We start from the raw sequence: 72,089 nt of genomic DNA on the forward strand, positions 1-72,089 counted from the left end.
CCTGAGCTTCATGTCCTCAGCTACTGGATGAGCATCATTGTGATCTAGAATTTTGGGCTTCAACTTCCTCAAGACATGTGTCTCACCATCTTCTTCTTCTTCTAGAGCTGCTTCCGGCACTGGGGCCTTGTTCTTCTCTCTAGCAGGAATATTCCTTGTATTCCTCTTGGGTGCAGCTTTGGGCTTTGGGGCAGCTGCCTTGGGAGCTTCTTTGGGCTTTAATGGAGCAACCCCTGATCTTATAGCATCTCCCATAAGCTTTTGAGCTTTAGGTGCTGGTGCAGCAACCTCTTCCTCTTCTTCTTCCATCATGGAGGGCTTTCCAACAACCCTGGCCATGGTCTTCTTGACCCTTTCTTTCCTTATCTTCCCTTTTGCAGCAGCCTCTTTGGATTCAGATTCCAAAGATACTTGAGTGGAGGCTCTGGCTTTAGACATGGGAATTCTTCTTGCAGGTGCTTTGGTCCTCATACCAGGCTTAGTGGCAGCAGTTGTGCCATATTCCTTCTTCAGCACCTTCTTTTTAGAGGTGGCCTCATCCTCAACAGCCACATAGTCTTCATCCTCAGAATCTAAGGTTCTCTTCTTTCTGGCCCTGGTGGCTGCCTTAGGTAAGTTGCTGGGTGTGCTCCTGCTACCATCATAGCTGCTAGAGGTACTAGTGCCCTCACCCATGTGAACTTGCTCCTCAGACTTGTTCTGACTGTCACTCTGATCTGACATGATGCAAACACTGATAGCAGACCCTGTGAATAGATATAGATGAGTTAGAGTAGATGAGCATCACAAAGTACAGAGGTTTTTGCAAAAGAATGAGTCAAAAACTTAGTTTTAGTTTTCCACAGAAAGCATTTCGGATCTAGCGATTTGAAAACTCGGTGATACCGAAGCAACTTTTGGAACCTGAACTAGTGAACTCGGTTAGACCGAGTCATAGTTCGGTGGCACCAAGACTGATAGGGTTTCACATAGTCCTGATCTCGGTCACACCGATTTGCAATCCTCGGTCAGACCGAGAATCACATGTGCAATGGCCTTAGCCAAATCGGTGGAACCGATTTCTACAACTTGGTTGGTCCGAGATGATTTCGGCGGAAACCTAACCCTAAATTTTCAATTCACAACTAAACTACGGAGTGATTTCACTAGATAGGATGATCTCAATCGTGGCAAGATACATGGCAAAACAATGTGCTAGGAATCGGAGTGAGATTAGCACAAGGATCAAGTCCATACCCTAAGTGCGGCGATGGACCTGCTACGACAGCAACGACGGAGTCGATTTCCGTTGACGGCGGTAGAGACCAGCAGCGGGAGGCAGCTGGCAACAAGGAGGATGATCTGGAGACCCAGGGAGGCAGAGCAGGCTGAGCGCGGGTAAAGGAGTTCGGAGAAATTTCCAAATTTTGGCCCGGGGATATATATATAGCCTGACCCTGTCGGTGTGACCGAGTGGAACAACTCGGTGGCACCGAGATGCATAACTTCAAGTAGTTACTGCAACTTGTTGTGACCGAAAAGTTCAAATCGGTTGCACCGAGATTGAAAACCTAGATCGACTTAGTGATCTCGGTATGACCGAAATGGATGAATCGGTCAGACTGAAACACACAAAGAAGTTTTGGAAGTTTAAGTCTATGACGAATCGGGGACTCCGAGTGCTCCTCACACAGAGTGGTTCGAATCTGACTTGATCAAACTTTGTGATGTAGCATGAATAGAGTTTGAGACAAGAAAAGTATAGGTAGCTAGAGAAGGTTCTTAGGCATTCTTGTCCATCCACTTGGCAACATAAAAAAACCAAACAATCAAAACAACAAGTGGATGTCCTTGAATGCGTAAAATATGCAAACGACATGCTCACACAATAAAATGACAAATGAAATATGTGGCAAAGCATGCACAACCATTCTAGCATCTATCAAGCAATTGGCGATGACTAGGTCATCTATATATGAGTATATTGACTTAGGAGTCAAATGAGATCATTTGATCATAGGTCATACTCATCGTTTAAGCTCAAGTGGGGTTGCCACTTTTACATAATGCATTGTTGTGTTCACACCATTAGTGTTGCTTTAGCTCAATTCTTAGAGTAAAGCTCCCCTAGATGTGATATCCTCCCTAAGAGGGATGAACTAAACTTGGGTTTTGTCGATGATGACTTCATGTAGGTGTTGAAGATGTGGATGCTCAATGTTGATGTAGATCATTTGGAGCAATCCATTGGAGTGAGTTGCACTTTCAATACCTACACGGGTTAGTCCCACAAGGAACAAACAAGGATATCCATAGACATAGAGTGATGCACACACAAGATGATGTCTATGAAAGCATTAGGTTACCTTGTCCCTTGTCTTACCAACAAGAGGGTTTGTGACTCCTTGAACTAGTGCAAGATGTGGAAGTTGATTGCACTTGTCCTTGCCAAAATGATAAGAGTGAAGTATGTTGGGGGAGTCACCCTCAAGAACTCTCTAGTTCTTCTTCTTCGGGATCCACACCATCTTGATGGGAATCCTTGGAGTTGTAGTCATACTTGATGAAGTAGAACTTGATGTAGTCTTGGGAACCCACTTGACCAAGGCCTTGGGAGCTTCTTCAAATGCAACAATCTCCTCTTGAAGCTTATCCTTGCCTTTTTGCTTGTGGTCTTGTGGTGGAAGATCATCTTGAGCTTGTGTCCCTTTGAAAGAAGTAGGATCATACTTCTCTTGTTGAGGAACAAACTTTGTCTTGGGGTATTGATCTTCTTCCCACTCAACTCCATTGGCACTGAACTTTCATTCAAAACCAACACCTTGGTTCTTCCGGTGCCTTCCTTGCTTGCGTACAATTTCCTCGAATTGCTTACTCCCGGCAAGGCTCTTGTAAACACCTTTCTCTATAATTCCCTTCAATAAGCTATTTTCTTGCTCAAGTGTAACTTCGCTAAGAGAATCATTAGTGGAATCAAGAGAACTACTAGAAGCAACAACATTGGATTTAGCATGATTATTGTTACTACTAGAGGAAGAATCCTTCTTGTTCTTGTTACTAGACTTGACTTGAGGCATGTAACTAGATAAGAGTAAAACTCTTGGCAATGTAAGAAGAACTTTTCTTGCGAAGATCATCATTGATTGCCTTTAAGAACTCATGCTCTTGCTCAAGGTTGAGCTTTTCAAAGCATAACTTCTCATGAGTCCTTAAAAGTTCTCGATGATCTCCTAAGATAGTTTCATGAGCTAACTTAAGAGTGTTTAGTTCTTTAGTTAGAAGCTCAATCTTCTCTTTATCATTGTCATTCGTTTTATCTTGATTAACATGATTAATGGACGTTTCATCATAGTATTCATCACTAGAGTTGTCAACAAGTAAATCATCATCACCTAACAAGTCATCTTCATCACTATTGAAATCAACATACTCGGGGTGTGATACCTTTGGGCCTTTAGCCAAGAAGCATCTTCCAAGTCCTTCATTTGGTGAATCAAATATGTCGTAGGAGTTGGTTGACACAAGTGCTAGACCGACAACACCTTCATCTTGAGTATGTTCGGAGTCGGAGTGATAACTTCTCTCGGAGTGATTGTCGGAGTCAGAGCCGGATACCCATTCACCAACATGAGCTTGATGTCTTCGTCTTGTGTAGCTCCTTGATGACTTGTCCTTCCTTTCCGAATCCTTGCTTCTCCGTGATGTTCTTTGTTCATAACGATCATCTCCACTCCTCCTCTCTCTTGGTGGTGATTCTTCTCTTCTACTTCTTCTCTTAGGTGATTCTTCTCTTCTCTTGTAGGGAGCCGTACACTCATTGGAATAGTGTCCGGGTCTTCCACAATTGTAGCAATTACGCTCTCGACTAGAAGATCTTTTGTCATTGTAGGACCTTGACTTGGAGCTTCTTTCCTTGCTTCTACTCTTGTAGAACTTGTTGAAGTTCAATTAGGCTCAATTCTTCATTGAAGGTTTGTTTCTCACATGATGACGTGGGAGCTTCACATGAGGCTTTGTAAGCACCACTTGACTTGTTGTGGAGCTCCTCCTTATCCTTGAGTGACATCTCATGAGCAACAATTATTCCAATGACCTCCGTTGGCTTGAGATTCTTGTAATTGGGCATCATTTGGATCAATGTGCACACGGTATCATATTTTCCATCCAAGGCTCTTAGTATCTTCTTGATGATGAATTTTTCGGTCATCTCTTCACTTCCTAAGCCGGCGATCTCATTTGTAATGAGAGCAAGCCTAGACTACATTTCAACGACGCCTTCACCATCCTTCATCTTGAACTTGTCAAGTTGACTTTGAAGCACATCCAACTTGGATTCCTTGACGGAGTCGGTACCTTCATGCATATCAATCAAAGTGTTCCAAATTTCCTTTGCATTCTCAAGACGGCTGATTTTGTTGAATTCTTCGGGGCACAATCTGTTGAAGAGGATATCACAAGCTTGAGCGTTGTATTGCAGCATCTTCAACTCTTCCACGCTAGCTTCACAGTTCGGTTCTCTCTCACCAAAGAATCCACCTTGCAAGCCAATAGACACAATAGCCTAGACGGCGGGGTTCTGTCCAATAATATGCATTTTCATCTTATGCTTCCAAGTAGCAAAATTAGTACCATCAAAGTAAGGACCTCTATGGTGATAGTTTCCCTCGCTAGACACCATACTCTCCTAGGTTGTGAAACCAAGGCTATGATTACCAAAGCTATGGAAATCAAAGCAAATGGAGACCAAAGCTCTGATACCACTTGTAGGATTGAAAGTATGTCTAGAGGGGGGGGGGGGTGATTAGACTACTTGACCAAATAAAAACTTATCCTTTTCCCAATTTTAGTTCTTGGCAGATTTTAGCAAACTTAGCACAAGTCAAGCAATCTTAACACAATTCAAGCAAGCATGCAAAGAGTATATGAGCAGCGGAAAGTAAAGAATTCAACTTGCTAGAATGTAAAGGGGAGGGTTTGGAGAGTGCAAACGCAATTGGAGACACGGATGTTTTTGTCGTGGTTCCGATAGGTGGTGCTATCGTACATCCACTTTGATGGAGACTTCAACCCACGAAGGGTAACGGCTGCGCGAGTCCACGGAGGGCTCCACCCACGAAGGGTCCATGAAGAAGCAACCTTGTCTATCCCACCATGGTCGTCGCCCACGAAGGACTTGCCTCACTAGCGGTAGATCTTCATGAAGTAGGTGATCTCCTTGCCCATACAAACTCCTTGGTTCAACTAAACAATCTTGTCGGAGGCTCCTAAGTGACACCTAGCCAATCTAGGAGACACCACTCTCCAAGAATTAACAAATGGTGTGATGATGATGAACTCCTTGCTCTTGTGCTTCAAATGATAGTCTCCCCAACACTCAACTCTCTCTCACAGGATTTGGATTTGGTGGAAAGAAGATTTGAGTGTAAAGCAACTTGGGGAAGGCTAGAGATCAAGATTCATATGGTAGGAATGGAATATCTTGGCCTCAACACAAGTGTAGGTGGTTCTCTCTCAGAAAATGTTAGTTGGAAGTGTGGTTCATTTTGATGGATCTCTCCACGAATGAAGAGGAGGTGGAGGGGTATATGTAGCCTCCACACAAAATCTAACCGTTACACACAACTTGCCAATCTCGGTGGGACCAAATTGACAATCTCGGTCGGACCGATTCAGCAAATCTAGTGACCGTTAGGATTTTCGGTGGGACCGACATGCAACTCGGTAGGATCGATATGGTTAGGGTTAGGGCATAACGTAATCTCGGTGAGACCGATTACACAAACTCGGTGAGACCGATTTTGGTAATAAGCTAACTAGAGAGTTGGTCAGGTAAACTCGGTGGGACCGATTCTCTCATTTCGGTGAGACCGAAATGTTACGAAAGGAAAACACAGAGTTTACATTGCAATCTCAGTGGGACCGATCGCTCGTCTTGGTGGTACCAAAACGTTACGAAGGGAAACAGAGAGATTACAATCCCATCTCAGTGAGACCGAGATCCCTATCGGTGAGACCGATTTGCCTAGGGTTTGTGGCAGTGGCTATGACATCTGAACTCGGTGGCGCCTGATGCAAAGAATTGGTGGGGCTGAGTTTGACTTTTGGTTTAGGTCATATGTGGATGTGAGAAGGTAGTTGAGGGGTTTTGGAGCATATTACTAAGCATTTTGAGCAAGAACCTCATTAAGAAACACCTCATCCCTCCTTGATAGTATTGGCTTTTCCTATAGACTCAATGTGATCTTGGATCACTAAAATAGAAAATGTAGAGTCTTGAGCTTTGAGCTTGAGCCAATCCTTTTGTCCTTAGCATTTTGAGGGGTCCACTTTTCTCATCCATGCCATGCCAATCATTGAGCTTTCCTGAAATATTTATCTTGAAATAGCATTAGCTCAATGAGCTATATGTTGTTAGGAATTACCAAAACCACCTAGGAATAGTTGCACTTTCATTCTTCCCAGTGCTTATATGATGAAATACAACAATGTTGCATCTTCATTAGATGAAAACAAGTAAGACAACAAGGTAAGAGAGTAGCACTAAGAAGCATACAATTTATCAAATTATGAATCTGAAATAGAGAAGTACATTATTAAATGTCAAGGCAAGCATACAGATGGGCCAATGAAATGGCAAACTGAAGAATAACTTATAATGGTTAAAAATACATGCATAACCAGGAGCTAGATTTCATTTATCAATCTTGAAAAGCAGCAAGCATCACCAATAAGACATCAAGTCAGCAACCTTGGTTACAACAAGCAACTATGCTAGGACAACATTTTTTAGATCAAACTCTACTATTCTGCTGAAAACAAGCACATAAACTAATCAACAAATCATACTGGATATTTGGATAAAAAACAATACACTACAATGTTATTCCGATATCCATGTTGCAACAGCAACAAACCATGTATTTCTCATTACAAGCATTTGTTTTTTTATGTTACTTTGGATGATTAGATTTGGATAAAACCATACATAAACAACAAAGCACTCCGTAGTGCAACTTCTATTACAAGAACTGAAGGCGAATGTCTTATTCACACACATTTGTGTTTTTATTTTCACTGGCATGATTGCACTGCATAAAAAGTTAGAAAAGGTAACAACAAGTACACAAAGAGAAACACGAGAATTACTCCCTCTATAAAGAAATATAAGACCACTTAGATCACGACTTTAGTGATCTAAACAATCATATATTTCTAAAAAGGTCTCATATTTATTTATAGAGGGAATGCCTATCATTTTCATCCCTTGCCTATCTATCTGTCTGTTCAATTATTTCTTCTAGATCTCGGATCCGTGCTCATGAAGCAGAGGTTCCAGACCTCCCAGATCTTGATGCATACCCTATGCTCTTCAATACAATCATTGTATTGGATACTGACTCCTCACCTTTTGATTGCACTTCCTTTTTATTTTCCATTGCATTCTGTAGTATAAAGGAAAACATCAATGCTTAAGTAAGGTAGAGTTCATACGTTGGATTACAGTTGATCAATATGAGAAACTATTTGGCACGCCGGGTAGGGGTGCACTGCCGTTCTTCCGCTCCGCTCCGCCTTCCGCTTCACTAGCTTCATGGCCGATGCTCGCCGCGAGTGTGCCGAGCGCCGGGCTGGTCACGTCGCCTAGACGGATCCTGTGAGCCACGACAACTACCGCCGTCCTACCGGGGCCACGGCCGCCGCCGGCACCGACCCTACTGCTCATAAGTAGCAGGACTCCTCCATGCACCCCTCCGTGCGAGCGGGCGGCCGCACCGCCACGACCTCTTCCTCCCTCGCCCGTCATGGGCCGCCGAACGCGCAGGTCGTGCTGCTCATGGCGCGCGAGCTACTGGACCACCATCCAGTTGACGCCGGCTACGACGCTTGGCTGGGTCGCATCACTGAGCTTGTCAGCACCGCCGGGGATGCCCTGACGCCCTCCCACTTGCTCCTCCGTCCGTCGTCTCGTGCCGGAGATGTGGAGCACGGCGCGCCTCTGTCGCCTCCTCTGCGGGACAAGCTCGGCAAGCCCCGGCATAACGCACGGGCGCGTGACCCGTCCCGTGAAGCGCCCCTGCCAGTCTGAGATGAGGCCAGCTGCCAGATCATCCATCACCAGCCACCTAATGCGCGTCTGCTCCTCGAGCAACAACGCCAGCGCCAAGACTAGGTGGTCTAGGAGGTTGCAGCGGCCGGGCTCCAGAACCACACTGCCCTCGCTGGTGGCGTTCCCTTGAGCGATGTGGGCTACAGGGCCTTCACCCGCGAGTTGTGTTGGGTGGTCTGGCCCACAAAGTTCAAGACGGAGCTACCCCTGCGCTATGATGGCATCCCCAACCCCGCGGAGTTCCTTCAGCTCTACCCGCTGAGCATCGAGGCGGTGAACGATGATGACAAGATCATGGTGAACCGGTTCCCCATGGCCCTCAAGGACGGCCCGCGCTCTTGGCTCATGAACCTACCTAAGGCGTTGATCTCTTCGTGGAGTGAGCTCTACGACTAGTTCGTCGCTAATTTCAAGGGCACACACGACCGCCCCCTCACCATCAATGATCTGCGACATGTGCGGCAGCACCCCGCCGTGACCCTCCGCAAGTACATCCAGCGCTTCAGCCAGGTGCGCAACAATGATACCGCGTGCCACTGACGCGACCATCGTCTCCGCATTCTCCACTAGCGTCACGGACGTCAAGATGTGGGAGAAGCTCACCATCAATGATGAACTCGACTTGGTGCTTGAGTTGTTTGACCTCGTCGACAAATGCACCAAGGCTGAAGAGGGTCACTTCTTCGTCCACAACGACCCTGACACGACACCTGATGCCGCCAAGGCCAAGGACAAGGATGTCAAGTGCAAAGGCCCTGCCGTACTTGCGGCGGAGCCTAAGCAGAAGCGTGGCGTGACCGCGACGAGCCCGAGAGGGACAACCACCCGCTCTGCGCCTACCACAACATGCGCACCCACAACACCGAAGACTGCCAGGAGCTCAAGTTGCTCTGCGATGAGCGCCTCGGCTATCGAGGTGACCATGACGCCGGCTGCAGAAGTGGCCGTAGCGGCACCACTGGGATGGCTGCAACGGCAACAACAACTTTCGCCAGGACTAGCGCGACCGGCCTCATGAGACCACCTGGTGCGATCAGCCTCGTGAGGGTGCCTGACGAAATCATCCTCACGAGGCAAAACCCTCAGGCCCATGCGGCTCTCCCGCCGCTGCCCCCGCCACCTCGGCGGAACAACGTCAACTAGCTAGACGAGGGTGCTGGGGGTGGGGGCTATCAGGAGCATCGTGCGGTAGCCTGCATCCTCGGGGGAGCTCAGGTCCCCATGTCCAATCGCCTCTCCAAGCAGTTCTCTTGCGAGGTGAACGCCGCCCTCCCGAGGCCTGAAGTTGCATGGCCACTCAAGTGGTCGCAATACGCCATCACCTTCGACTGCAAGGACCACCCCAAGTCCATGGCCACCGCAGGCATGTTCCTCATGTTGTGCACTCCTACCATCAGGAACGTTGTGGTCACCAAGACTCACATCGACGGGGGCACCGGCCTCAAGGTGATCTCCATTGAGACCTTCGAGACGGTCCAAGTGCCCTACTGATACGTTACCGTCGTATCTATTTTTCCTAACGCTTTTGCTCTTGTTTTGGACTCTAATTTGCATGATTTGGATGAAAATAACCCAGAATGATGTTGTTTTTAGCAGAACTACGATGGTGTTGTTTTTGTGCAGAAATAAAAGTTCTTGAAATGGAAGAAACTTTTTGGAGAATTTTTATACAATAAAAGAAAAATACTGGAACCAAGAACCATTGGAGGGGGCGCCTGGGTGAGCACAACCCACCAGGGCGCCCCCCCTCTAGGCACGCCTAGTTGTGCCCACCGAGTGGCCCCGTAGACCCTGATTCTAACTCTATAAAATCCTATTTTTTGGTGAAAAAATCAGGGAGAAAGAATTATCGCATTTCTCGAGGTGGAGCCGCTGCCGCCTCCTGTTCTTCATTGGGAGGCCATATCTGGAGTCCGTTTGGGGCTCCGAAGAGGGGGATCTTCGATCTTCGTCATCACCGACCCTTCTGCATCGCCAATTCCATGATGCTCCCCACCGGGAGTGAGTAATTCCTTCATAGGCTCACTGGTCGGTCAGGCAGTTGTATGAGATTCATCATGTAATCGAGTTAGTTTTGTTAGGGCTTGATCCCTAGTATCCATTATGTTCTGAGATTGATGTTGCTATGACTTTGCCATGCTTAATGCTTGTCACTTTGGTCCCGGGTGCCATGATTTCAGATCTGAACCGTTTATGTTTTCACCATTATATCTATGTTCTAGATCCGACCTTGCAAGTTTTGTGCACCTGCTGTGTGTTATAATCCGCAAACCCCGGAGTGACAATAGTCGGGATACTTTTCGATGATGACCGTAGTTTGAGGAGTTCATGTATTCACTATGTATTAATGCTTTGTTCTGGTTCTCTATTAAAAGGGCCTTAATATCCTTTAGTTTCCTTATGGACCCCGCTGCCACGGGAGGGTAGGACAAAAGATGTCATACAAGTTCTTTCCATAAGCACGTATGACTATTTACGGAATACATGCTTACATTATATTTATGAACTGAAGCTAGTTTTGTATCGCCCTAGGTTATGACTGTTATATGATGAATATCACCCAACGAATTCACCAATCCAATGCATACGAGTTTTTCACATATTGTTCTTGCTAAGTTACTATTGCTATTGCTACTGTCACAACTGCTACAAAATCATTGCTATCACTGTTACTGTTACTATTACTGTTACCATTGCTATCAAAACTATCATATTACTGTGCTACTGATCATATTGCTGCAGATAATTAATCTTCAGGTGTGATTGGATTGACAACTACGCTGCTAATACTTGCAAATATTCTTTGGATCCTCTTGTGTCAAATTTATAAATTTGGGTTCAATACTCTACCCTCAAAAACTGTTGTGATCCCCTATACTTGTGGGTTATCAAGAACTTTTTCTGGCGTCGTTGCCGGGGAGCATAGCTATATTTGTTGTGTCACTTAGGATTATTATCTATTTAGAATCTGAAGGATATAACGACTAAGATTTTTCCCTCTAAGACGAGGGAAGGTAGGGAACTGCCATCTAGCTCTGCACTTGATTCACCTTCTATTTTTAGTAGACTTGCAATACCACCACATGCTATTAATCCTGATTTGTCGCAAGTTGTTGATGATGCTACTTCTATGAATGCTACTCATGATGATGCTAGTACCTTGCTTGGTGATAGTGTGCCACTAGGTGAATTTCTTGATGAACAAATTGCTAGAGCTAAACATATTGAAATCACTGAAACTGGTGAAGTACTTGAAACTGAAAATCTTGAAACACCTATTAGACCTAGCTCCCCTAGATATGAATTGCCTAAGGTAGCTGAAGGTTATGTTACGGATGAGGAGACACCTATGGATTTTCTCGCTTGCAATGATAGAGATGATCTAAAGAAATTATTATGCAAACTAAAAGAAAAATCTTTGAATGCTAGAATGAAATGTGATCCCAAGTTTGCTACTTCACCTATCTTTGTTGATGATAAGGATTACGAATTCTCTGTCGACCCAGAGTTAATTAGTTTGGTTGAATCTGATCCTTTCCATGGCTATGGAACTGAAACTGTTGTGGCACACCTTACTAAGTTAAATGATATAGCCACCCCTTTTTTCTCATGATGATAAAATTCGCTACTATTATATTCTCAAATTGTTTTTGTTCTCATTAAAGGGTGATGCCAAGACATGGTACAATACTCTTACTCCTGGTTGTGTGCGTAGTCCCCAGGATATACTTTATTACTTCTCTGAAAAATATTTTCCTGCTCAAAAGAAACAAGCTGCCTTATAGGAAATGTTTAATTTTGTGCAAATTGAAGAAGAGAGTCTCCCACAAGCTTGGGGGAGGCTTCTCCAATTTCTTACTACTTGGCCTGATCATCCTCTTAAGAAAAATGAAATACTTGATATCTTCTATAATGGATTAACGGACGCTTCTAGGGACTTCCTAGATACTTGTGCTGGTTGAGTTTTGAGGGAACAAACTATTGGACAAGTTGAGGAACTGTTGAATAATATATTGAAGAATTATGATGATTGGACTCTTCCCGAACCACTGCCTAAACCCACTCTGAAGAAGAGGGGTATCTTATATCTCAGTCTTGAAGATATGCAAGAGGCAAAGAAAAGTATGCAGCAAAATGGTATTAAAGCAGAGGATGTTAAAAATTTACCTCCTATTAAAGAAATACATGGACTTGACACACCACCACCAAAGGTGGTAGAGGTAAATTCTTTAATGAAATTTGATGAAAATGATATCACGAAAAAGGGTCCCCCCGCTTTAGATTATAAAGCAACCGCCACAACATCATCCGGTAACAACGGCCATCATAGAGGTCCAGCCAAGGAAAACGAAAATAACTTACCAGAAGGGCAGCACAAACTAGAGTGCAACACAGTATAGAGCGCCGGGGGCACAGCCAAAAAACCCCCCAAAAGATGGATCATAGTCTAACTAATCCGGCTCAGGTGGTGGTGGAGGGAGCGGTGGTGCCAAGGCTCAAGTGGTGGTACGTAGAGCCGAGATGATCCCGTCGATGGAGTCCCGATCACATCGCTTGCTGAGCGGTCTCCATAGCTATAAGAAACCACATAATTTGTAGATAGAGTCAGTCGCACAAGATGGAATCACATGCTCAATCACGAGCTTATTGCGACCAGTCCACAATGTCCACGCCATCGTCCCCAAGACTACCCACAGACTAGGGCGCGTCCTGGCCTCTCGGCTTAGGACCACCTGGAATAGATCGGGGAGATTGTCATGGCCCCAATCTCCGCCAATCACCTCCCTGATGCAGCTCCAGAGGAAGACTGCCGTCGGGCATCGAAAGAAAATATGGTTGGAGTCTTCAGGTACATTACATAGGGGGCACAACCCATCCCCGGGGCCATTCCGCTTTCTAACTTCCATACCCGAGGGTAGACGTCCACACACCCATTGCCATAGAAATGTGCAAATCTTTAACGGGGGCTTAATCTCGCATAGAAGGGTCATTTCAGTCGGACCCGGGGTAGCTAGCAGAGCGTGATATATGGATTTGGTAGAGAACATCCCACTTGGATCGAGGGAGCAAGAGATCGAATCTTCCTCCATGGAGGGTGCATGGAGAGCAATACATTGGAGCATCTCGTCCCATTGGTCCCATTCTAATGGGCCAAAATTACGACGGAAAGCCACAACCCCCAAATCAGTGAGGGCCGCATGCACGGAGAGATGCGGCCGGACACAAATGCTAAATAGCGCGTAGAACCGTTGGGCAAATGGCCTATCACCCGACCAACGGTCTAGCCAGAACAGGGTATTGGTGCCCGTGCCTATCGAGATGGACGATCCAATCTGTAGGACCGGCATTAGCTGGATGATCGATTGCCAAAACTGGGATCCACTCGTCCGGGAGGCGAAGGCAAGGGGTTGCCCACGCAAGTACTTTGCGCGGATGATCTGGAGCCATAGGCCCCCATCCCCAGCCTCAATGCGCCATAGCCATTTAGAGAGCAAGGCTATGTTCACCCGCTTGGAGGAGATGACTCCCAAACCGCCTTGGTCCTTTGGCTTGCAAACCTCGGACCACTTCACCATGTGATAGTTTTGTCTATTGTCCGATCTTGCCCAGTATTCCTTACAATAAACATCCTAGTCAATGCCTTTATGAGTTTGACAACTACATTAGAAAATAAGATCACTTCAATGAAAATGTTGTGAAACAATTGAAATAAAACTTCAATATGATTGCTTGCTTGAGTGACTTGCTATTTAGAATCTCCAATGATGTCAGAGGTGTAGGAAAACATGCCTCTATGGTTCAAACTCAACTAGAGCAAGTTGCTAAATCTCAAAGAGAATTGCTTGATGAAATGAATGAGAATATGAATGATCATGCTATTTAGATACATTATAACTGAGCACTTTTCCAGCCCTCTCAGACCATCAGCATTTCTATCCGTTGGATCGTCTTTTGAGGCATTTTTGGCCGTCCAATTCGCTCTTAATCTCACCTAAATCGCACCTACACGCTAAATCGTGCCTACAGGCTGCGCTAGCCTTATCGGGCCGCTGCTCCGGTGGCTTTTTTGGCCACCCGACATTCAATTGGGCAATCTGGCTTAATGGGCCTATGCTGATTCCTGTCGATCGCTAAAAGGCTAAAACAAGGGCGGTCGTGACCCTGGTGGTCTGTTTCGCATTCTCTCACTCACCAATGGCGATCCTCGACATGCCGCCGCGATGGATCCCGCTCCTCTCCCCGAGCTCTCTCCCGACCCTGACGGACCAGATCTTGCTGAGGTCCGCCACCACCGAGGTGCAAATCCGCGACTCTTGGAGTCCTTCGGCGCCATCCAAGAGCTCTCATCCCAATCCACGCCGAATTCGGGTGGTAGGAGTATGAGCAGAGGAGATCGAGGAGGGATGGGCCGTTGTGACGAGATGGTTGGAGGTCAAGCAGCGGCGCTGGAGACAAGGACTCGCGGCACGCAGATCTATCATCTTCATCACCCGCACCATGTGTTTCGCATAGCTCGGCACAGCTGTGGACCTGTGGTGTTGGGGCTGCAGGCTCATCCATCCTCCTCGCTGGTCCCTCACCAATCCTCTTGGCACCACATATTCCACTGGGAAAGGTTGAACTGGCAGAAGCCAGCGGACTGAGCACGTCATCGTGGCATCAAACCATAAAATGAAGTCAGAGTCCGGCCAAATCATCTGCAAGGTGTGCATCCCCAAATCCATTTCCTTGTTTACTACCTTTGATTCAATTTCCAGCAAGAGTTTTTGGGCCAACTAGCAGTGAGTTATCCGTCCAAGTCAACATGTCTGTATTGTTTGATTTTTTCCATGCACTATGGTTGTACATGATATTGGCAAATACAGTGGAGATCATGGGCACAATACAATAGAGTTCATGTCGAGGCTGAAATTTTGCTTTTTATAATAGTAGGACAATTAAAAAATGTTTACATTGTACCCTTCATTTATATATAAGTGAAGATTTTTATTAGATTTTAGTATTGAAAACTGTATACATTGATTCCTTGGTCTGATTGGACATTATTTAGCATCCAAGAAGCGGCGCACGGCGTACCAGATCCGAGGCGACACCACCGCCACCTACAGCTTGTCCTCCTTGGTCTGATTCTCCATCCTGTATCCCCCAAAACCTCACAAGTTTGCAGGTACTATCCTCTCTGATCAATAATCTTGTTCTTCCTCTCTGCTCCCAGGTTATTTTCTCTTATTATCTGGCAATCTCTGATGTTACTTTTGATTTTTGTAGTATCATTAGTTTCATTGTACTGATGAACATGACAGTATGTAGGGAGTGTGCATCTAGGAAGAATGATGTGAAAATAAAAGATGCATTTATTTGATGATAAGATCAATACAATGATAATCCCAAATATATATAGAAACAAATTGAAGAGGAACAATGTACTGCTCCCATAATGTTCAGGCAAATTTCTAAAAAGAAAACAATTCAATCCTAAACTATGTATTTGGTGAAGCGATTAATATAGACTTGAAATTACAAGTTTAGAATTCGCTTTAGACTTTCTAATTCAGAAGTATTTAAGTTTAAATTCAATAAGAATTCTGAACTGCACACACTGTGAAATGTTGTTCAAGGAAGGTTTGTTTACATTTAAGCAGATCACTTTTATGCCACATGGGTTGTAAATAGACAGTCAGCAACATTATTTATTATTTACCTTGAAGCTAAATAACATGGTGCCTTTGGTTCTTCATGTGTCCCAACTGATTTCTTATCTTCTCCCTCTGCTTATTTGCATATATTCTTAATGTTGCTTCGTTTTCATTGAGAGGCTAGACTTCATTTTGGTGCCACTACAACGATTTTTTTCTATGAAGTGGAAAAAGGGGTCGGAAACTGACTATTGTTATGCCAACACACTTCTTGCTGGCGTGTGCTTTTATAAATAAGATTCATGTTTCTAAAGAGAATGTGAACAACAACATTTGCTTCTACTAGGTACTTCCATTTATTGACATTCACCTGTTTGTGTTGTAACATTTAGTTCCATCTAAGGCCCATCAATTAGTTATAAGTTTTTGTACATTTGAATTAAGCTTCGGGGAAGAGTAGCAAAGCATAATTTTGAAACATGGATCCTCGCATCGGTGAATTTCTTATGTGGGTATATAAATTGTTACTACTTCGTTGGCACAGTATGATTTTCCGAAATCCCTTTGGCCCAATATTTGCCATGTCTTTGTTTCCTCCTTCCCTTATATTAAATTTCAGCCTGAACTTATGTTTTTTACTAACCCTATCAGATCATTATTTATTCTAATTTTTGTGCAATTTTCTATATCGTCTTTTCTGATTGCACTAAAACTTTTTGGTGGTAATATGATCTATTTTGTAAGTTTTGCGGTTTATCTGTTCGTGTTTTGCAGGTGAAAAAATGCCTTGAATGGGTACATGCATGGTTTGGAAAGCTAATTAGTTGAGAAAGGTACATGCATAGTTTGGAAAGCCAATAATCTTTAGCAAGGATACACAGACTCATTTCTTTTTTTTGTTTTGTAGACATTGCTTGATCCAAATTAGAATAAAAGATCAATTGACGAGGTTGTACTAAACCACATATTTATTACTGGGCAGTAATAGTATAGTCTCTTAATTATCCTTTTAAAATTAAATTTATGTTTACCTATTATTAGAGAATTAGAAAAGCATAGGCTCTTCGGAAGCTTTCTTGCCAAAAAAGAAGGCCCTTCAAAAGCTAATACATGTATATATATGATCACATTATATGCATGTTTTTCTTCTTTAATTTTCAAATGCTTATAAATCATCCGCAAAAGTAGTGTAGCTTGTAACTCTATAGGTGTTGAAGTGTAACAAAAATAATATAGGTTTTGTTCTGCCGAGAGGTCATGCAATGCTTCTCTATTTCCATTTCAGGTCGTGTTACCTTCAATACATTGCGTGGATTCTTGTACATATTATTTACTTTATTTTTGTAACTTCTAATTACTTGCAAGTTTTGTTCTCTATTAAATAAGTTATTTGTCTTCTGGATTGTATGAATGATTTTCGCTAATACGCTGCACACATCTTCACCATTGACAGTTATATACGTTTGATTTCCTGAAGCATAAGATGAATCATTTATATATACATTTGATATCCTAAAGCATAAGATGAATCATTTATATGTACATTTGATTTCCTGAAGCATAAGAATAACCATGTATGGTTTTCTTTCCATGTGGAAATTATTATGATATCATTTATCAGAGGTGCACACATGCATGATTTTCTTCTACAGAAATTCAGATTTAGAACTTAGATTCGGCAATTATTTGACATGCCATGTAGTGTGTACTACGCCACTCACAAAAAGCGTCGGCTCCATTGAGCGGCTTTGGCAGAGTTAATCCGTACGTGGATGTTTAGCTGAATCCTGAAGTATAACTTTTACGGTTTTCTGCATATTATTGTTCAGGTTACCGCAATTAGTCCACTGATTGAAGGCTAGATGTTGCTTCTTGATCAACTGTGTTAGCTTTTAGATGTTGTTTAAGTTATAGGGAGAGCTATTATGTCAATTTATTTTCTGACATTTTCATTTGAAAGTAGCCAAAGCTACAACTGGACATGTAGATTGTATACATAACTTTTATGAAACAACTTTTATCAGACTATTGTATCCTTTTCCATATTTTGTGATTCAATTATGTTTACCTTTTGTCTCCTTGCATTTATAGAAATTCCTATCATTTTATTGCCAAAATAGACGGGCGCAGCAACGCGCGCCAATCATGATCTAGTAAGAGTAGTGACTAGAGGGGATAGAATGAATCAAGAACCACTTTATCCTAAGGGATATGTGACACCCCCGATTCAATTGTACACTAATTATGCACGTAAACGTGTACGATCAAGGGTTATTTACACTTTACACTTAGTTGCATTTTTTAGGGGAAAATGGATGTCACACTTTTTTGAAGTGGAAGGTACACATTACGCTAAACTGAATTTCGTTTTTTCTTAAGACGACAGAGACTTTAGAAATAAATTAGTCCAAGCAAACCCTTGATATTTCTTCCCTCGACTTTGGGATGGAATGGTCCAATATTACCTGAGGAAAAAAAATAAAAGTTAAAGCCCGAGGTTTTTTACTATCATTTGGGTTCGGGGTTCACGGAGCTGTGTGGCCGAAGCAGTTTGAAGTGGCGTTTGCCGAAATCAGTTTGGGGCATTGAGAAATGCTGCAAGCGTGGTGTCCCTCCCGCTTGGGTTCGCGAGCGCCACGTTTTCTCCACCACCGCACCCCCTGCACCAGTGCACCTGCAGTTGCTACTTGCTCCTGCTCTCCCTCCCTGTCTCGTCCGCTCCACCTCGCCGTCCATCCCAGTCGTGCACGAGCTACGAAGTCGCAACACGGGCACGACGGGAGGACACAAGAGCCTTTGCTTCGGTCGCGCTAGATCACCTTCTCTCTCTCTCACGGTCCCAGCGACCATGCAATGCATGCACAGTAGTACCTGACGAAAAAGAGTGCTGCATGTGTATGTAAAAAACATGCACGAGCGGACCACATGTTCCTGTTTGCTGCGGCTGTTGTCTCGGACCCTGTCAGTGACTGGGGCCGCTCCTCGATCTCTCCCTCGTCCGGTCCGGTCGTCCCTTTCTTCTCCTCGCGCGCCCGCTCAAAAAGTGTTTCCGGCGCTCAGCAGTGGCGGGGTACTACTGCAAGTACAAGCTTTCCATGTTCTCCCCCCGCTCAGTTTTGGACGGTCCGTGCGGCGGGGGAGGAGACCGGACACGGCGCGGCGCGTTGGGGTACGTGCTTTTCTCGTCGCCGAGCACGCGGTTGGCCGTCACTCCCCCCCTCCTTTTCTGCAATTTTCTTTATATTACTCAAAGTGACCAATATGCCAAGTAGTGATCCGCTTCACAAGAAAAATCAAATCGAAATAACAAATTGACGTGGTTACAAGGGAAACCGCTCGAAAACTGTACAAGTAACACCTTAACACGTAAAAAGGAAGATGAGAAAAGAAAATGGGCACCCAACACAAAGACACGACCTAGCTAGACATAAGAGCAACTCCAACGCGCCGATTCAAACGGACGCGCACTTTGTCCGTTTTTTGTTCGTTGGGTCGGCCGACCGCTTGGCGTTCGTTTCTTTTTGATTGGATCGTTAGTGCATCCAATGCGCCGGCCCATGTTTACCCGTGTGGTCGGCTTGCCGTCGTTTTTCAACAAATATACACACATTTTGCATACTTTCGCAAGCAAACAAAAAATAGCATAGTTCCACCACCCAAATAAATATATCATAGTTTACACCCCGAATAAAAATTAAACTTTCTCAAATATATTTTTAAAAAAGATACATCTATTGGTTGCCAGCATGTACCCACTTTTGCTCAATCAAATCATCTTGCAGCTGAATGTGAGTTTTCCAATCACGCATTTGATGATGAAATTGGATGAATTGTGCAAACGTTGCCGCTCCTCCTCCATGCTCAGGCACAACATTCTCACCCTGAAACTGAAACCCTTAACCGTATATACGTTCCGGACGCCCATCCTCTACGATCATGTTGTGCATCATCACATAAGCAGTCATCACCTCCCACAACTTCTTGGTGCTCCAAGTTTTAGCAGGATACCGAACGATGCCCCATCGAGATTGCAGAACATCAAAGGCACACTCGACATCCTTCCTAGCACTCTCTCGATCCTAGGTAAATCTTTTCCTCTTCTCTCCGACAGGTTGGGGATTGTCTTCACAATAGTGGTCCATTGAGGATAGATACCGTCAGCAAGGTAGTATCGTTTGTTGTAGTTGTGGCCGTTGATGTTAACATTTACCGGCGGGCTGTTGCCATCGGGTAAACCTTGCAAACACCGGTGAGCGTTGAAACACGTTGATATCATTGTGCGATCCGACCATGCCAAACAAAGAGTTCCAGATCTAGAGATCTTGTGAGGCAAGGGCCTCAAGTATGAGAGTGCAAGCCCTAACATGGCCCCTTTACTGCCCTTGCCAAGCAGAAGGGCAGTTATTACACTCCAGTGCATGCATTCTATGCTGCCAAGCATCCCTGGGAAGCCACTACTGGCATTCATCGCCAACAAGCGGGTTGTATCTTCAGCAGTCGGCTCTCTCAAGTACTCAGGGCCAAACACTGCAATCACAACTTTGTAGAACCTGTACATGGACTCGAGGCACGTTGACTCGCTCATACATACGTACTCATCAATGAGATCACCGAACACTCTGTATGCAAGCATCTGAATAGCTGCAGTACATTTCTGATAAGATGGGAAGCCAATCATTCCAAGGACATCCTCCTTGCACTCGAAATAGTTATCGTATCCGACCACCCCCTCTCGAATACGGTTGAAAACATGCCTAGCCATATGGAAACGTGGCCGGAATTGGTGATGTTTGAACATCGGGCTGGTTGTGTCAAAGTAGTCCTTCCAAAGAAGGAAATGGCCGATCACTTGATTGCGATTCAACGTCGGAGTGTGCCCCGGGATCGAGCCCCGGAACAACGGGTGCTGCCTATTAAGATGGTCATGGACCAGCACAACAAATACTGTCTTCTCATCGTCGGATGAGGAATCGTCGAGTCACTGAGAAAATTGTGGAAAAAGAACTCGTCGGCGGAGTCCATTTGTACCTTGGGGGGGCACACTGTCGAACAACTTGCAGGCGTCATCCAAGATGCTGGCCGGCGAAGAGATGCACGCCTTTCCTAGACCAGGTAGCTGGCCTGGCAGCGTCCGACGAGCGTCACCGCGTCAGGCGAGCACGGCGATGTCGGACGAAGGAGCTGGCCGGGGCTGGGGGGCGGGACGGGGGACTTCTTGCTCGAGGTAAATCAACTATGTACTTGATATATCTCCATTAATATAAAAAAGAGCAGGATGCAGGGTTTTACCTCCATCAAGAGAGCCCAAACCTGGGTAAAGCATCGACTCTCTGTTCTTGTTACCATCACTCTGAGATCCACAGCTCGAGACCCCCTACCCCGAGGTCTGACAGTTTTAACACCGATACCTTGGACTCGAATAAACCAAAACCAAATCTCCGAGTCATTGAAACCCACACATTTATCCTATTGAAGTAGGGGTAAGCCATCTCCTTAATAAAACATCAAAGGAACCAATGACCTAAGATAAACTTGTAGTATGTATCATTAGTTCCACTAATCATGTTTTCATCACACCAAATCACCATTTAGAGATAAATGCACTTTCATACTTCCCTGGTGAATTGATGATAATATGGTTAGATCATGACAAAGACTATAACCAATGAATGAAACCGTGCAACACTACCGATATAAGGAGTCCCTCCTTGATGTGTGCATACATAAGAATTTTCTTGATATGCACCATGCACACAACAGGAAGGATCCCCCTATATAAATAGACAAGTGTAATGAATTGAGTGACAATTACGAACTAAGTGACTCATTTCACAAAAGCTTGACATGTGATCAACAAGATAATAAAAGGTGGTGTATGGATCAAGTGGAAAATGTGTAGTGAGCGAGCATAGTATGTAAGACGAATAGCAAAATAATATTTAGATACCATGCATAGTATCATAGTCATAACCAAAGCAACCATACAAAGTCTTAAAATAACATAATTAAGGTAGCTCACACATCGCACATGGTATCATAAAATAAGTATCACAAGCCAAATAAACACCAACAAGGAAGAACAAGGCTTGTGATCTCTCTGATGCAGATGCTCCTAATAGAACACCTCTCCCCCTTTGGCACCAATACACCATAAATGGAAAGTGTGATGCTAGCAAAACCTAAGCACGCAGATGGGCACTCGGAGTATCATCATCATAATTGAAGCTAGAACCAGCAAGAATGTTGTCATACAGAATGAGCACATTGTCCTCATCCTCATACCTTGGCAAAGGCTCAACACCACTGGTCACAACCGCATCCATCTTCTTGTTGCGCCTATACAACTTCCCTTTGTTCACATCCTCTACTTGTGTCCTCTGGATAGGCTAACACATCTTCAATAAGTTGTTGAAAGTCTTGAACAAGGACTTCTCTTGCCCGATGAAGTTGGCAGGGGCAAACATATATGGGGCAGGAGCACGGGGGAAGGCGAGCTGAAGAGAAACAACCTAGAGTAAAAGTGGAATGGTCATAAGATCTCGGGTTGCGCCCCTTTCTTGGGAGCCTGGTAAGGACATGGAACTGGAGGATAGAAATTCTCATTGCGCTTGGGAACAATGGTGTGATAGGACACAAATGAGCTTAGTGCACACACCAAATAAATCAAATCCTAGACGAAATAGCATAAATGTAAGACTTTTAAACACTCACACGCTGCCTAATCTCATGAAACATGAAGTCCAGAACATCCACCTTCTTTGTTTCCCAGCAAGAGCAAGAACATCAATCATAGTGATCCACACAAGTTGTGAGAATCGTCGTCCTTACGATTGAAAGTGTACATAAGAATGTGGCATAGGGTATCATATGCAAGGATCGAGTTCTTGATGGAACCGGTGACAAAATGGCTTCTCATGCTTCTAGGAAAAAACAATGTTGCCCTTGCTTCTCCTAGTCTCCCTTACAAAGACATACTCTGAATTTTCATCTTGATAGAACTGATAAGGGATGATCTCTGAGAACTTTTACATAGGGGCATCACACTCTCAATTGCCAGACAACCAATACATGGTTCTTGCCTCACCATTTCCAAAGTAAACCGCAACAAAGAATTGCATCACAAGGCCCTCATTATATGGGTGGCTGAAGGTGGAAAAATGAATGAGATCTACTGCATTGAGGGTGTCATATACTTTGGATACATGTGAGAGTTATCCCCGAGAACATCCACATTGATCTTCTTATGTTGAGCAAACTTCTTGCCCTTGCTCATCAATAGTTCATCATAGACCATGCGCTGTAAATGGTTTTTGAACCTAGGATCAACACCACAATCATTATTACATAAGTAGGAATTCTCTTGTCTGAAATTCTAGTAATCTGGCTTTGGCCATTTAGGAATAGGCAAGTCCCTGGAATTCAGATGCTCTAGAATGAAATTTAATTCCTCTTCTTCCTCATCACCCTCTACCTCATAGTGATCATCTTCTTGTGAGTGAAAATCATTGAGGGAGTCATGGACTAAGGGGTCCTCGGGGCGACGACCCATTGTACATGGGCCGGACTAGTGGAGCCGTATAGTGACAGGAGATCTCTGAAGCCGTGGTGTGCCCTCCAAGTTAAGAAGGCGCAAGATCTCTTTAAACCTTTATTGCAATCTATCTTCGGTAACCCTAACCCTACTGGTGTCTATATAAACCGAGGGTTTTTAGTCTTAGGGCTAGAGCTACATTCATCACCTCATCTCCTTAGGGTTTAGCTCATGCTGATCTCAAGGTAGATCTACTCTGTAAACCATATTATACATCCAATACAATAAAGTAGGACGAAGGGTATTACCTCTTCGAGAGGGCCTGAACCTGGGTAAACACGGTGTTCGTCATCCCTTGTTACCCATCGATCCTAGATCCACAGCTCTGGACCCCCTACCCTGAGACCTACCGGTTTTGACACCGACATTGGTGCTTTCATTGAGAGTTCCGTTGTAGGGTCGCCCAAAGGATCGATGGCTCGCCTAATTATAGGAGAGGGCATCGAATCCGGGGACTTCCTCATCCCCGGACAACTCTTCGCGTTTGGCAGCATCGTGTTGCACGCAGACCCGATTGGTCGTCCGCGTCAGGTCGACACCTTTCCCACCGGACACCGGATTCGGTTCGGTGGTCTGGAATATGTTGCAAACGCACGGGGCGATCTGGTTTTCACCGAATTCACTTCCCCCTCCCGCACCTTCACCATACTCAATCTGGAGTCCCCTTACGATTCGATCGGTGGATCGGCCTCAACAGCTTCGAGCCAGAAGAGCTCCGCTTCGAGCGCGGGCCAAGCTCCGCCTCCGGCCGGGCACATCATGACCGCAGAGGACTTATCACCGATCTTCAAGGCAAAACCAGGAGTCAATCTCGGCTTAACCTCCCCGTCATGGTGCTCACCTGGCCTTGAGCCCTTACAATGAAGCAGTAGCCAACGACCAGAGGTCACCCCCGGCACAAAGCGGCTCAAACCCGAACCCTGACGGGGAAGCCATGAACAAGGACCAAAGCTCGTCCTTAACCCCCAGTGACGTTCCGGACCCCTTCAAGGATCCGGCTCTGTACCTTGAGCTTGCCACAACTAGTGGAAATCAAGGACATGCCAGGGCATTGACTGCCCTCCACCACGTCACACCGGAATTTAGCCTAGAACCCTAGAGTTCGGCAACCCTCGCAATGGTAAACGAGGCGCTAGACCAAATCCAGGAAATGACCATCCAAGAGGACCCGCCCTCCGTCTTCAACCACCAGCCCTTTAAGGCGTACAATAGGGAGTTTTGCATCCCACCCACCACCCATTTGGTAGCCATTATCAATGGTTTAAGTGATATGCTAGACTATAATTCGGAGAATGCCTAATACATGGTCGAGGAGGACTGAGCCACGGCCAATGCCGATGTTGCCCCCCCCCGTCACCGGCCACTAGTCGGCCACATCCACCTACGACATTTACATGGTGGACACCCCCAAGGACGTTGATGGCACTCCTGATCAGGACCAAGGCAAGCCTAGAGATGAGCCACCCAAACGCCATAAACAACACCGTCGATCAAAGCCATGCCTGAGCCATGCGAGCAACATGGACTCTGCGGAGAACGGCACCATAAATAATACGGATGACCTCACTAGAGACGCAGCCAATGAACATCATCAGGATGACCCGCGGGACAGGAGGACCCGCTCAATACAGAAAACCCCGATGACTCCGAGGATAGCAATTACCTACCACTCTCTGTAGAGGAGGTCAGTCTCGAGGAGGACGACTTTATCGTCCCCGAAGATCCTCTGGAGCAAGAACGGTTCAAGCGGAGGCTTTTAGCCACCGCCCGCAGCCTAAAGAAACAAAAATGCAAAATCAAGGCCGAATAGGACACCCTCAATGATCGATGGACTAAAGTTATAGCTGTTGAGGAAGGGTATGGCCGCGAACAGCCAACCAAAAGCTATCCCAAGCGAAGATTCCTGCCGCAGTTCGACGATGAGGTCGTAGATCCCACATGTCTGATATACACAAGCACCGAACAGCCAGACCGCCCTCCTAGAGGGCGTGATAGAGAAGCTGACGAGGCCGAACACCCAGCCGCCCCACCTCGCCATTACGGCAAGGATCAAGTACGACCCACTTATGAGTACGGCCTCCCCAGGACCTAGACGCTTGAGGAGGCTGTACCAGGTCCATCTACAGGCACAGAGAAGACCCGCCCGCTTACCGGGAAGGATACTATGATCGGCTAAACCAAAACAATAGAATCCAGGAGCAGTAGCAGATTCAGAGGGCTGAAGATCTCCGACGTGATGTAGCCCAAGTTCGGGGCACCGCACACCCCTTGTGCTTCATAGAAAGGGTAATGCAACACCAATTCCTGGATGGCTTCAAGCTTGTAAACATCGAATCATACGAGGGAACCACGGATCCAGCCATATGGATAGAGGATTTCCTCCTCCACATTCACATGGCGCGAGGAGATGGCCTCCACGCCATCAAATATTTGCCGCTAAAGCTTAAAGGTCCAGCTCGACACTGGTTGAACAGCCTTCCCGAAGACTCTATAGGCTACTGGGAAGAGCTCGAGGATGCTTTCCGAGCAAACTTTTATGGCACCTATGTCCGGCCTCCGGAGGCCAACGACCTACATCGCATCACACAACAACCCGGAGAGTCTGCCCGACAATTTTAGAACCGATTCCTAACCAAGAAAAACCAGATCGTCGACTGTCTGGATGCTGAATCCTTGGCTGCCTTCAAGCATAGTGTCAAGGATGAATGGCTTGTACGGCAGCTCAGCTAGGACGAACCAAGAACTATGGCAGCCCTTACTTCCCGCATGAACCGCTTTTGTGCAGGCGAATATAGTTGGCTTGCTCGCAAAAACACCAACACAAACACACCCGGTACCTTTGAGGTTCGGGACGGAAATGGAAAGCCCCGATGCAGCAAGAATAAATGGCGCCACAATGACGGTGAGGGCAAGGATAAGGCAGTAAATGCTGGATTCCGAAGCCAGAAATCCGGACCTCGAAAGAAAGCCCCTAAAGGCAACAATGACGGCCGAGGGAGTCCTGGATTAGGGGGTGTCCGGATGGCCGGACTATGACCTTTGGCCGGACTATGACCTTTGGCCGGACTCCCGGACTATGAAGATACAAGATTAAAGACTTCGTCCCGTGTCCGGATGGGACTTTCCTTGGCGTGGAAGGCAAGCTTGGTGATACGATATGTAGATCTCCTCCCATTGTAACCGACTCTGTGTAACCCTAGCCCTCTCCGGTGTCTATATAAACCGGAGAGTTTTAGTCCATAGGACGAACAACAATCATACCATAGGCTAGCTTCTAGGGTTTAGCCTCTCTGATCTCGAGGTAGATCAACTCTTGTACTACCCATATCATTAATATTAATCAAGCAGGAGTAGGGTTTTACCTCCATCGAGAGGGCCCGAACCTGGGTAAAAACATCGTGTCCCTTGTCTCCTATTATCATCCGCCTAGACGCACAGTTCGGGACCCCCTACCCGAGATCCGCCGGTTTTAACACCGACATTGGTGCTTTCATTGAGAGTTCCTCTGTGTCGTCACCTTTAGGCCCGATGGCTTCTTCGATCATCAACCACGACACGGTCCAGGGTGAGACTTTTCTCCCCGAACAGATCTTCGTGTTCGGCGGCTTCGCACCGCGGGCCAATTCGCTTGGCCATCTAGAGCAGATTGAAAGCTACGCCCCTGGCCATCAGGTCAGATTTGGAAGTTTAAACTACACGGCTGACATCCGCGGGGACTTGATCTTACGGATTCGAGCCATGGCCGAGCGCGCCGCACTGTCACGATGGGCATGATCTAGCTCTGCCGCCGGACAGCGCTCAGAGCTCCGCTCAGGTGTCCGCTTCGACCCTTAGCTCGGAGCCGACCGCGCCAATCGGGGACGGACGGTTGGACGCCGCCACGGAAGCTGCAATCTCTACGGCGATCGAGCCGAATACCAGCCTAGTCCTTTGTGAGGCTTGTGACTCCAAGGTGCCGGACTCCTTTCCGGACTCCGAATCTTCCGCACCCTTTCTGATCGAACCCAACTAGGCTCCGATCATGGAGTTCACTGCCGCGGACGTCTTTCAGCACCCGCCCTTTGGCGACATCCTGAATTCACTAAAGTCTCTCTCTTTGTCAGGAGAGCCCTGGCCGGACTATGGTCAGCAGGGTTGGGATGCGGACGACGAAGAAATTCGAAACCCACCCACCACCCAATTCATAGCCACTGTCGATGATTTAACCGACAGGCTCGACTTTGACTCCGAAGACATCGACGGTATGGATGCCGATGAAGGAGACAAACAAGAACCAGCGCCTATAGGGCACTGGACAACCACCTCATCACATGATGTATGCATGGTGGACACACTTAAAAGAAACAACGACGAGGATCAAAAGGGCGCAACGAGGGATCGTTCCCTTGAAAAGCAATCAAAGCGGTGACATAAGCGCCGCGCCAAACCCCACCTCGACAGAGACCCAGCTATAGAGCAGGGTGAACTGGCGGACGACGAACATGCCGTCGAGCGCAACTTGGATAAACAAACCAAACAACCCGTCCCCGATGAAGATAATAGTCCGGACGACCTCACGTCGGACAAGTTGCTGGAGTATAAGAACCTCCACCAAAGGCTCGTCGCCACCGCACGTGTCCTGAAAAAGCAGAAGCGGAAGCTCAAAACAACGGAAGATGCACTCAGAATCAGATGGGGCAAAGTACTCAACACCGCACACAAGTACGGCGATAGTCACCACACAAAGAGCTATCCGAAGATAAAATTACTACCGGAATTTGATGAAGAGGCCTTAGAGCCCCCACAGTCAAAAAACAAGGAAGCCACCAGGTCGGATAGACGACCCCACGATCGACATCGAGCGACACAGGGTGCCACACTCAATCCAGCACGCTATCCGCCCAAGGATTCGCATCAAAAAGACGGTCCAACCAGATCCATCTATGGGCCAAGAAAGCAAGCTCTAGTAAGCAATGCAACGCAACAAATATCTAAACATCGCGGAACACCCAAATACAGGGGCGCCGCACATCCCCTATGTTTCACCGACGAGGTGCTGGACCATGAATTTCCAGCGGGATTCAAGCCCGTAAGCATAGAGGCATACGACGGAACAACAGACCCTGGAGTATGGATTGAGGATTATATCCTCCACATACACATGGCTAGAGGAGATGACCTCCACGCCATAAAATACTTACCCCTCAAGCTCAAAGGGCCAGCCCAACATTGGCTTAAAAGCCTTCCCGAATACACTATAGGAAGTTGGGAAGAGCTCAAGGATGCTTTTCGAGCAAATTTTCAAGGGACCTATGTCCGACCTCCGGATGCAGATGATCTAAGTCATATAACTCAACAACCCGGAGAGTCAGCCCGGAAACTCTGGAACAGATTTCTTACGAAAAAGAATCAGATAGTCGACTGTCCGGACGCCGAAGCCCTAGCAGCTTTCAAACATAGCGTCCGAGACGAGTGGCTCGCCAGACACCTCGGCCAAGAAAAGCCAAGAACAATGGCCGCATTGACAAGCCTCATGACTCGCTTTTGCGCAGGATAGGATAGCTGGTTGGCAAGGAGCAGCACCAACGACCCAAGTACATCTGAACTCAGAGATGGAAATGGGAAACCGTGCCATATCAAGGAACAACGCCGGATCAAGGATAACAGCCCGAAGAGCACGACAGTCAACGCCGGATTCAAAAGCTCTCGACATAATCAGGAAAAGCCGCCTCCCAAAGATGACAGTGACGAGCTATCTAACCTCAACAAAATCTTGGACAAAATATGTCAAATCCTCAGTACCCCTGGGAGGCCGGCAAACCATACCCACAGAGATTGTTGGGTCTTCAAGCAATCCGTAAAACTCAACGCCGAACACAAGGGGCTTGACATACCAAGCGAGGATGACGGTGAATCCCATAAGCAGAACACCGGAGAACATGAGAAGTTCCCACAAGAAGTCAAAACAGTAAATTCACTTCATGTGACAAAAGGAAAAAATAGATTGGCGCCTACGGAGATACGCGCCATACGGCATGTCCCAGAGGAATCCAGCCACTGGTTGTTACAACCAATCACCTTTGACCATCAGGATTACTCTAGAGGTATCCGGAACGCAGGCCGAACTGCCTTGGTCTTAGATCCGATAATTGACGGGCTCCACTTTACACAAGTCCTCATGGACGGCGGCAGTGACCTAAACTTACTATATCAGGACACAATCCGCAAGATGGGGTTAAACCTAGCAATAATCCGCCATGGCAACACTTCCTTTAAAGGGGTCACGCCAGGTCCAGATACCCATTATATGGGTTCCCTCTCGTTAGAAGTTATGTTCGGCTCCCCCGACAACTTCCGAAGCGAAATGCTAACCTTCCACATCGCCCCATTCATAAGTCGCTATCAAGCGCTACTGGGACGCGAAGCTTTCGCCCACTTTAACGCAATACCGCATTATGCATCCCTTACACTCAAAATGCCCGGTCCACGAGGCATCATCTCATTAAAGGGAAATATCAAGTGTTCCCCGAGCATGTAGGATGGTGCGGCTGCCTTGACAACCGCACACTTACCCAGCTTTACTACTCAGAGCACCTAAATAGGTCGTTAAAGACCCCAGGCATGGCTCAACGAATCCGGTGTAAACATGCAAAAGCTTCATAGCCGCATAACCCTGTACAAGGGGCTCCGTGCGACAATAAAGCTCAATCATACCCATGTTTTTGTATTATGCTTTGTTTATTTTAACATAGATTTCTCGCACGATTGATTTTCCACTAAGTTCCTCTCTTTTGCAGACGAACGCCATGCTACACTCGTCCAGGATACGACACAACGGAGACACAGGCGCAGACGTGCAACAGGGACCCGTTTCAAGGATTCTTTTCAGATTAAGACCCTGCGTAAACCTTTTTTACTGTCTCTTGTTGATAACATCCCCCGGTTTTTGCTATCACCGAGGAGGAGGCTGGCGTCTTGGCATGTGGCCACGCCAGAATTTTGCACGTACCTGGACACCAGGGGCTTTTTTACCAAGGGCTTTTGTTCGGCCCGTCTTCATAAAGACCGAATACCTTAGGGAGTGTTCGGCGTCGCGAGTTTGGCCTTATATGCATCAGCTCCGAATCATGTCTTTGGTCAAATGTTGGGTTTGCCCGGCTCCTGTGTTTTGCTGCCTTACGTTCCGCTCTATCGGCTAAGGCGGCACCAGGAGAACTACTGCGATTGTGCCCGGTTCGGCCAGGCGAGCACCTCAGTAGAGAAAGCCGAAAACTGACTGTCATGATCTAGCGAGAGACTGGTCAACCACTCGATGACCTGCCGGAATCTTTAGGATTCCTCCGCATTAACGAAGGGCCGTTTCCCGGTCAGGCACACACGCGCCCCGAATTCGGGCGAGCGCGGTGCCACTAGGGGCTATTCAGTAGCCCCACTGTCAAACTCCTATGGCTAAGTGAAAGTGATAAAGCATTATAGTCCGGTTGCCTAGTTCGCTGCGCTATCACCTCCTTTATAGGACCAAGACGTTGGGTCAAGTGTGAAAAGGCGCCTTTTGCGAACACCCCCGCATTATATGCGTGGGGGCTGAAGCCAACGACTGCATCTTTCAGGTTATATACACATATACATTAACGGCCGCACAGGAGGCATTATGATTCTTGAAAGCACAAGTATAAAAAGCTTTTACATCCTATCAAAATATTGTTTTACAATAGCACATGTTATTCGAACACAACATCCTTCGAGCACTGCGTCTCTATTAAACGAGCGCCCTGAAGAACTTCCTCAAAGTAGTGCTTGGCAGGTACTCGGCTTTCGTCCGAATCCCGGGATGCAACAACACTGGCCTTCATATCCGCCCAGTATGTCTTGACACGGGCAAGAGCCATCTGTGCACCCTCTATGCACGCTGACCTCTTCATTGTATCAACATGCGGCACCGAACCAAGGAACTGCTGCACCAAGCTAAAATAACTCTTCGGCTCTGGCTCTTCCGGCCACAGACGACTCGCGACGTACCTCATAGCGAGTCCGGACAACCTGTTCAGCTCCGCCCAAGCGGCCAAACGGTCGGATACCGAAAGTGGGCGCTCTGGATTATGGAACTGCGACCAAAACAGTTCTTCCAATTTATGGTCATCCAGACCCCGGAAGTGTTCGGTCGCGTCCGCGGCACTTGCCGCCAAATCCAGATAAGTGTTCGCCGCACTCCACTTCCGGTCCAACGGAGCATACTTAGGATCCCCGAACTTCATCCGCAGCATATAGGGCTTTCCAGCCGCGATATCTCCGGCCTGACGTAGCTCCTCCTTCATAGCTCTCATTGCAGAGCGAGTGTCCTTGGCCTCGACAGTGACCTTTTCTAGGTCCTTCTGTGCCACCCTATCTTCTTCTTCAGAAGCTTACAACGGTCGGCAGCATCCTTCAATTTTACAGCCATCTCGGCCATTTCCTTCTTGCTTTGGCAGTGAGCAGCCTGTTCGGCTTTTAGCTCTTCAGCCGCTTTGGCGGCAGCCGCATCACTCTTCCTCGCTTGCTCCTTGGCTCGGGCAAGTTCCGCCCGAAGGTTCTCCACGGCAGCGGCACCATCTGCATTAAGCACATATGTTATAAGGCACGAGCATCAAGCTCCTCTTATCAGATGTCTTTGGAGACATTACATACCTTGTGCCTCGTCTAGCCGCTTATTTACAAGCGCGATGTCGGCATCTGCTACGTCAAGTTGCCGCTTTAGCTCGGCAGATTCATCAGTCCGGCTAGCCACCGAACGCCTGCCACCTACATAGGAAAGGCGACATATTATACCTGGGATTATGATCCTCTGTGCGCCGTCATTTTTGACAACACACAGAGTCTCAGGGGCTACTATTTATACAGGGCGCATTTTATATATGCGGCTCTGTCAAAAGGTACATCTTTTCGCGTGCCTCAAAACCTGTTAGTAAACTCCTAGGTGTCCTCGTATAATCCGCTTTCCATAGATGAAATCCTTCTAATCACCGTGTCCATCAACACACGGTGTTCTTCTGAGATAGACGCTCGCTCGAGCAGATCCTGCAGCCCCTCCGACCGTGCACCTAAAGGTGCCGGACTAGTCCGATGACCTTTTTCAAAGTCCGGATTTGGAGAAATCGTCCGAGACGACACCTCGGGGTCGCCAGCCTCGCGAGATGGTACAGCGGGGGAGGCGTTTCGCTCTCCATCATCTCTGGACGAAGATCCCCGGAAGATGAGCTCTGCTGAGAAGGGTTGAGATCCGAACTGCGAGGTAAAATGTTGGTTATCTTCCTCAGAAAGAAAATAGGGATATAACTCATTTTACAAAACCCCCTCTTTACTTACGACTCATTGGAGAGCTGATCCCCTTGGGGGCACAATGCGGCCGGAGCACCCTCCGGCGCCGGACCCTCTGATGAAGATTTCTTCCCCCGCTTTGAGGCCATCGCCTCCGGGTCTTCAGAGGCGGTCCTCTTCTTTCCCTGGATAGAGGAATTCTCGATTCCTCCTTTCCTGACAGCTTCCTTCGAGGAGGCGGTAGCTTCTTTGTTCCCCTCTTCGCCTTCTTCCAAAGGCGCAATCTCCAGCATCCTGGTCAACACGGGATCCGGCGTGGTCTCAGGGAGGGGGGCCGGACACCTGATAAGCTTTGCTTTCGCTATCCACTCCTGTTTGAAGGATAGCTCTTTTAAGGCAGTGTTATGATAAATGTACGGATAGCGTGTCCGGGTACAGGGCTACTTACTTGAGTGTCCGGGCGATTGCAGCTCAGACCTGCGTCCTCGGACAAGTCCGGACACATTGCTTGTGATCCGAAGAATAATTTGTACATCTCCACGGGCGTCGTGCCCATAAAGTGTTGGAGGGCTCGCGGTCCTTCCGGATTAAATTCCCACAGGCGGAGGGGGCGACGTTTGCAGGGCAGTATGCGGCGAATCAGCATAACCTGCGCCACTACCGCCAGATTGATATCTCTTTCTAGGAGATCTCGAATGCGGCCCTGCAGCAAGGGCACGTCCTTGGACGGCCCCCAGTTAAGCCCTTTATTGACCCATGACGCTAGCCGTGGTGGGGGACCCGAGCGAAAAGCAGGTGGCGCCACCCACTTGGTGCCCCTGGGGGCTGTGATGTAAAACCACTCCCGTTGCCATAAGCCGAACTCCTCTTGAAAGAGCCCTCGGGCCATGGAGCGTCGACAATCTTGCTTATAATAGCCCCTCCGCACTCAGCGTGCTGCCCCTCGATCATCTTCGGTTCTACCTAGAAGGTTTTAAGCCACAGTCCGAAGTGAGGAGTAATATGGAGGAAGGCCTCACACACGACAATGAACGATGAGATTTGGAGGATGGACTCCGGAGCTAAGTCGTGAAATTCCAGCCCGTAATAAAACATGAGCCCCCTCACGAAGGGATCAATCGGGAAGCCTAGCCCCCGAAGGAAGTGAGATGTGAACACCACACTCTCACCGGGCTAGGGAGTGGGAATAGCCTGCCCTTGAGCAGGCAGCCTATGCGAGATTTTGCCAGTTAGATACCTGGCATCTCTCAGCTTTCGCATGTCTTCTTCCGTAACGGAGGAAGGCATCCACCGGCCTTAGAGGTCGGAGCCGGACATCATCGAAGGTCTGAAGTGCCTGAATCTGGAGCTTTGGGTGTTGGAACTTGAGGCGAGAGGCGGATTTGATTGGATTGAAAGAAAGGAGTCGAGCCTTAGTCTCTTTATAAAGAGGTTGAATACCAAGATCCCTCCCCGTGACCGTTTGGGACTCACTTTCAATTAAGAAGTCATACCAATGGCACGGTTGGGTTACCCACGCTCGTATTGATGGGAATCCCGGAGTAAGGGGACACAATCTCTGCTTTTACAAGACGTGCCAAGGAAACCGCCTCGCTAAACGCGCTGAGGTGGAACAGTAAAACGATTCGAATAAAGGCTTGGCCGTAGCATGATGTCACACTACGGAATACGTCAGCAGATTAGATTTGTGTAAATATTATTCTCTCTATGGTGGTATGTGGAACTTATGTTGCAGAGCCGGACACTATCCTCATGTTCAAAAATCTTCTATGAAGTATTCAGAGGAGGAACCCGCCTTGCAATGCCGAAGACAATTTGCACGCCGGACTCGTCGTCATTGAAGCCTGGTTCAGGGGCTACTGAGGGAGTCCTAGATTAGGGGGTGTCCGGATGGCCGGACTATGACCTTTGGCCGGACTCCCGGACTATGAAGATACAAGATTGAAGACTTCGTCCCGTGTCCGGATGGGACTTTCCTTGGCGTGGAAGGCAAGCTGGGCGATATGATATGTAGATCTCCTCCCATTGGAACCGACTCTGTGTAACCCTAGCCCTCTCCGGTGTCTATATAAATCAGAGAGTTTTAGTCCATACAACGAACAACAATCATACCATAGGCTAGCTTCTAGGGTTTAGCCTCTCTGATCTCGAGGTAGATCAACTCTTGTACTACCCATATCATCAATATTAATCAAGCAGGAGTAGGGTTTTATCTCCATCGAGAGGGCCCGAACCTGGGTAAAAACATCGTGTCCCTTGTCTCCTCTTACCATCCGCCTAGACGCACAGTTCGGGACCCCCTACCCGAGATCCACCGGTTTTGACACCGACAACGGCCCATCCAGACTAGACACAATTCTAGATAGGCCTTGTTAGATCCACTGCACATCAAGGAAGTCCGCCAACCACTCCAACCGAAATTTTTGGGTGATCAAACAGGCCGGAAAACTCACAGCCGAAGACTCGGGTAAAAGCCCACGAAGCAAGGACGATGATGAGCCCCGCACGCTGAATAGTGGAGGCCAGAAACCCTTCCCTTTCGAGGTCAAGACGATAAACATGATTTACACAACCCATATACTGAATAAGGAGAGGAAGCGAGAACTACGAGACGTATATTCCGTCGAGCCAATAGCGCCAAAGTTCAATCCATGGTCAGTCTGTCCGATCACATTTGATGGAAGGACCATCCGACCAGCATACACCATGGAGGGTCTGCAGCCTTAGTGCTCGATCCTATCATTTATGGATTCCACCTCACTAGATTTCTCATGGATGGAGGTAGCAGCCTCAATCTAATATACGAAGATACAATGAGGAAAATGGGGATTGATCCATCAAGTATCAAACCCAGTAACACCACCTTTAAGGGTGCCATTCCGGGAGTGGAGGCCTGCTGCACGGGCACCGTGACGCTTGAAGTAGTGTTCGGATCTCCGGATAACTTCCGAAGCGAGGACTTGATCTTCGATATTGCACCTTTTCGCAGTGGCTCTCACGCCCTCCTCGTCTGAAGAGTGTTCGCCAAATTCAATGCCATTCTGCATTACGCGTACCTCAAGTTGAAGATGCCTGGTCCCTTAGGTGTCATAACTATCAATGGCAACATTGAAGGCTCACTTCGAACCAAAGAGCACACTGCGGCCCTAGCAGCCGAAGACTACACTGGCCCATATAGGCCCGGATGCCGACCCACCGTAAAGGCCGGTGAAAATAGTAAACGGATTGAAACCCGTTCCCCATCATGGGAACCCACATGCGTTTGCTGCAAATAGGGATACACGCCCCACGGCACGCCCATATTCTTCATGCTCCACGTGCCTAGTCAGCACAACTTTGCACTCAAAATACCATGGGTAGTCTTGAGGCATACATTAACAAATCATGAGGGCATGTTCCATTAAATCGAATTTCGGAATTACTTCGTCTTCGGGTGACCCGGGGACCAATTCCGAATACCCCCAAGTATAAAGCTTCATTGGCAGGGTCCTTTCCCATCAAGATCTCATCGAAGGTCACAAACCCCACCTATCAGAAGCAAAGGCACAGACGTGCAGCTGGGTATAGTGAAGGCTTCAATCCAAGCATCAAGGCCTTGCGTCAACCTTTACTCTATAAACTTTCTTTTTCTTTCACAAGTAATGCCTTGGCAATTCAAATTGTACGATTAGATGACTTGAGCTTACGAGAAATAATAAAAACACCCATTATGGTGTTCGGATATCTGCATCTTGCGATTTTTCTATCCCCTTTCTCATTCTCTACTCTCTCTTCAAACAGCCTGAAATGAAAATATATTAACTAATCAAGAGTTCGATTTATATATCAGCTCAATATCTTCAAGTCCGGCACCACTTTCCCTAGGTGTTCGGCATCTCAGATATTGCATTATATGCATCGATTTCAAACTATGTCTTGGGTCAATAATTGGGTTGCCCGGCTCCCGTGCTTGCCTTTTATGTTCCGCATGTTCGGCTAAGAGGGCAAAGGGAGGACCCCTGCGATTGTACTACTGGTTCACTCGGTCAAGTACCTCAAGAGGAAAAAGTTGAAAAGTGACCGTCATAGTAAGCGTGAACTGGTCTGCGATCCGATGACGAGGCTTGACTCCAAAAATCATTGGCGATTTCACCGTGTCACACGAAGGGTTCGTCTTAACACAAACCATGTGATTAGAAAGGGCGGGTTTTGATCCCCAAGTACATCACGATACACCGGGGGCTAGTCCCTAGTCCCCACCGTCAAGCTCCTATGGCTAAGTGACAGCAATAAAACCAAATAGTCTGATTGCCTAGTTTTGCTCCTGCACTACCGCCTCTGGGTACCAAGACGTTGGCCAAGTGTAAAAGTGCGGAGACAAAACACCCCTCGTGACATTCACTTGGGGGCTAAGGCCGATGATTGTCAGCTTTCAAACTAAACATACGGCAGCACAAGAGTCAAAGTTAAATCATTAAAAATATTAAAAGTCAAGTGGTCGCATAATAAAGCACAAGGTCCACTTGGTACATACTTAATAAAATCACTCAAGCATTACATCTTTTGAACATTGGCTTTCTATCGCCCGCGCCGGTCATCATCTGCGTGAAGTATTGCTTAGGGCAACGATGTTCCTTCCCCTTGGGCGGAGGACCAGAGGCCATGTCCATTGGATTAATCTTTGGCTAATGCACCATGGTCTTTGCAAATGCAAGCCTCGCCCCGTCAAGGCACACTGACCTCTTCGCGGCGTTAATCCGGAGCGGCACCTCCCGCAGCTTTTGCACAAAGCCAAAGTAGGTGTCCGTAATGGGTTCGGTAGGCCAAAAACTGACACAGAGGTCCTTCATGGCCAGCTGGGGCATCTGATGCATTTCCATTAGTTGCTTCATCTGATCACTGAGGAGGGGAGGACACTCGGAATCCGAAAACTGTGACCAGAAGAGCCGATGCATGGAGTCCTCCTCGAGGGTGGCATCGTGCCTCGCGGCAGCCACCACATTCTTCGGAAGTTCGGTGAATACGCCTGCTGACCACCAGAATCGCGTCGGCAGGGCGAACCTGTTGCCTCCGAACACTCTCTGCAGTAAGTATTTCTTACCATTTGCAATTTGCACGACTTGGCGGAGCTCTTCCCGGACACCTCACACGTCAGTCCTCGCCTCGTGGAGCTCCTTCTCCGCCTTAGATAGCGGGAGGATTGCTCCTCCCGCCCCTTCTCAAGGGCCTCCAGCTTCTCGGTGGCATCATGGAGCTCCACTTGGACTTTGGTCACTCGAGCCTTGTGCCGCTCAGCAGCTAGCTTGGCCTCCTCAAGCTTGGCCATCGCCTTCTCAGCGGCTGTCTTCTTCGCAGCCGCCTCGGCCTCGGCTTTCTTCAAGGCCTCCTTCAAGCCCTCGACCTCGGCGGCAGCAGCTACAGGATAATAAAGATAAAGGATTAGCATACAGTCTGGATCGTCAATATCCAGCATCAAGCAAGTACACATCTTCTCACAGGGCTTACCTTGTCCCTCGTCAAGCCGTTTGTTGACAAGGTCAAGCTCTCTATCAGAAAGCTTGAGCTTCCGATCCATCTCCTCTAAAGCTGCGGCATTCGTAGCCGCAACCACGGAAGATGCTTGCGTCAGCAAAAGAAATGTCGACATTATTAATCGGCCTACCAAATTTGATCCTCTGCAGGTCTCTCCTAGGACCTGGCAGAGTCTCAGGGGCTGCTATGTAGATGACCTACCCAAACTAACAATTACACTGCATTATGAGGAAAGAGCATTACTTGACTACCTCAAAGCCTGTTAGAAGGCCTTGGATAGCGTCGTTCAGTCCAGTTTGGATGGACCGAACACCCTGCATAACCGCACTCATAAGAGTGTGGTGCCCGTCAATGATGGCGAAGTTGTCTACTAGCTCCTCTAGTATGTCTGGCTAGCCAGCCGCTGCCCGTGTAGAGGTGTTGGCACTGACGTTAGCTCCCCGGCCCCTTCCCTGCTGGGAGGAGCCTGGGCCGTCAAAGGCCTTGGGGGCTCGGGAGCGGTTGACGGATGGGGTACGAATGGTCCAGACTCCTTTCCCACGTCAGCCAGGAGTGCCGCTCCCTCCTGGTCTTTCGTGACCAAGGTGTTAACCTCAGCCATTGTGGCATCGACCTCTCCATTCATGTTTGGAGGGGGAGGAGTCCTTAGGAACCGCACCTCTTCAACCTCTATGGGGACCAGAGGGGGCGCGGAGTGTGCCTTAGACCCACTGTTCGCCAGTCCACGGGCGGAGATGCCCCCTCTAAAGTCAGCTCGATGGGGCATTCATGTGGGGGACTGCAATTCAGAAGGGTTAGCCTTCAACTAAAAACGAATTATTGAAAACATGATAGCTAAAATACGAATGCCTTACCTGTTGGTTAGGGGCTTGACCCTAGGTCCCTTCTTTGGGATCTCCTCAGACGCCTCAGACTCCTTGTCGGAGTCCGAGATGTCGGAAAGGACCAGCTAGGCCGTCATCGTCTCTTTGGGGCTGAAGAAGGTTGGACCTCCTCGACGTCCTCGGACGTCACCCTCCTTTTGGAGCGTGAGGAGGCTCTCTCCTTCTCGTCCACATCCTCGTCCCCATCCTGAACGGATGAGGCCGCAGCGTCTCCGGACTGGTTGCATGGACGAACCCTATGGCGGAGGCCCTCCCTGGCCTCCGGTACTTCTTTCTTCTTGCCCTCCTTGACGGGCGCCTTGTAGGGCATTACAACCAGCAGCTTTTCGAACTTCTCTCACTGGGGCTCTTCTGGAAGCGGCGCCGGGCCAATGATCTTCTCGGCCTTGGCAAGCCAGCCCTACAAAATCCGCATATAATGTCAGGCTGAATCAAGTGGGGTATGAATATCCAAACACTCCTCGGAGAAGAAACCTACTCACATCCTTTGGGGGGTCGCGGTGTCAAGGCCGATGTCCTTCCCCTCGGCTAACCACTCCTGCTGGGCCGGAATAGTTGGCCCCATGTTTTGTCAGGAGTCGTGCCATAGAGGTGTCGCATGATGGCCGGATCCTCGGGCTCATGCTCCCACATAGGCTTGGCCCTCTCTTGGCAAGGGAGGAGCCGGCGGTGGAGCATGATCTGGACCACATCAACAGCTTCACGCCGGTCTGTATTATGTTGTCGACGCGCTTCTGCAATGCCTTTGTGTGGGCAACACACCCCAGTCTGGGCCCTTGGTGGTCCATGAGGCCAGCCTAGTAGGGGGTCCGGACCTAAATGCAGGAGCCGCTTGTTGGGAAACATTGCATGAAAAAAAATCTATGCACACGCAAGATCTATCCCTGGAGATGCATAGCAACGAGAGGGGGAGAGTGTATCTATGTACCCTCGTCGACCGTAAGTGGAAGCGTTTAGTAACGCGGTTGATGTAGTCGAACTTCTTCGCGCTCCAACCGATCAAGTACCGAATGTACGACACCCCCGAGTTCTGCACACGTTCAACTTGGTGACATCCTCCGCCTTATTGATCTAGCAAGACGACGAGGTAGTGGATGAGTTCTGACAGCATGACGGCGTGGTGACGGTGATGGTGAAGTGATCTCCGCAGGGCTTCGCCTAAGCACTACGAAAATATGACCGAGGGACAAAATTGTGGAGAGGGGCGCCGCACACGGCTAGAATAATGTCATGAGTTATGTGGCGCCCCCTCCCTCATATATATAGGTGGGGGAGGAGAGGCAGCCCCTAGGGCGCCCCAAGAGGCCGGCGGCTGCCCTAGGGCACCTGCCTAGCCACCCCCTTTCCTTATTTGAACATGAGGGGAAAAGGAAAGGGAGATGGCTGCCTTAGGGCGCCTCCCCTTTCCTTACCTCCCTCCTTTGGTGCATGGGAAGGGGGTAGAGGGGCGCACCAGACCCTTGTGGGCTAGTGTGCTCTTCCCCTTTTGGCCCATAAGGCCCAATAACCTACCGGGGCTGCCCGGAACCCCTTCCGATGACCCGATAAGTACTCGGTACCACCCAAAACATTTCCGGTGTCCAAATGCATCATACTATATATAAATATTTACCTATCGACCATTTCGAGACTCCTCGTCATGTCTGTGATCTCAGCTGGGACTCCGAACAACATGCTGTCACCAAATCATATAACTCATATAACACTACATCGTCAACGAACGTTAAGCGTGCGGACCCTACGGGTTCGAGAACTATGTAGACATGACCAAGACACCTCTCCGGTCAATAACCAATAGTGGAACCTGGATGTCCATATTGGCTCCTACATATTCTACAAAGTTCTTTATCGGTTGAACCATTATGACAACATACGTAATTCCCTTTGTCCATCGGTATGTTACTTGCCCGAGATTCGATCATCGGTATCTCTATACCTAGTTCGATCTCGTTACCGGCAAGTCTCTTTACTTGTTTTGTAATACATCATCTCGTAACTAACTCATTAGTCATTTGCTTGCAAGGCTTCTTATGATGTGTATTACCGCGAGGGCCCAGAGATACCTCTCCGATACTTGGAGTGACAAATCCTAATCTCGGTCTATGCCAACTCAACAAACACCTTCGGAGATACCTATAGAGCATCTTTATGATCACCCAGTTATGTTGTGACATTTGATAACACACAAGGTATCCTCCGGTATCCGGGAATTGCATAATCTCATAGTCGAAGGAATATGTATTTGACATGAAGAAAGCAGTAGCAATAAACTAAACGATCAATATGCTAAGCTAACGAATGGGTCTTGTCCATCACATCATTCTCCTAATGATGTGATCCCATTATCAAATGACAACACATGTCTATGGTTAGGAAACCTTAAGCGTCTTTGTTCAACGAGCTAGTCTAGTAGAGGCTTACTAGGGACACAATATTTTGTTTATGTATTCACACATGTATTTAAGTTTTCGATTAATACAATACTAGCATGAATAATAATCCTTTATCACGAATAAGGAAATATAAAATAACAACTTTATTTTTGCCCCTAGGGCATATTTCCTTCAGTCTCCCACTTGTACTAGAGTCAATAATCTAGTTCACATCGCCATGTGATTAACACCCATAGTTCGCATCGCCATGTGACTAACACCCAAAGAGGTTACTAGAGTCAATAATCTAGTTCACATTGCCATGTGATTAACACCCAAAGAGTACTAAGGTGTGATCATGTTTTGCTAGTGAGAGAGGTTTAGTCAAGGGGTCTGCCACATTCAGATCTATATGTATTTTCCAAATTTCTATGCCTACAATGCTCTGCATGGATCTACTCTAGCTAATTGCTCCCACTTTCAATACATATCCAGATTGAGACTCGGAGTTGTCTGAATTGGTGTTAAAGCTTGCATCGATGTAACCCTTTACGACGAACTCTTTATCACCTCCATAATTGAGAAAAATTTCCTTCGTCCTCTTAGGTAACTAAAGATAATTTTGACCACTGTCCAGTTATCTACTCCTGGATCACTATTTTACCCCCTTGCCAAACTCATGGAAAGGTACACAATAGGTCTGGTACATAGCATAGCATACTTTATAGAACCTATGGCTGAGGCATAGGGAATGACTTTCATTCTCTCTCTATCTTCTGCCGTGGTCGGGCTTTGAGTCTAACTCAACTTCACATCTTGCAACACAGGCAAGAACCCTTTCTTAGACTGATCCATTTTGAACTTCTTCAAAATGTTGCCAAGGTATGTGCTTTGTGAAAGTCCTACTAAGCATCTCGATCTATCCCTATAGATATGGATGCCCAATATGTAAGTAGCTTCACCGAGGTCTATCATTGAAAAATTCATATTCAAGTATCCTTTTATGCTATCCAGAAATTTTATATCATTTCCAATCAACAATATGTCATCCACATATAATATTAGAAATGCTACAGAGCTCCCACTCACTTTCTTGTAAATACAGGCTTCACCATAAGTGTGTATAAAACCATATGCTTTGATCACCTCATCAAAGCGTATATTCCAACTCAGAGATGCTTGCACCAGTCCATAGATGGATCGCTAGAGCTTGCACACTTCGTCACCACCTTTAGGATTGACAAAACCTTCTGGTTGCATCATATACAAATCTACTTTGAGATATCCATTAAGGAATGCAGTTTTGACATCCATTTTCCAGATTTCATAATCATAAAATGTGGCAATCGCTAACATGATACAGATGAACTTAAGCATCACTACGGGTGAGAAAGTCTCATCGTTGTCAACTCCTTGAACTTGTCGAAAACCTTTTGCGACAAGTCGAGCTTTGTAGACAGTGACATTACCATCAGTGTCAGTCTTCTTCTTGAAGATCCATTTATTCTATATGGCTTGACGTTCGTCGGGCAAGTCCACCAAAGTCCACACTTTGTTCTCATACATGGATCCTATCTCAGATTTCACGGCCTCAAACCATCTCGGAATCTGGGCTCATCATGCTTCTTCTTAGTTCGTAGGTTTGCCATGGTCTAATAACCCGAGTTCCAGGACATGATTACCGTACCACTCTGGTGTGGAACGTGTTCTGTTCGACATATGAAGTCCAGTAGTGACTTGATCTGAAGTTTCATGTTCATCATCATTAGTTTCCTCTCTAGTTGGTCTAGGCATCACGGGAACAAATTTCCCTGATGTGCTACTCTCCAATTCGAGAGAAGGTACAATTACCTCACCAAGTTCTACTTTCCTCCCACTCACTTCTTTCGAGAGAAACTCCTTCTCTAGAAAGGACCCATTCTTAGCAACAAAAATCTTGCCTTTGGATATGTGGTAGAAGGTGTACCCAATAGTTTCTTTAGGGTATCCTATGAAGACGCACTTCTCTGATTTAGGTTCAAGCTTATGAGGCTGAAGCCTTTTGACATAAGCATCGGATCCCCAAACTTTAAGAAATGACAGCTTAGGTTTCTTGCCAAACCACAGTTCATATGGTGTCGTCTCAACGGATTTAGACGGTGCCCTATTTAACGTGAATGCGGCTATCTCTAATGCATAACCCCAAATCGATAGTGATAAATCGGGAAGAGACATCATAGATCGTACCATATCTAATAAAGTACCGTTACAACTTTCGGACACACCATTATGCTGTGTTGTTCCAGGTGGCGTGAGTTGTCAAACAATTCCACATTGTTTTAAATGAAGGCCAAACTTGTAACTCAAATATTTGCCTCCACAATCAGATCATAGAAACTTTATTTTCTTGTTACGATGATTCTCCACTTCCCTCTGAAATTCTTTGAACTTTTCAAATGTTTCAAACTTGTGTTTCATCAAGTAGATATACCCATATCTACTCAAATCATCTATGAAGGTTAGAAAATAACGATACCCACTGCGTGCTTCAACACTCATCGGACCGCATACATCAGTATGTATTATTTCCAATAAGCCATTAGCTTCCTCCATTGTTCCGGAGAATGGAATTTTAGTCATCTTGCCCATGAGGCATGGTTTGCAAGTATCAAATGATTCATAATCAAGTGATTCCAAAAGCCCATCGGCATGGAGTTTCTTCATGCGCTTTACACCAATATGACATAAACGGCAGTGCCACAAGTATGTTGCACTATCATTATAAACTTTGCATCTTTTGGCATCAATAATATGAATATGTGTATCACTACGACCGAGATTCAATAAACCATTCACATTGGGTGTATGACCATAGAAGGTTTTATTCATGTAAATAGAACAACAATTATTCTCTGACTTAAATGAATAAACGTATTGCAATAAACATGATCTAATCATATTAAGGCTCAACGCAAACACCAAATAACATTTATTTAGGTTCAACACTAATCCCGAAGGTAGAAGGAGTGTGCGATGGTGATCGTATCAACCTTGGAATCACTTCCAACACACATCGTCACCTCGCCTCAACTAGTGTATGTTTATTCTGCAACTCCAGTTTTGAGTTTCTAATCTTAGCAACTGAACTGGTATCGAATACCCACGGGCTACTATGAACACTAGTAAGGTACACAACAATAACATGTATATCAAATATACCTTTGTTCACTTTGCCATCCTTCTTATCCGCCAAGTATTTGGGACAGTTCCGCTTCTAGTGACCATTTCCTTTGCAGTAGGGGTACTCAGTTCAGGCTTGGGTCCAGCTTTGGGCTTCTTCATGGGAGCAGAAACTTTCTTGCCATTCTTCTTGAAGTTCCCTTTCTTTCCCTTGCCCTTTTTCTTGAAACTAGTCTTGTTAACCATCAATATTTGATGCTCTTTCTTGATTTCGACCTACACTGATTTCAGCATCGCAAAGAGCTAGGGAGTCATTTTCGGCATCCCTTGCATATTATAGTTCATCGCAAAGTTCTAGTAGCTTGGTGATAGTGACTAGAGAATTTTTTCAATCACTATCTTATCTGGAAGATTATCTCCCACTTGATTCAAGTGATTGTAGTACCAGGCATTCAAAGCACATGCTCACTGGTTGAGCTATTCTCCTCATCTTGTAGGCAAAGTACTTGTCAGAGGTCTCATACCTCTCGACACGGGCATGAGTTTAAAATACCAATTTCAGTTCTTGGAACATCTAATGTGCTTCATGGCGTTCAAAATGTTTTCGAAGTCCCAGTTCTAATCCGTAAAGCATGGCGCACTAAACTATTAAGTAGTCATCATATCGAGCTTGCCAAACATTCATAACGTCTGTATCTGCTCCTGCAATAGGTTCGTTACCTAGCGGTGCATCAAGGACATAATTATTTTGTGCAACAATGAGGATAATCCTCAGATCATGGACCCAACCCGCATCATTGCTACCATCATCTTTCAACTTAGTTTTCTCTAGGAACATATCAAAAATAGGGAAGCTACAATGCGAGTTATTGATCTACAACATAATTTGCAAATACTATCAGGATTAAGTTCATGATAAATTTAAGTTCAAATTACTAATGAACTCCCACTTAAATCAACATCCCTCAAGTTTTCTAAGTGATACATGATCCAAATCAACTAAACCATGTCTGATCATCACGTGAGATGGAGTAGTCTTCTATGGTGAACATCTCCATGTTGATCATATCTAGTATATGACTCATGCTCAACCTTTCGGTCTCCAGTGTTCCGAGACCATGTCTGTACATACTAGCCTTGTCAAGTTTAACCCAAGTATTCTGCGTGCATAAATCTGGCTTACACTCGTTTTATGTGAACGTAGAGTCTATCACACCCGATCATCACGTAGTGCTTCAAAACGATGAACTGTGGCAATGGTGCATACTCAGGGAGAACACTTTTATCTTGAAATTAAGTGAAGGGATCATCTTATAATGCTAGCGCCATTCTAAGGAAAATAAGATGTATAAAAGATAAATATCACATGTAATCAAAATATTTGACATGATATGGCCATCATCATCTTGTGCTTTTGTTCTCCATCTCCAAAGCATCGTCATGATCTCCATGACCGGCTCGACACCTTGATCTCCATCGTTGTGTCGTGGTCGTCTCGCCAACTATTGCTTCTACAACTATTGCTAACGGGTAGCGATAAAGTAAAGCAATTACATGGCGGTTGCATTTCATACAATAAAGAGACAACCATAAGGCTCCTGCTGGTTGCCGATAAATTTACAAAACATGATCATCTCATACAAAAATGTATATCACATCATGTCTACCATATCACATCACAACATGCCCTACAAAAACAAGTTAGACTTCCTCTACTTTGTTGTTGCAAGTTTTACGTGGCTGCTACAGGCTTCTAGCAAGAACCGTTCTTACCTACGGCAAAAACCACAATGGTGACTTATCAAGTTTGTTGTTTTAACCTTCTTCAAGGACCGGCCGTAGTCAAATTCGATTCAACTAAGGTAGGAGAAACAGACACCCACCAGCCACATTTATGCAAAACTAGTTGCATATCAGTCCATGGAACCGGTCTCATGTGCGTGGACATGTAAGGTTGGTCTGGGCGGCTTCATTCCACAATACCGCCGAATCAAAATAAGGTGTTGGTGGTAAGCAGTATGACCATCACCGTCCACAACTCTTTGTGTTCTACTTGTGCATATCATCTACGCATAGACCTAGCTCTGATACCATTGTTGGGAAACATTGCATGCACTACTGCAAGATGCTGCTAACGCGAACTACGATCAGAGACCCTTTGAGAAATTGTGTGAGATGCAATAATCACAAACGGTGGTGTCAGAGAACCATCTAAAATGTGAAAAGCGTTTGTGATGACGGATGCATCCAACACGGTTCAGATTTTAGTTGTGTGTGCGATGTAGGGCATACGGTTCAGTTCAAGTAACTGTTTGCGATGAGGAGGAACAAAAGAAATGGGCAGCCAGATGAAGGCGTGTGCGATAAATAGCATACGGTTCACTCGGATGAACTATTTGTGATTAGGCAACACAAAAGAAACGGTCAGCCAGATCAAGGTGTGTATGCGATATAGAACATGCGGTTCACTCGGATGAACTGTTTGAGTTAAGATAAGAGAACATAAATGGTTCAATATAACAAGATGTGTGTGATACGCGGCAAACATGTCTGTAATCAGAAATGTGTGGGAAGACCGATAACAATACAGAGGATTCCAGTTAACAAGCCATGTGTGTTGTGAGCAAAAGATTGCTGGTATAAAATTGCTAGTGATTGATGAAATCATCACCAACGGGTTCCCATGTTTAGTCCGTGTGCGACCTGATTTGCTCTGTCTACATAGCATCAACAAATATACTTAAAAAGACAACATTGCATAACCAAATTAAGCATACAATTAGACAAGTGACTACACAGATAACATTTTCACACACCAAAGTAAGCAATTACATGCATACTACACTAGGAGAAACGAGGATCTAATTAGTCATCTACTTCTTGTTGCGATGACGCTTGCCATTGCTATGCTTCCGGCTAGATCCCTAGCCGTTTTGGGGAAGGAGGCACTTCCTCATGTCAACGATCCGCTTGTACATGTCGTAGCACGTGTACGCCTCCTTGGCCGCGTACACGACATGAGCTTTGTCGAGTTTCTCCATCCAGGCCGAGTGCCAAGCACGCTTGTCTTTGTTGCAGGAATCCTTCATGTCTCTCTCCTCCACATAGGCAAAATTGCCATGTAAGCAGGCTATAAGCCCACTATTGTAGTACTTGCTCTTAGCGGCATGGCAGACCAACTGTGTGGGGTGCGAAGTGTCTTCGCTCGTGTGGGCGACGGAGGCCATCCCGCGCGGGCGCTAGGTTTGAGAGGACGGCCTTGTCGTCAGTGTGTGACCTCTCTATGCCAACCGTTCGCTCCCCACTAGCCTCTTCGTGTACCGTGGCAACCGTCCACCGCCTCTTCACCTTTCCCTCTTAATTTGGAACTGCTGTCGCATGCTCTTCCTCCCTCCATTTGCCTTCACCCTTCCTTCTACCATTGTTTGATCGTCTTCTCCATGGAGGGAACAAGCCGGAAACGACCCCATTATTCTTGCCCCGATCTAAAAGATGACGTGGTGGAGGAACTCATTGATCGGTGCGACGTCATCACCTCGGATAGCATGGCAGGTTCGTTCAAGTCCATTCTCGACTCAACAAATAGGGTTCAGGAGTGGTTTGATCTCCCCTATCTTCTTTGCCATGACGCTGGTCGCCGGCATGGGGACTACGGAAGCCTCGCCTTCTGCAAGTTGATGCCACTTGATAATGATATGTGTGATGTTAAGATGCCATCGCTTGAGGGTAAGGCTTGGGCAAGCGCAAATGGAGATTGGGTTGTTTATATTGGGTATAATTGCGAGTGGGAACTTGTGAAAGTGTACACTCATCACCGGATTCCACTTTCAAAAATCACAGATTTCCCTGAGGTTGAGCACACAGATGATCTACGTACGTTCAAATACGATCATGCTGACTGTCATCTACAAAAGATAGCAATTTGTCGAGTTCCCAACCACTCTTGGGATTACAAGAACTATGAAGTTGTTGCTATCTTCGACAAGCTTGTTGTCGTCCTTACTTCCACGCCTCGATGGATATTGCTCAAAAATCAATTTTTGTACACAGATGAGTAATGTGATGAGGTTCAATACGAGGGTCTTGTGTTTGCTGCCACCACTCGTGGCACTGTTTTTTGCATGGAGTCCTTATGATTCCGGTACGTTTGTCTTCCACCATAATTACAATTGTTTCATCCACATGCTTGCGAGTTAGCTAGTTTCCCATTACTAACCTTCTTGTGCTTCCAAGGTCCTGTGAACATTCCACCATCTATACTTGAAAAAAATTATAACCAAGGGGGAGACGATGATGGTGATGATCACGAGCATGTTGATGAGCATGACCTATATACTCAGTGGCGCCTGGCAACTTATTCCGATGGATCACCTCTTCTTGTTTGTATACATGGCACTGCTGATGTTACTAATGAAGCAGGTGTTGTCTCCCATGGTTGCACTCTCCGGACCTATTCCAACATCCATTGCAGGGTATTCGGGATGGATACTCGTGTGCTAGCACCAACACCTTCTCCCTGGTTCAGTATTGATAGTCTTGGAGAAAATTCGCTCTTCCTTGGCAAAACAATCCAATGATGGTGAAAGGCGATCCAGCTGCTGTTGACACAATGTTACTACCGTTTATGAGAAGAAATTGTATCTATACCTCGGACATTGCTATGGTTCCCTATCGTGGCTATCACAATATGTGTCCTGATATAGGCCGCTTCAGCCTGGATGATCAGTCCTGTGTTGGTCTCGAGATTGACAATAGCAGGCCCTTCACATAGATTCAGTTATGGTTCAAAGCAAGCGTTTCCAACATCGAGGATTGGTTGAGTTGAAGTTCATTTCATCGCTTTGTTATTTGTTGTGTGAGAAAAACTTTAGTATTTACTAGAATGTTTTGTTGGAAATAGTCTATAATCCAACATGTATCCTCGTTGTCGTTGAGTGTTGATGCTTGTTGTATATAATCCAAAGTATATTGTTTTCTATTTGTATGATTAACGCTGTCGCTTTATTGCTTAATCGAAGCATGGCATGTATCCATTGTTGGTCTAACGCTCATGGTTCGAATAAATAATCCGTTTGGGATATTGGTTCTCAATTACTAATAATCTCCCGTTTGTAATTAGATAAAGACTAGCAAATAGGCCCATGCATTGCATTAGTATTTACCACGTCATGTCGGGTGCCATTCCATGATAGCATGCCAGGTTTCATGAATTTCAGACGAGTTTTGGATTTACTAGAATTTAAAAACCAGGTATCTCAATGTTTGCGACCGAGTGATGGGGGCAGGGTGTTTGACATTCATTCCCATTTCTTGCATGGGACCTAAGCATGCAACCAAGGACACATATTTGAATTTTCAACCAATTTATATGCATTAGAGAATGTGCATGTAGTTCAAATTTGAATTATGCAGATAAATGCATTGAAAACTCAATTAATGCATAAGAAATGTGCTAACGAACCCCAAAAAATTCCAAAATTTAACACAACACTCACATTGTTCAATGTTGACACGAGAGAAAAAATTGAAATCAAGAAGAGGCAACAACTATCGTTTCGTCCAGAAAGGTGAAACATTCCCTATCGAAACCATCAGGCTTGTTGTGATAAGCTCTGGTTTGTGAGACACTTATACCCAAACCTGCCCCAAATGGGAAAAAAATTTACCACGGCACGTCGGGTGCCATTCCATGATAGCATGCCATGTTTCATGAATTTCAGACAAGTTTTGGATTTACTAGAATTTAAAAACTAGGTATGTCAATATTTGCGGCCGAGTGACGATGGCAGGGTGTTTAACATTCATTCCTTTTTCTTGCATGGGATGTAAGCATGCAACCAAGGACACATATTTGAATTTCCAACCAATTTATATGCATTAGAGCATGTGCATGTAGTTCAAATTTGAATTATGCACATAAATGCATTCAAAACTCAATTAATGCATAAGAAATGTGCTACCGAACCCCGCAAATTCCAAAATTTAACACAACACTCATGTTGTTCCATGTTGACACTAGAGAAAAAATTGAAATCAAGAAGAGGCAACAACTATCGTTTCGTCCAGAAAGGTGAAATGTTCCCTACCGAAACCATCAGGCTTCTTGTGAGAAGCTCTGGTTTGTGAGAAGTTTATACCCAAACCTGCCCCAAATGGGAAAAAAATACCATGGCATGTCGGGTGCCATTCCATGATAGCATGTTAGGTTTCATGAATTTCAGACAAGTTTTGGATTTACTGGAATTAATAAACTAGGTATCTCAATATTTGCGGCCGAGTGACGATGGCAGGATGTTTAACATGCATTCCTTTTTCTTGCATGGGACGTAAGCATGCAACCAAGGACACATATTTGAATTTTCCACCAATTTATATGCATTAGAGCATGTGCATGTAGTTCAAATTTGAATTATGCACATAAATGCATTGAAAGGTCAATTAATACATACAAATGTCCAAACGAACCCCGATAAATTCCAAAATTTAACCCAACAATCATGTTGTTCTATGTTGTCACTAGAAAAAAATTGAAATCAAGAAGAGGCAATGGATATCGTTTCGTCCAGAAAGGTGGAACGGTCCCTACCGTAACCATGAGGCTTGTTGTCAGAAGCTCTAGTTTGTGAGAAGCTTATATACCCCAACCCGCCCCATATGGGGACAATATTTTTACAACTTCATGTTGATGTCGTTCCGTGCTAGCATGTCAAGGTTCATAAATTGAAATCAAGAACGACATCAACATGCAGTGGCATCAGAAACGGCATCAACATGCAGTGGCATCAACACGTGAACCATGCCTTATGGGCAAGATGACTAAAACTCCGTTCTCAGGAACAATGGAACGAGCTACTGACTTATTGGAAATAATACATACTGATGTATGCGGTCCGATGAGCATTGAGGCTCGTGGTGGGTATCGTTATTTTCTTACCTTCACAGATGATATGAGCAGATATGATTATATCTACTTGATGAAACATAAGTCTGAAACATTTGAAAAGTTCAAAGAATTTCAGAGTGAAGTGGAGAATCATCATAACAAGAAAATAAAGTTTCTACGATCTGATTGTGGAGGAGAATATTTGAGTTACAAGTTTGGTCTTCATTTGAAACAACATGGGATAGTTTCACAATTAACGCCACCTGGAACACCACAGCAAAATGGTGTCCGAACGTTGTAACCGTACTTTATTGGATATGGTGCGATCTATGATGTCTCTTAGTGATTTACCGCTATCGTTTTGAGGTTATGCTTTAGAGATGGATGCATTCACTTTAAATAGGGCACCATCAAAATCCGTTGAGGCGAAACCTTATGAACTGTGGTTGGCAAGAAACCAAAGTTGTCGTTTCTTAAAGTTTGGGGTTGCGATGCTTATGTGAAAAAGCTTCAACCTGATAACCTCGAACACAAATCGGAGAAGTGCGTCTTCATAGGATACCCAAAGGAAATTGTTGGGTACACCTTCTATCAATGATCCGAAGGCAAAATCTTTGTTTCTAAGAATGGATCCTCTCTAGAGAAGGAGTTTCTCTCGATAGAAGTGAGTGGGAGGAAAGTAGAACTTGATGAGGTAGTTTTACCTTCTCCCTTATTGGAAAGTAGTTCACCACAGAAATCAGTTCCTGTGATGCCTATACCAATTAGTGAGGAAGCTAATGATGATGATCATGAAGCTTCAGATCAAGTTACTACCGAACCTCCTAGGTCTTCCAGAGTAAGATCCGCACCAGAGTGGTATGGTAATCCTGTTCTGGAAGTCATGTTACTAGACCATGATGAACCTACAAACTATGAGGAAGCGATGATGAGCCCAGATTCCGCAAAATGGCTTGAGGCCATGAAATCTGAGATGGGATCCATGTATGAGAACAAAGTGTGGACTTTGGTGGACTTGCCCAATGATCGACAAGCCATAGAAAATAAATGGATCTTTAAGAAGAAGACCTACGCAGATGGTAATGTTACTGTTTACAAAGCTTGACTTGTTGCAAAAGGTTTTCGACAAGTTCAAGGAGTTGACTACGATAAGACTTTCTCACCCGTAGCGATGCTTAAGTTTGTCTGAATCATGTTAGCAATTGCTGGATTTTATGATTCTTAAATTTGTCAAATGGATGTCAAAACTGCATTCCTGAATGGATTTCTGGACGAAGAGTTGTATATGATGCAACCAGAAGGTTTTGTCGATCCAAAGGGTGCTAACAAAGTGTGCAAGCTCCATCAATCCATTTATGGACTGGTGCAAGCCTCTCGGAGTTGGAATAAACATTTTGATAGTGTGATCAAAGCATATGGTTTTATACAGACTTTTGGAGAAGCCCGCATTTACAAGAAAGTGAGTGGGAGCTCTGTAGCATTTATGATATTATATGTGGATGACATATTGTTGATTGGAAATGATATAGAACTTCTGGATAGCATAAAGGGATACCTGAATAAGAGTTTTTCTATGAAAGACCTCGGAGAAGCTGCTTACATATTGGGCATCAAGATCTATAGAGATAGATCAAGACGCTTAATTGGACTTTCACAAAGCACATACCTTGATAAAGTTTTGAAGAAGTTCAAAATGGATCAGTCAAAGAAAGGGTTCTTGCCTGTGTTACAAGGTGTGAAGTTGAGTTAGACTCAATGCCCGACCACTGCAGAAGATAGAGAGAAAATGAAAGTCATTCCCTATGCTTCAGCCATAGGTGATATCATGTATGCAATGATGTGTACTAGAACTGATGTGTGCCTTGCTATAAGCATAGTAGGGAGGTACCAAAGTAATCCCAGAGTGGAGCACTGGACAACAGTCAAGAACATCCTGAAATACCTGAAAAGGACTAAGGATATGTTTCTCGTTTATGGAGGTGAAAAAGAGGTCGTTGTAAATAGTTACGTTGATGCAAGCTTTGACACTGATCCGGATGACTCTAGGTCACAAACTGGATACATATTTTTATTTAATGGAGTTGTCAGTTGGTGCAGTTCCAAGCAGAGTGTCGTGGCGGGATCTACGTGTGAGGTGGAGTACATTGCTGCTTCGGAAGCAACAAATGAAGGAGGTTGGATGAAGGAGTTCATATCCAATCTAGGTGTCATACCTAGTGCATCGGGTCCAATGAAAATCTTTTGTGACAATACTGGTGCAATTGCCTTGGCAAAGGAATCCAGATTTCATAAGAGAACCAAACACATCAAGAGATGCTTAATTCGATCCGTCATCAATTGTCGAAGGGGGGCATAGAGATTTGTAAGACACACAAGGATCTGAATGTTGCAGACCCATTGACTAAGCCTCTTCCACGAGCAAAACATGATCAACACCAAAGCTTCGTGGGTGTTAGAATCATTACTATGTAATCTAAATTATTGACTCTAGTGCAAGTGGGAGACTGAAGGAAATATGCCCTAGAGGCAATAATAAAGTTATTATTTATTTCCTTAATTCATGATAAATGTTTATTATTCATGCTAGAAATTTATTAACCAGAAACTTAGTACATGTGTGAATACATAGACAAAACATATAGTCCCTAGTATGCCTCTACTTGACTAGCAAGTTAATCAAAGATGGTTATGTTTCCTAACCATAGACATGTGTTGTCATTTGATGAACGGGATCACATCATTAGGATAATGATGTCACGGACATGACCCATCTGTTAGCTTAGCATTATGATCGTAACAATTTCTTTGCTACTGCTTTCTTCATGACTTATACAAGTTCCTCAGACTATGGGATTATGCAACTCCGGAATACCAAAGGAACACTTTGTGTGCTACCAAACATCACAACGTAAATGGGTGATTATAAAGGTGCTCTACAGGTGTCTCCGAAGATGTTTCTTGGGTTGGCATAGATCGAGATTAGGATTTGTCACTCCGTGTTTCGGAGAGGTATCTTTGGGCCCTCTCGGTAATACTCATCACTATAAGCCTTGCAAGCATGTAACTAATGAGTTAGTTGTGTGATGAAGTATTACGAAACGATTAAAGAGACTTGCTAGTAACGAGATTGAATTAGGTATGATGATACCAATGATTGAATCTCGAGCAAGTAATATACCAATGAGAAAGGAAACAACGTATGTTAATATGCGGTTTGACCGACAAAGATCTTCGTAGAATATGTAGGAACCAATATGAGAATCCAGGTTATGCTATTGGTTATTGACCGGAGATGTGTCTCGGTCATGTCTACATTAGTCTCGAACCCGTAGGGTCCGCACGCTTAACGTTTGATGACGATTGGTATTATGAGTTTATGTGATATGATGTACCGAAGGTTGTTTGGAGTCCAGGATATGATCACGGACATGACAAGGAGTCTTGAAATGGTCGATACATAAAGATTGATATATTGGACGACTATGTTCGGACACCGGAAGTGTTCCGGAGAAGTTTCGGATAAAACCGGAGTGCCGAAGGGTTATCGGAACCCCCGGGGGAACTAATGGGCTTCGATGGGCCTTAGTGGAGAGACAGAGGGGCGGCCAGGGCAGGCCATGCGCCCACTCCCCCTTGAGTCCAAATAGGACAAGGAAGGGGGGGGGTGCTGTAAGTGCATCTAGTGCCACCCCTAGTTGGTTTTGGAGTATTGACGACAAAGTTGGTTGAGGGACTAATGCATTTGTGAGAATTGCAGGATAACGCAGGTAGTGTCCCTCATTGATTCGGTTTACCTACCGGAGATGACCCCTAAATATGTATGAAGACATTGAAGACAATGGTGGTGTGTGAAGATATTCACATTGAAGACTATGACATGAGAAGACATTGAGTGAAGACTATGGAGCGCGAAGAATGAGTTGTTTTGTTGTTTCCTTTTATTCTTTGTTGAGTCATAGGAACCACCGTACTGTCAAGTGGGTCCAAGTGAACAAAGTCAGAGTAACTGAAGTGATGCTCAACCCAAATCCTATGTCTTCGAGCGAAGACAATGTGAGCAAATCTTATCCAGAGCTGGATGAGTCGGCTTTGCTTGTAGCCCAAGTAAAGTTGCCGAGTGTGTTTGAAATCTGACCGTTGGAACACGTGTCAGTTCCTGAGTGACCCAGGGTCATTTCGGACATATCAGGTCGGGTTGCCTTGTGGCTATAAATAGCCCACCCCCTACACCATAAACTGGTGGCTGCTCAGAGTTAGTTTACGGCTTTTCTCGTTTGAGAGCAACCCACCTCGAAGCCTTTGAGAGAGAAATCCTTGCAAGGACAAAGCCCAAACACCCAGAGCCAAAGAGTGTTAGGCATCACTGAAGTCTTTCTGTCTGTGTGAACTGAAGACTTATTACACTTGAGGACTGTGTATCCTCCAGCCGGTTAGGCGTCGCGTTCTGAGCATCCAAGAGTCATTGTGGATCGCCGGTGAACGAAGCCTGTGAAGGTTCGGAAGTCTACCTTGAAGACTTACCACACTGATTGGGCGAGGACTGTGTGTCCTTAGCTCAAGGGGAATAAGGTGAAGACACGGTCTTCTGAGTTGAATCTCAGCCTCCCTACCCAGATGTATAGTTGTCACAACAACTGGAACTGGTCCAACAAATCCTGTGTCTTCAACAAGTGACTGGTTCTATTCTCTAACTCCCTTTACCTTAAGTTTGTCTTTGTGAAGTCATTGCCTATTTGTCATACCTGTTTGACTTCATTACTTGACTGTTATTGTTGATTGGCTTCATACTATCTTCCATCCTGATCCTAACTACCTAGCTTCTATTAGTCTTTGTATGTTAACATAATTGCATACTTGACTATGGCTTGCTTGTTGTAGTTTATCTTCCACTGCATATCAATTAGGTCATTTCTATTGTTTGTCTTCGAAACTTCCACGTTTTGAAGACTTTGCTAAAAATCGCCTATTCACCCCCCTCTAGTCGATAACTAGCACTTTCAATTGGTATCAGAGCAAGGTACTCCCTTGTTCTGTGTGATTCGGTTTAACCACTTGGAGTTTAGCTATGTCGACTGCAGGGATAATCAAAGTCTCCACTGCTTGTCCCGTGTTCGATGGAACTGAATATCCCTACTGGAATAATAAGATGCGCATGCATCTTGAAGCCATTGATGTCGACCTCTAGTATGTCGTCAAGAACGGCGTTCCCAAAACTGGTGAAGGTGTCACCCCTACTGATGTCAAGAAGTTCATTCATCATCTGTGGTCATCTGACCAAAGGACAGTATGGCCGTGTGAGTGCTCTGGAAACGTCAAAGCTAGTATGGGATTGGCTATCCAAGGTCAACGAAGGCATCTCTACATAGAGAGACCAAAGGATCAGTGTTCTTCGCAACCTCTTCAATCGCTTCAAGAGAAACAACAATGAAAATGTCCAGCTCACGTTTGATCGCCTCACCGACATCACAAATGAGCTTCAGGCTCTTGGCGCCACTGAGATTACCAAGCATGAAATCGTCAAGACACTACTGAGATCACTTGATAGCTCCTTTGACACCCTTGCCCTCATGATACAAGAACGCCCTGACTTCAAGACACTCGAACCGTCTGATATACTTGAGAGGCTCAACACACATGAGTTCCAGCTTTCTGAGAAAAGAGATATCTATGGTCCCAATTATGGCCAAACTCGCGCTTTGAAGGCAAAAGTTGTTTCCTCATCTGAAGAAGAATCTGACTGTGGTTCTGATGATCCTGAAGACATTGGAAAGGAACTTGCCATGCTTGTGAAGAAGTTCCAGAAGTTCACCAAGAAGAAGGGCTTCAGAAAGTCTTCACGATCTAGCTCAAGAAATGATGAAGCTTCCACTCATGACAACAAGAAGAGAACATGTCACAAGTGCAAGAAACCTGGACCCTATATCTCTGAGTGTCCACAGTGGGACAATGAGAAGAAGAAGAAGAAGAGCAAGGAATATGATTCTGATGACAAGAAGAAGAAGAAATCTTCAAAGTCTTCTTCTAAGTCCTCATCAAGATCTTCATCACATAAGAAGATCTCATCTGGCAAGGCTCGTGCTTTTGTTGGCAAAGAAACGGATTCAGAGGAGGAGTCTGCTTCTGAGGAGGCGGAGGTGGATTCTGAAGAAGAGTCCGACTCTGGCGTTGCAAGTCTGGCTCTAGCCACAGCCTATGTTGCCAAGTCCATCTTCAACACTGAAGACAATGACTTCCACACCAACGCTGAAGCTGATGACATGGACGATCCTGCTCCCACCTACTGCTTCATGGCACGTGGTGCCAAGGTAAAATCACGTGATGCTTACTTTCAAACATCAAGTGAAGATGACTCTGAGTGTGAATCCAAACCCAGCTACAAAACACTTGCTAAAATTGCTACTGAACAACAAAGGGCTATAGAACATACTCAAAAACTGTTAAACAAAAGCGATGACCTGTTGGACGCGGAAATGACACGTTCACATTCCTTAGTTGAAGACATAAAAAATCTTCATGCTAAGTACCAAGAACTTGAAAGTCTTCATGAGACGCTCTCAACCACTTATGAAAAGCTCTCCTATGATTATCTTCAAAGGAAGCAAGAGCTTGAGAAACTGAAAGCGGCTCATGAAGATCTTCAAAAAGAGAATGAGTCATTTCGCGCTCAACAGATCAGTTCCGCTTAGGATGGATTTGAACCACCATGTCTAAAATGCATTGAGCGTGATAACGCTACCTCTGTTGCTCAATGTTCCGCTGCTGCTACTGTTGCTTTGTCTTCAACTACTGATGTGGTAGCTAACCCCTCTATTGAGGATACCACTACTATTGCTGATGAAAATGCTAGGTTGAAGACATTGCTTGAAACAGGGATGTATAGAAGTCTGAAAGGACATCAGACACTTTGTGATGTCCTCAAAAAGCAGATTCTGAACCGAAACCCTAGGAAAGAGGGTGTTGGATTTGAGAGGAAAATGAATGCTGATGGTACCTACTGGAAGCCTGAGCAGTATCCGAAAACCACATGGGTTGCTGCAAAGGAACCTTCAGTGGATCCATCCACTTTATCTGGCTTTACCTGTGCTAATCCTATTATCATTGATGAATCCTTTGATGCAAACTATAAACTGTTCAAAAATCAGAATGGTGAAGTGTTTGCCAGGTATATTGGTACTAACTGCAGGAATGGACCACCTATGAAGAAGATCTGGGTTCCCAAAAGCTGTCTTGAGAATCTTCCAGTGAATGTCATCATGACACCACCAGGGAAGAAGACAAACCCCAGAACTAAGGCGTCATATGGTCCAAAGGCTTCATACAGGACTCACCTGAGTCACCCTAACGCCAATGTTTTGCAGGGAAATCATACTCAAACTTATGAATATGAGCGTGTGTCCTCAAACCTCTATGTTCATAGAACTAAGATTTTTTTGCTTATTCATATGAGTATCATTCATCTCCTGCAAGGCTATTTGCTGGGGCTTCAAAGCCGAAATTCTCAGATGCTGCACTTAGACTCATTGCTTCTAAGCCACCCCTAAAGATGTGGGTGGTGAAGAAGAATTAACACTCTTTTGCAGAATATGGTCTCCAGCCAGCAATCAAAGGCGTCCGATGCTATTGCTGGGGATCTAAAACACATTAAGGGACGCATGATAAAATGACTTACTATGTATTTCACATGTGAATCACTTACTTGTCATACTGTGTATTCTAACCTTGATCTAAGCTGTGATAATCCTTATGTGCGCCAAATGCTTATGCTTCACAACATACCTTGTGAAGCCTATCCTCCTAACTGCACTGTAGGGAATGACACCTCGTGCTTCAGAATGGATTATGGACAGCGGATGCACTAATCATATGACTGGTGATCGAAGTCTTCTCATGGACTCAACCTTACGTCCATCCGACAAGAGTCACATCACATTTGCTGACACTGGTAAAAGCAAGGTATTGGGTCTAGGTAGAGTTGCAATCTCAAAGGATCAACACATGGATAAAGTGATGCTTGTTGAATCCCTTGGGTTCAACTTAATGTCTGTCTCAATGCTTTGTGACTTGAACATGATTATGCTTTTCGGAAAATATCGTTGCCTTTTACTAATGGAATTTGACAAGTCTCTAGTCTTTGAAGGGTATCGGAAAGATGATCTATACATGGTAGATTTCTCAGCAGGTCCACAGCTGGCCGTGTGTCTTCTTGCAAAAGCTTCAGAATGCTGGCTCTAGCATCGAAGGCTGGGGCATGCAGGCATGAGGAACTTACACACTCTTGTCAAGAAGAAGCATGTCATAGGCATCGAGGGTGTTAAGTTCAAGAAAGATCATTTGTGTGGTGCTTGCGAAGCTGGAAAGATGGCTAGGGCGAAGCACCCCTCGAAGAGAATCATGATGACATCTCAACCCTTCGAGCTGTTACACATGGACTTATTTGGCCCTACTCACTACTCTACCCTCACAACAACAACTTGTCTCTATGGCTTCGTCATTGTTGATGACTACTCAAGATATACATGGGTGCACATAATTCTCTACAAGACTGAAGTACAAGATGTCTTCAAACGCTTCGCCAATCGAGCCATGAACAATTATGGCGTCAAGATCAAGCATATCAGAAGTGATAATGGCACTGAATTCAAGAACACCGGGCTTGATCTTTATCTGTATACAATGGGAATCACTCATGAGTTTTCTGCTCCATACACACCTCAACAAAATGGCATTGTAGAGCGCAAGAACAGAACCCTCATTGAGATGGATCGAACAATGCTCGACGAGTACAAGACACCAAGAAAGTTTTGGCCTGAAGCTATTGATACAACATGTCACATCATCAACCGTGTTTACATCCACAAGCTTCTGAGCAAAACATCCTATGAGCTCCTTACTGGCAAGAAGCCAAATGTCAGCTACTTCAGAGTCTTTGGTGCTAGGTGCTGGATCAAGGATCCTCATCACAAGTCAAAATTTGCACCTAAAGCTCATGAAGGCTTCATGCTCGGTTATGGAAAGGACTCGCACTCTTACAGAGTCCTCAACCTCTATCACTACAAAATCGTTGAAACTGTGGACGTACGATTTGATGAAACCAATGGTTCACAAAGAGAGCTCCTTCCAAGTACACTTGATGAAGCTCCGTCCAGCGAATCAATCAAGCTGATGGGAACAGGTGAAATCATGCCCTCTGAAGCATAGCCTGAAGAGGAACTTATCATTTCTGCACCAAACCAACCCGAAGACAATGTTCAGACCGAAGACAATCGCCCCAATGATGACAATGATCAGCAAGAGCAAGGTCTTCGTCCAGTTCATCCTCGTGTTGCTAATGAAGTACAAATTGAGAAGATAATTGATAGCATCAATGCGCCTGGTCCACTTACTCACTCAAGAGCAACACAGTTAGCAAATTTCTGTGGGAATTTTTCATTTGTGTCAATATCTGAACCCAAGAAAGTTGTTGAAGCCTTTATGGAACCTAAATGGATTCAAGCCATGCAAGAAGAACTTCAACAGTTCAAGCTGAATAATGTTTGGGAACTTGTCAAGCGCCCTGACCCTCACAAGCATAACATTATTGGCACAAAATGGATATATCGAAACAAGCAAGATGAGCATGGTCAAGTCGTCAGAAACAAAGCACGTCTTGTGGCTCAAGGATATACTCAAGTTGAAGGAATTGACTTCGATGAAACATTTGCTCCTGTAGCTAGGCTTGAAGCTATTCGCATACTGCTAGCCTATGCTAACCATCACAACATCCTACTATATCAAATGGATGTGAAGAGTACATTCCTCAACGGCAAGATAGAAGAAGAAGTGTACGTTGCTCAACCACATGGCTTTGAAGATCCAAAACATCCTGATATGGTGTACAAACTAAACAAAGCACTGTATGGCCTCAAACAAGCTCCTCGCGCTTGGTATGATACAATCAAAGATTTCCTGAAAGCAAAGGCTTCAAACCTGGTTCCCTCGATCCCACACTCTTCACGAAGACATATGATGGTGAACTGTTTGTGTGCCAAATATATGTGGATGACATTATCTTCGGCTGCACCAACCAGAAGTACAGTGATGAGTTTGGATACATGATGCAAGAGCAATATCAGATGTCCATGATGGGTGAGCTGAAGTTCTTCCTTGGTCTTCAAATTCATCAGCAAAGGAATGACATCTTCATATCTCAAGAAAAATATCTCAAAGACTGTCTGAAGAAGTTTGGAATGCAAGACTGCAAAGGTTACACGACGCCAATGCCAGCCAAACACCATCTTAGTCCCGACGACAATGGTAAAGAGTTCGATCAAAAGGTATACCGCTCCATGATTGGTTCTTTACTTTACCTATGTGCATCTAGGCCAGATATTATGCTTAGTGTTTGCATGTGTGCTCGATTCCAAGCGGCACCAAAGGAATCGCATCACTTAGCTGTGAAGCAAATTCTCAATATTTGGCTTACACCCCAACACTCGGATTATGGTATCCAAAGGGCTCAAGATTTGATCTGGTTGGATTCTCGGATGCTGATTATGCTGGAGACAAGGTTGATCGCAAGTCTACATCAGGCAGATGTCACTTTCTGGGTCGATCACTTGTCTGTTGGTCTTCAAAGAAGCAAAACTGTGTATCACTCTCAACTGCTGAATCTGAATACATTGCTGCTGGATCTTGTTGCGCTCAGCTTCTATGGATGAAGCAAACTCTCAAGGACTATGGCATCAATCTGAAACAAGTACCTCTCTTCTGCGATAACGAAAGCGCTATCAAGATTGCCAACAATCCAGTCCAGCACTCGAAGACAAAGCACATTGAAGTTCGTCATCACTTTCTCAGAGATCATGTCATGAAGAAAGATATTGACATCATTCACGTCAACAGTGAAGAGCAACTAGCAGATATCTTCACAAATCCCTTGGATGAGAAAAGGTTTTGCAAGTTACGGTGTGAGCTAAATATCTTGGAATCCTCAAATGTCCTGTGATCAGGCACACATCCTAACACTTATGCATGTTGATGACTTAGATGTGCAACACACGAAGTAAAGTATATCTTCAATCAATGAAGACTTACATCCTGAGTGTGAATACATTAACGTGGAATTTGACTTCGGAGCGCCACGATAATTGTGCGCCGTGTCTGGGTCTAATACTTCCTATACGGTGGGTAACGCCACCACCAAATTTCTTGGTTTGAAGTGTTTCACTCATGGCGTTATTGTTGAATGTCTTCGCATTTGGTTTGTCTTCAACTTTCAACTTATCTTCATGATTTACTTCACTATGTCGATTTGATTGCTTTCTCATATATATATACTAGTATTCTGTCCTCTACAGCATTCACTTATAGCTATGTCTTCCTTGTTGAATCTTTTGAACTAAGTGAATGTGATCGGACCCTAATCTCTCTATGCTTACTATCTCAAAATTTATCTGTCCAAATCATATGCATTCTATTGAAACTGTCGAATGTCTTCTCTGCATCCTTGTCAGCAGAAGACACATTGACAAACATCAAGTCTTTTTAAATGATTCATCATTATTGTTGAAATCCGGAGAAGCCGGAACAACCATCCGACAAATTTGGCGGGCGTGGGAACGTGGGACAACTCTGAGTATGTTGCATGCTTGCCACGTGTCCCTCAGATGTGAACAGGCAGGGGCACCTGCGTAATTGCGCTATACCGCACACCTTCTTATAAATACGTGTCCCCTGCGGTCAAGAAAACCTTCTTCCACCTCTCCACCTCGTCAAAACCCTAGCGCCACCGCTAGCTCACGATGACGCCGGCGACGAAGCGCTTAGCTGCCGCGACTTCTCCGATGCCGTCCTCACGCCGGCCGCGAACATCGTCCTCTCCGTCGCTGCCGTAGGTGTCCTCCGTCGCCAAGTTAGGGCACGGTGGATTGAACTACTCGTCTCATATTCATCCCATCTAGCAGTTCTTCGTGTGGTAAATATAACTCTATTTTTACCATCTTTTTGATCCTCAATGATTCATCCTATTTACCAAAATTGGTTTCTGCCTATACGATGTTAGATCTATTCTGTCTGCATCTCATACTGCCTAGTATATTCACTTAAGCTTCATATCTAGTTAGATTCCTCACTTGTACTTATTCATGGACTCGTACAAATCTGGAACCAACTCTCAACATATAAGTGAATGTCTTCGCAACATGAGGTCAATGTCTTCAAACTGATTTATCTTCAAAATCTTCTGAGAATGCATATGACCTCTTCCCCTTCCCTCACATCTCTAATGTTGTCACAGGTACATGTCCGTGGGAGAATCCCTTGGTTCTCATAGTCTGCATTCATTTGCAGAATTCCTACATCAACACATTAACTCTCCTGAAGCTAGTTCCTGTTTGACCAGCAAGAGAAAGCCCTTGAAGCCCTTGAACATATTGAAGCCATTCAGTTTGAAGTTCATGGCTGTAGAGAAGTCAGTGACGAAGGGTGGCAGACAACATCGAGGGGGAACATGAAAAGATTTGCCTGATGACCTCGCAGAAATCTACAAGACAGATCTTGAAGAGGATTATAATCAGCGCAAGACCCGAATCCAATGGATTCGACGATATTGGGCTGAACAATGGTTCAAGTACAAGTTCATGACCCAGGAGTACACTGAGAAGAATGCTACCAAAAGTCCTTGGGGTGATATTCTCTATCGAGGCCTTCCCCTCAAGAACAGAGCTGAAGCTATTGCACAAGAATTCTATCCTTGTATGGTCCGTGGACCACAGCCTGAAAATGCTGATCCATCATCATTGCTCTGGTGTCGTGACGATAATCTCTTCAAGTGCAACTTCCAGCACGCAAAGGCATCAGCCAAGGAAAACAAGAAGTCATGGGGATTAGACTTCAATCCTGGTCCCTCTGCTCCCCGTGATGACGGCTCACGTGATGCAGAACCCAATGAAATCGGCCCCTTTTCAAACCGTGATGGCCTCATCTCATACATCTTGGTACAAGGTGCCCAAGTGGATCATTCTGAAAATGATGCTGAGTCTGATGAAGCCCCAGCTCCACCTCCAAAGCCGCAGAAGCTAAAGAAGATTAAGGCTTCGACATCAGCTGCTCCTTTAAAAGCTTCACGTGCGAATCCACTGGCCACTGCACCTCCTGAAGACAGTGTGCAGTCTGAAGATCTATCACGCATCTCCAAGAAGACGGAGAAGAAAAAGAAAATCATCAAGAGTACTGATCAGACATTGACACCTGCTGCCATTCTGCGTGAAGAGCACATTGATCTGTCCAACGATGACGATCTTGCAGATGATGCTCTTGAGCAACTGATCAAGAGCAAGGAAGAAGCAGAGATCTTCAACAATTTGCCTCTCTTTGACGTGGCAATCATCCATAACTTCATTGATGAATGGTTTGACACACCAAATCTCAGCTTTGATGATTTGCAACTTCCCATTGGCCTCAGCGTCTCCTTCAATGGCGCTATTGCTTCTGAGCTAGCTATTGCTCAGTGCATTGTCGAACTGAAGCACAAGATTGACTATGAAAAGGCTCAGTTCAAGAAGCATGTGGCCACGCTCAACATGCAAGATGTCAAAAACTTCAAGATCATGCTGCACGAGCTCAAAGAAGCCTTTCACAAGAAGCATGAAGAAGCTCGAGGCTCTCGAGAGCGCATGAAGAATCTGACTGACAAGTGTGTGCTAGCCTACAATGAGGCTGAGAAGCGCAAGGCTCTTGGTCGTCCTGGCATCGACCCCAAGATGGCTGCAAAGAAGAAGAAGCTATCAACTGTCCAACCTACACCTTCAAGGCAGGATGAACCTCGCATAGTCTTACCAAGCAGCATGACTGGCTCGAAGCCAAAGGCCATGTCAACCGCTTCAGAACAGAAGAAGACGAGGGCTGCAGAGGCTGAAGCCAGAAAGAGGAAAACCTCAGAAGCCTTTGATGCTGCTCCCTCCAAGAAGAAGCGCAAGATCAAGAAGAATCGGGCTGCTCCCACAGAGCCCTTAGTTGTTGAACCTATCTCAGTGGTTCGCCCTGCATCTGAACACCAAGAACGACGAATGATTCTTCATTAGCCTGCTTCCACGGAGGCTTATGAAGCTGAAGAGATTCCAGCAGTTGATCCTATCGCTGCTGAAGACATTGGTCACCATGACAATGTTGAAGATGATGAAGTTCTTCCTCAGATTGAACACAACTTGGTATCATCGCCTGTTCTCACGAACAGTGAAATCATCATCATTGGTCGTCCTCTGACGCCAATCGCTCAGGATGCATCATGGGTTGATCGCCTGCAACAACAAGACTCCCCAGTACTCCCCAACAACAACAAGTCACACCATCTGTGCAAGTTGAAGAGGATGAGGCCCAGCCAACTCCATCTCCAAAGGCGTCGTCTGTATTACAAAGGCTTCGCAAAGGACCAAGGCCTCAAGTCCCTCTTCCAAGCGTTCCAGAAGGAGAAGTGCACCACCAATCTGTTGCACGTCAAGTGTTTTCAGAAGCCACTCCAACTGTGAATGTCTTTGTGTCTGAAGCCCAAGCTGCTGAAGACAATCCGGCTGCATCAGCCGATGACAAACATCAAGAAGAACATGTCCCTACTCCCCCCATCACTGAAGAAGTTGTTCCTGAAGTGAACGTGTCTGTGCCAGACCCTCCAGCTCAACAAGTGGAGGTTGAAAACGTTGAGGCTGCCACCACCAACACAAATGAAGCCAATGACGTAGTCATGGCTGAAGCTAATGTGGAGCCTGCACCAAGCAACATGCCAGAAGTCAATGCTGCTACTGCTCCTGAAGCTTCTGTTGTGCAGCCTGAAGCCATTGTTATTGCCACTGCTCCTGTTCCGCCACCAAGGCCCTATACAATTGAGCAAGCATACAACCATGGCGAGCTAATCATAGTAAGATGGCCCGTTCTGATCCCTCCGCCTAATGTCTCTGGTCCTCAGTTTGATTATCACATTGAGCATAGGCCTCAGGTCCATAAACCAAAGCCAAGACTGCCAAGGTTTCCAGGTACTGCTAGTTCTACAGGGTCCTTCAATGCAAATGGCTTCAAAAGCCACAACACCTTCTTTGACAGCTCAAAGAACCCTTACTCAAGGCCAAGAATATCATCTGATCATTTCTCGAGTCATCAGCAATGAAGCTATTACTCCTGCGTTCTGTATGATCAAGGGCGCATTTTCCCTCATATGCGCCTCGACACTGAAGCCATTGTAGGACTGCCATGCTTAGAAGAAGCACTTGACTGCTTTCGTGATGCAGGTCTGCTCAGCTTTGTGACAGACAAAGAACATTGGAATGAGGAACTTCTGCTTCAATTTTATGCTACCCTCCACATTCGCGACTATAATAGGGATACAAAAACATGGATTCTCGAGTGGATGACAAGAAATGTTCATCATGAAGCCAAAGCTCTTGACATCATTGAGCTTACAGGGTTATCCACTCCCGGAGAGCTGTACGAACTTGGTTGTCAAAACCACCGCAATGCACTGGAGAGCATATTCCATAAGCCAGAACCCAACATGAGCCAGATGTTGAGCATGATGAAGCCATTGCCACTTGACGCTGAATACCCAAAGGAGTTCTTTGTTGATGACCTTGAGTATCTGCCGTGCATAATATATCACATCATCAGGCGGACTCTATGGCCTATCAAAGGACATTCATCAGCTGCAAAACTTGAAGGAGCCATGAAGACATTGGTCTTTTACATCCTCAATGGCATCAACTTCAATGCACAAGATTTCTTCCTCCGGCAATTGGCTGCATCTGGATCTGACCTTTTTGGTCTGAAATTCTATGCTCCATGGGTCATGCGCCTCATCAAGCTACACTCTACTGTCAACTATCAGCCCTCTGCTCGCAATTATGTGATCTTTCTACTAGAGGTTGATATGTCAGTTGAAGCCATATACCCTGAGCCTGCCAAGAAGCCTCTTTGTCTTCAAAATGCTGATCACCAAAGCTTCACTCAGCCTATGGAAGGAGTCCAACCTGTAACTCATGTGTATCCGATGGCTGGAAACACTCGTCTGCCTCATCGTGCACCAACTGAAGCTACTGAGAGCACAATTGCTCAAAGGCCAAAGAAGCGCTCTCGGGTCCTAGATGACCGAGAACTTCTTGTGGCACTGCATCAGAAATAAGACAAGCATCACTTTTGGCTCAAGCGACAAATGCAAAGCCTCTTGGTGGACGTAAATCGCATTCGAAATCTTGCCACCAAGAATGCATTTGTCACTCACGAAACCTGTCGGCGATCATGGAAGAGTTTGACATTGCTCAGTGCTGAAGCAGATCTTCAAGATGATGGCTTCACTGAAAGATTCAAGTTTGACTCCACTCCTCCACGGAATGCTGTCCTACGTCAAACTCCATCCCTTCAAGACTCTGACTATTCTTCCTCCGCGGCAACTGTGAGTGCCAACGTGATCGATAATGAAGACGATGCTACTTCACCGCCCCCTACTTCTGCACGCATCGACACTGCACCAAGTTCATCCGCACCGCCAACCAACAACGACAACCCTGGTGCTTCACCTACTCCTCATGAGGACGAGTAGATGCTCTATGTCTTCAAACCTTTTTGGTCATTACTGACAAAAGGGGGAGAAGCATATGAGTTTGATAGTCTTCAAGCGGGTTCATATGGGCGGTTGCTTTATATTTTGCCTATGTGTTTACAACTCTTGCTTTTGATACATTTCGTTCTTTGAGTTGTAACACTTAAACTCGATGGTCGTCTGCTACTTATTTGCTCTTTCATGTGCGATGATAACTTCCACACTTAGATCATTCTGCACTTAGATCATTCTGCAGACGTCCATTTTCCATTATGCATGTCATTCTTCTAGTTATATCATTTCATGCATGATGAATTATCTTCATAAGTTGAAGAGGATCTCCAGAAGTACAACCTGCCATGTGCATTTGCATTCCAAAAGCAAATTACTTATATGCACATCTTTAGGGGGAGCCCTTGCCACTTATGAGGACAATACCCTATCCTTTACAATTTCACATACTTCATTCCCGTTGAAAACTTCAACCAGTTTGTCATCAATCACCAAAAAGGGGGAGATTGTAAGTGCATCTAGTGCCACCCCTAGTTGGTTTTGGAGTATTGACGACAAAGTTGGTTGAGGGACTAATGCGTTTGTGAGAATTGCAGGATAACACAGGTAGTGTCCCTCATTGATTCGTTTACCTACCGGAGATGACCCCTAAAAATGTATGAAGACATTGAAGACAATGGTGGTGTGTGAAGATATTCACATTGAAGACTATGACATGAGAAGACATTGAGTGAAGACTATGGAGCGCGAAGACTGAGTTGTTTCGTTGTTTCCTTTTCTTCTTTGTTGAGTCATAGGAACCACCGTACTGTTAAGTGGGGTCCAAGTGAACAAAGTCAGAGTGACTGAAGTGATGCTCAACCCAAATCCTATGTCTTCGAGCGAAGACAATGTGAGCAAATCTTATCCAGAGCTGGATGAGTCAGCTTTGCTTGTAGCCCAAGTAAAGTTACCGAGTGTGTTTGAAATCTGACCGTTGGAACACGTGTCAGTTCCTGAGTGACCCAGGGTCATTTCGGACATATCAGGTCGGGTTGCCTTGTGGCTATAAATAGCCCACCCCCTACACCATAAACTGGTGGCTGCTCAGAGTTAGTTTACGGCTTTTGTCGTTTGAGAGCAACCCACCTCGAAGCCTTTGAGAGAGAAATCCTTGCAAGGACAAAGCCCAAACACCCAGAGCCAAAGAGTGTTAGGCATCACTGAAGTCTTTCTGTCTGTGTGAACTGAAGACTTATTACACTTGAGGACTGTGTATCCTCCAGCCGGTTAGGCGTCGCGTTCTGAGCATCCAAGAGTCATTGTGGATCGCCGGTGAACGAAGTCTGTGAAGGTTCGGAAGTCTACCTTGAAGACTTACCACACTGATTGGGAGAGGACTGTGTGTCCTTAGCTCAAGGGGAATAAGGTGAAGACACGGTCTTCTGAGTTGAATCTCAGCCTCCCTAACCAGATGTATAGTTGTCACAACAACTGGAACTGGTCCAACAAATCATGTGTCTTCAACAAGTGACTGGTCCTATTCTCTAACTCCCTTTACCTTAAGTTTGTCTTTGTGAAGTCATTGCCTATTTGTCATACCTGTTTGACTTCATTACTTGACTGTTATTGTTGATTGGATTCATACTATCTTCCATCCTGATCCTAACTACCTAGCTGCTATTAGTCTTTGTACGTTAACATAATTGCATACTTGACTATGGCTTGCTTGTTGTAGTTTATCTTCTGCTGCATATCAATTAGGTCATTTCTATTGTTTGTCTTCGAAACTTCCACATTTTGAAGACTTTGCTAAAAATCGCCTATTCACCCCCTCTCTAGTCGATAACTAGCACTTTCAGGCGCCCCCTTTCCTCCCCCTCTCCCTCTGCTTCCTTCCCCCTCTCTCCCTTTAGGTGGAAACCTATTAGGTCTAGGAGTCCTTGTAGGATTACCCTCTATGTGTTTTTATTGAATGGAGGAGCTGTTAGTTGGTGCAGTTCCAAGCAGAGCATCATGGAGGGATCTACGTGTGAAGCGGAGTACATTGCTGCTTCCGAAGCAGCAAATGAAGGAGTTTGGATGAAGGAGTTCATATCCAATCCAGGTGTCATACCTAGTGCATCGGGTCCACTGAAAATCTTTTGTGACAATACTGGTGCAATTGCCTTGGCAAAGGAATCTAGATTTCACAAGAGAACCAAACACATCAAGAGACACTTCAATTCCATCTGTCACCAAGTGTCAAAGGGGGACATAGAGATTTGCAAGATACACACGAATCTGAATGTTGCAAACTCATTGACTAAGCCTCTTCCACGAGCAAAACATGATCAACACCAAAGCTCCATGGGTGTTAGAATCATTACTATGTAATCTAGATTATTGACTCTAGTGCAAGTGGGAGACTAAAGGAAATATTCCCTAGAGTCAATAATAAAGTTATTATTTATTTCCTTAATTCATGATAAATGTTTATTATTCATGCTAGAATTGTATTAACCGGAAACTTAGTACATGTGTGAATACAGACGAAACATATAGTCCCTAGTATGCCTCTACTTTACTAGCTCGTTAATCACAGATGGTTATGTTTCCTAACCATAGACATGTGTTGTCATTTGATGAACGAGATCACATCATTAGGAGAATTATGTGATGGACATGACCCATCCGTTTGCTTAGCATTATAATCGTAACAGTTTCTTTGCTACTGCTTTCTTCATGATTTATACAGGTTCCTTAGACTATGAGATTTTGCAACTCCCGAACACCAGAGGAACACTTTGTGTGCTACCAATGTCACAACGTAAATGGGTGATTATAAAGGTTCACTACAGGTGTCTCCGAAGGTGTTTGTTGGGTTGGCATAGATCGAGATTAGGATTTGTCACTCCGTGTTTCGGATAGGTATCTCTAGGCCCTCTCGGTAATACTCATCACTATAAGCCTTGCAAGCATTGTAACTAATGAGTTAGTTGTGGGATGAAGTATTATGGAACGAGTAAAGAGACTTGCCGGTAACGAGATTGAACTAGGTATGATGATACTGACTATAGAATCTCGGGCAAGTAACATACCGATGACAAAGGGAGCAACGTATGTTGTTATGCGGTTTGACCGATAAAGACCTTCGTAGAATATGTAGGAACCAATATGAGCATCCAGGTTCCGCTATTGGTTATTGACCGGATAAGTGTCTTGGTCATGTCTACATAGTTCTTGAACCCGTAGGGTCTGCACGCTTAATGTTCGATGATGATTGGTATTATGAGTTTATGTGATATGATGTACCGAAGGTTGTTCGGAGTCCCGGATATGATCACGTACATGACGAGGAGTCTCGAAATGGTTGAGACATAAAGATTGATATATTGGAGGGCTATGTTCGTATACCAGAAGTGTTCCGGAGAAGTTTCGGATAAAACCGGAGTGCCGGAGGGTTATCCGAACCCCCGGGGGAACTAATGGGCTTCGATGGGCCTTAGTGGAGAGAGAGAGGGGGCGGACTGGGCAGGCCCGCGCCCCCTCCCCCTTGAGTCCAAATAGGACAAGAAGGGGGGCGCCCCCCCTTTCCTTCCCCCTCTCCCTCCCCTTCCTCCCCCCTCTCCCTTTACGTGGAAACCTACTAGGAATTGGAGCGATAGTAGGATTCCCCTCTTGGGGGCGCGCCAAGGAGGGCCGGCTGACCTCCTCTCTCCTCCTTTATATACGGGGGAGGGGGCACCCCAAAGACACACAAGTTGATCAAGTTGATCTTTTAGCCGTGTGCGGTGCCCCCCTCCACAGATTTCTGTTGGGGAACCTTGCATAAAATAAAAAATTTCCTACGTTCACCAAGATCAATCTATGAGTTCATCTAGCAACAAGAGAGAGGAGTGCATCTACATACCCTTGTAGATCGTGAGCGGAAGCATTCAAGAGAACGAGGTTGAGGGAGTCGTACTCGTCGTGATCCAAATCACCGGAGATCCTAGCACCGAACGGACGGCACCTCCGCGTTCAACACACGTACGGTCAGCGTGACGTCTCCTCCTTCTTGATCCAGCAAGGGGGAAGGAGAGGTTGATGAAGATCTAGCAGCACGACGGCGTGGTGGTGTATGCACCAGGGTTCCGGAGGGCTTCGCCAAGCGACTACG

The sequence above is a fragment of the Triticum aestivum genome, chromosome 5B, assembly GCF_018294505.1.
Source record: "Triticum aestivum cultivar Chinese Spring chromosome 5B, IWGSC CS RefSeq v2.1, whole genome shotgun sequence".
NCBI classification, from domain to species: Eukaryota; Viridiplantae; Streptophyta; class Magnoliopsida; order Poales; family Poaceae; genus Triticum; species Triticum aestivum.